Genomic DNA, 70,381 nt, shown 5'->3' on the forward strand with positions numbered 1-70,381 from the left:
GGAAGGAGGGAAGAAGAAAGGGAGGATAGGAAGAAGGAAAGAGGGATGGGAGAGGAAGGAAGGAAGGAGGAAGGGAGAAAGGGAGGAAGGTGGCCAGAGGCTGACTCTGTAAACCGCTTGGAGAGGGCTGTAAAGCACTATAAAGCGTATATAAGTCTAAGGGCTAAGTGAGAAAGAAGGAAGGATAGGAGGGATAGGAAGGAAGGAGAGAGGGAGGAGGGAGGAAGGAGGGAAGAAGAAAGGGAGGGATAGGAAGGAAGGAAAGAGGGATGGGAGAGGAAGGAAGGAAGGAGAGAGGGCTTGAGGGAGAAAGGGAGGAAGGAAGTGGCCAGAGGCTGACTCTGTAAACCGCTTGGAGAGGGCTGTAAAGCACTATAAAGCGGTATATAAGTCTAAGGGCTAAGTGAGAAAGAAGGAAGGATAGGAGGGATAGGAAGGAAGGAGAGAGGGAGGAGGGAGGAAGGAGGGAAGAAGAAAGGGAGGGATAGGAAGGAAGGAAAGAGGGATGGGAGAGGAAGGAAGGAAGGAGAGAGGGCTTGAGGGAGAAAGGGAGGAAGGAAGTGGCCAGAGGCTGACTCTGTAAACCGCTTGGAGAGGGCTGTAAAGCACTATAAAGCGGTATATAAGTCTAAGGGCTAAGTGAGAAAGAAGGAAGGATAGGAGGGATAGGAAGGAAGGAGAGAGGGAGGAGGGAGGAAGGAGGGAAGAAGAAAGGGAGGGATAGGAAGGAAGGAAAGAAGGATGGGAGAGGAAGGAAGGAAGGAGAGAGGGCTTGAGGGAGAAAGGGAGGAAGGAAGTGGCCAGAGGCTGACTCTGTAAACCGCTTGGAAAGGGCTGTAAAGCACTATAAAGCGATATATAAGTCTATTGCGATTGCTGCTCTGGGAACGAAACCCCGGCGTAAAAAAAGGGGGAGCCAGGATCCTTGGTTTGCAAACACTCAGATGACCGCCCCCCCTCCTGACTTGCCCATGGGGACTTGCCAAGGTCAGCTCCTGTAGTGACCGGTCAGCCGAAGAGGCCTCTGGCCAAGCCACCCAAAAGGGGGAGGTTTGTGCTGGAGGCAAAGTTTGCAACGGAGCCGAGCCCAACCGAGAGCAAACACTTCTCGGCTGCTTTTCGGGGGCGGGCTGGGGCCTTCCATTTTGCCCTCCGAGAAACCTTGACCTTCGTCCCGAGAACCATAGAGTGGGAGGGAGGGAAGGGCACCTCAGAGGATACCATCTAGTCCAGGGGTGGCAACTCAATTCCCAGAATTCCCCAGCCAGCCATGGAACTGCTTGCCACCAGAATATGTGAGTGCTCCATCACTGGGGGGTTTTCAAGAAAAGACTGGACAGCCATTTGTCTGGAAGAGGATAGGGCTTCCTGCTTGAGTAGGGGGCTGGACTAGAAGACCTCTGAGGTCCCTTTCAATTCAGTTATTCTGCTATCCTTCCTTCCTCCCTCCCTTCCTCCCTTCCTTCCTTCCTTCCTTCCTTCCTTCCTTCCTTCCTTCCTTCCTCCCTTTCCTTCCTATCCCTCCTATCCTTCCTTCTCCCTCCCTCTCCTCTCCTTCCTTCCTTCCTTCCCTTCCCTTTCTTCCTATCCCTCCTATCCCTTCCTTCCCTTCCCTCCCTCCTTCCTTTCTCTCTCCCTTCCTTCCTTCCTTTTCCCCTTCCTTTCCTTCCTTCCCTTCCCTCCCTCCCTCCCTTCCTTCCTTCCTTCCTTCTCCCTCCCTCCCTCCCTCCCTCCCTTCCTTGGGCCTCTGGGATGGTGAAAACAGCCTCCCTTGGGCTCCGGAGGTTCTCCAGAAGCTTAGAAACAGGCCCATTTCGCGACTTCCAGTACTTTGGGGGGCATTTTCCGCCCTCCCAGAGCCTCCACACTATCCTGCACTTCCCTGCATCCCAAACGGGCCGCATGGAGACTCCTCTGAGGGGCGTGGCAGGCTGGGCGTGGCCAGACAGTTAGTTCAACTACTGGTTCGCCCAAACCGACCCAAACCGGCTGAATCCCACCCCTGATCCTGTGTGTCCCCCCCTCCATTGTGGTCTGTTCGCTAAAACCTTTTGTCCTAGTTTGACTTATCCTTTCCCCCCCAAGAAGCTGCAAGCATCTGGGCGTCCACTAGAGGGCGGACAAGCCTCTATGCCACCCCCCCCCCATCTAGTGGTGGACTGGAGGACTGCAGCCCAGATTTGCCAATCTGGTGTACAAGCGATGGGGAGGAACCAACTACAAACAGTGCCTCCACTGAGTGGCCAACTGGATGACGTGAGCCCGGCCTGCCGCATGTGGCAACCACAGTCTCTTTCCAGCTCGTTCCGTCCTGAACTTTTACACAGTGACCTTCTGGGTCAAACGTGGGAAGGAATGACAGGCGCCAAGGCCGAACAGCAAGAGAAACAATCTCTTTGCTCACGCCGCCGTTCCCCCAGGAAGCATCCATCAATCTTAGCAGTCGAGTTGTCCAAAGTTGGAAACAGTTTGCAGGTTCCTTCATCATTCCGTAGCTGAAATCGGAGCTGGTGGCTTTTTGGGGGGGGGAGGAGGGGGAGAGATGGGGGGGGGAGGGAGAAATCTTTTCGGGTTTTTTGGCAAAGAAAAAGAGGTCAACCAGTCTTGACCCCAGGAATCCTCCAGACTTGGTGGAGTGGAAAAGAAGGAGCTCAGTGGCAAAAATAATAACACAACTGGCCTCTTTCCAGGGCTGGTTGGGAAGTCTTGTGCAACCCCCGTTGACTGAGTCCTTGCAGAGTTGTGAAACCGCCCGCCCGGTCTTCCTGGGAGGTGTTAAGCCACACACTCCCTAAGCCACAAATCTGGACAGAACAGAACAAAAGAAAACAACAGAGTTGGAAAGGACCTTGGAGGTCTTCTAGTCCACCCCCTCCCGCTCCAGCAGGGAACCCTACATGCCATGCCAGACAGACGGTGGTTCCAGTCCAAAAAAAAACTCTGGTATTGGGAGAGCCCAAAAAGTTCTGGGGGGCAAGCCCTTCCCACGGGTGAATTAGAAATCCCTCCTTAAGTTCCGGGTTGCTTCTCTCCTTGATTAGTTTCCATCCGTTGTTTCTTCTCCTTGATAAATAAACCCCCCATTTTGATAGGAAACTGGATAGAATAGAATAGGATAGGATGGAATAGAAGGAGGGAGAGTAGAAGAGAAGAGAAGAGAAGAGAAGAGAAGAGAAGAGAAGAGAAGAGAAGAGAAGAGAAGAGAAGAATGGAGAGTAGAGTGGAATGGAATAGAATAGAAAAGAAAGAATAGAATTTAGAATAGAATAAAAAAGAAATTTAGAATAGGATAGGATAGGATAGAAGGATGGAGAGGAGAGGAGAGGAGAGGAGAGGAGAGGAGAGGAGAGGAGAGGAGAGGAGAGGAGAGAGAGAAGAGAAGAGAAGAGAAGAGAAGAGAAGAGAAGAGAAGAGAAGAGAAGAGGAGAGGAGAACGATGGAGAGTAGAGTGGAGTGGAATGGAAAGGAATAGAATAGAAAAGAAAGAATAGAATTTAGAATAGAATAATATAGAATAGAATGGAATGGAATGGAATGGAATAGAATAGGAATAGAATAGAATAGAATAGAATAGAATAGAATAGAATAGAATAGAATAGAATAGAATAGAATAGAATAGAATAGAATAGAATACTTTATTGGCCAAGTGTGATTGGACACACAAGGAATTTGTTGAGCCATCATCCGATTCAGCTGCACATGGAATTATTGCCATTTGGAAGCAATGGTATTTAATTTCGTTGGACGAGGTGCGATGACAATCAAGTAAACTGAACTAAATAAAGTAAACTAATTCATAGCAATTTATAGCAAACCTTGGATTCTGCGTCTGCTAAGAGGTATACATCTTTGGATTTAGTCTGGATTTTTAAGATTCTTCTATTCAGTTGTGTCGAAATTCTAAGTAGACGGTCCGGATGAGAGTCCCTGCCGTTTTCCTGGCCAAGTTTCGTTTTTGTTTTTTTAGAAATGGTAGGCCCTTGCTTTCCCCAAAGGTTTCAAGAGGCAACTGGACTTTTTCGGGTTTTTTTTTTCCCTTGAGGAAATTTCGCTTCTCACCCAAGAAGCTTCTTCAGTTCAGAGCTGAAGAAGCTTCTTGGAAGAGAAGCGAAACATCTTCAAACAAAAACCCAGAAAGTCCAGTTGCCTCCTGGAAAAAACACACACACACACACACAAACACACACACACACACACACTTTTGGGACAACCAGGACCTGGATGGCTGACAATCTTCCTACCTATTTGCCATTGCTTCCTTCCCAGGGCTGATAGGGAGTGACTGGCCCAAGGTCACCCAGCTGGGTTTGTGCCTAAGGCAGAACTAGAACTCAGAGTCTGATCATGGTTACTACCCTGGGGGTCTGCCAATCCATTAAGATAGAACCGAGGCCTCCAAAATTGCTGGCTGGAGGATTCTGGGAGTTGAAGTCCACCAGTCTTCAAGCGGCCAAGTTTGGGGACCTCCGAGATAGAAAGACTGAAATGGTGGCATGACAACTGTTAGGTATAACATTGATACCAAATATGGTTTGGGTGAATAAATATATAAAACTTAGATATCATGGTTTAAGTGCTTATCACTTTAAGCACAATGCAGCAGGCAATTAGCCGATTAAGGGTGCGGTTAGAAGTTACAATATAAGGAAGCATTAGAAGCTGGAAAGCTTACTGTCTGTAACTGTGTGCTGTCTGCTGACTGTAACTGTGTGCTGCTGCGACTAACTGTGATTACTGACTGTGAGTGCCTGTGACTGAACTGTTATTGTTTGCTACTGTTTGCTGAATATCCAGCGTTTGTTTCTCTGGAGAGTGAAACCGGAGGAGGAGAAGATATCTTTATCGGCTGATAAAGATATTGCAAGGACTCTTAACTTGAACTATACTAGTGAGTCTTACTGGATGGAAATACTGTGAATGACTTAATGGACTGAATGACAATGCTTTAAACTCTAACTGGATTAAAAACTATTTAAACTACAAACAGTGTTTGTGTTCAGTGTGTGTATACTCTGGGGCCCTTCCGCTCTCCTTTGGCTTCCTGGCTTGACTACTGCTGCAATACTCTTCTAGGGTTAATCCCCAAACCCTAACATTGGTTATGGGCCCAGCAGCATAGTCTAACTAACCAGGATATAGCAGAGAGAGTTGGTGTGAGTTGCACATTACTGTAAAAACAAACTGTTTTAATTAGTTTAAAATAGTCAAAATATCTGAAGAGCAATGGCACAAGTAAATTTGTCACAACTGTCCATGATATCCAGGCTGGATGGAACAAACTATGTTTCATGGTCAATGAAATGTAGTTTACTTCTACGCAGAGAAGGTTTGTGGGACATTATACCAAACCCACCAGATGTGAGTAGCTGGGATCCTGATAATGATGATGATAAAGAAAAGTTACAAGACTTTAAACTGAAGAATGAGCAGGCTTTATGCATCATAGGACTGACTCTCTGTGATCAGCAGCTTATCCATATTCGTGGAGAAGAAAATGCTGCAAACTGCTGGGAGAACCTCAGAAAGATTTATGTTCGGGACAGTGTAGGAGCACATATAAATCTTACACGGAAGCTTTTTCAACGCATCTTCAGAGGAATGGAGATATGTTAGTTCATTTAAACTGTATGAAGAGCATTTTTCAAGATTTGCAAGAAAAAGAGCTTATATTTAATGAACTGCAACAAATCTACATAATATTATCTTCATTAGATCAAAGCTATGATGATTATGTGACTTCGTTAGAGGTATTGCCAAAAGAAAGCCTCTCATTAACCGAATTACAGGCAGGCTACTAGAAGAAGCCAGAAGAAGGCGTGAGCGTGACGAGCTGAGAGAAGATAAGAAAGAAGAGAAATTATCTTCAAAGCTTGAAAGAAACCAGCAAAGCAAAGTAAAGCACCCGGAAGAAGAGAATTTATCTTCGACAGCATACACAATTAAAAAGTGTTTTAATTGTGGAGGCAGAGGACATTTGGCAAGGTTTTGCAAAAAGAGAAAAAGCCAGAATGTAAAAAGCCAAAGAAAGCATTTGAACTAGCCATGTTTAGCAACTCTGATGTGAAGAATAATCTATGGGTGGTTGACAGTGGCGCATCCCACTGCATCACAAGAGATAAGACAAAATTTATAAAAATGTCTACAAGTTCTCAACATATATCTCTTGCTAATGGCTGGAACCTGAAAGCGAAAGGTCAAGGTTTTGCACGTTGTCCGTACATAAACCAGGATATAAAAATGTTGTATGTACCGCAACTAAAGTTTAATTTGCTTTCAGTAAGGGTATTAGATAAATTAGGTTATGTAATTACTTTTAAAGATAATAATTGTATAATTGAAAAAGATAACAAAAGGGTAACTGCAGCTTTAAATGGAACATTATATGTCTTAGATAATAGTAAGAAAGGGGAGGCTCAAACTGTATTTAATAATATAAAGCCTCATGAAGAATGTATCCATTTATTGCATAGGCGTTTGGGGCATGTAAATTTTAAAATGCTAAAACGTACAGTTGAGTTATCTGAAGGAATAAGGTTAAAACCTTGTGATAAATATTTGCGTTGTAATGTTTGCTGTGAAGATAAGAGCAAAGTATTGCCTGCAAATAGGCTAAATGGTTTCAAAACAAAAGAACCTTTAGAAGTAGTATTTGCAGACATAATAGGTCCAAAGAAACCCAGTATGGGGGTGCTAGATATATACTGAGCATTATGGACCATTATTCTAGATATGGGTTTTGCTATTTAATGAAAAGCAAAACTGAAACATATCAACATTTTTCAATTGGCTTAGGTTTGCTGAAAGAAAGTCTAAACGACAACTGATAACCCTGGTGACAGATAATGGTACGGAATTTATTAATAACAAATTCCAGAACAGACTTAAGATAGCTGGAATAGAGCATAAGAAGTCTGCTCCATACAGGCCAGAACATAATGCTTTTATTGAAAGAAGAGGCCAAACACTACAGGCAATGGTTAGAACAATGTTAAATGATTCTGGGTTACCTGATTCTTTGTGGGGAGGCTACAATGTGTGCTAATAACATATTGAACAACGTTGTTAATACAACAACAGGTGAAATTCCATTCACCAGGTGGCATGGCAGGAAACCTGACCTAAGTTACCTGCACACATTTGGTGCACCAGCATGGGTGCATATTCCTGCACAACTCAGAAAAAAAGGGCAACATAGAGCTAAAAGATTTTTCTTCGTTGGTTATCAGGCAAACCATAGGGCATATAGATTTTGGGAGAAAGGCACATCTAAAGTGTTATGTAGTGCTAGTGCCCAATTTCTAGAACATGAAGGATGGGAGAAATTAGAACAGGATGCCAATAAAGATGTAATTATTGAATCCTATAGAAATCCCATTAGTTATCCCTGTAACTTTAAAAATAAAGTAAAGAGACAAATACAGGATGAAATAGTGCCCATAAAGGAAGAAACAGATTCAATAGCTGAACAGGATGAGGAAGATGAACAGGTAGTAGTTCAACAAAGTCCTCCTGTAAGCCCTGTAATTCCCAGAAGAACTACACGTGTATCTAGACCGCCTGATAGGTACCAGGCTAACACAGTGTGCCAGATTAATCAAGTTCCTAATTCTGTAGAAGAAATTAAAAAGTATCCTAATAAGGAAAAAGAAAGTTGGTATGCAGCAATGAATAAGGAACTGAAATCATTAAGTGATATGAAGGTGTATGAAAATGCCAAATTACCTGTAGGAAAGAAATCCATTGGCTGCAAATGGATTTTAAGGTAAAAACAGATAAAGATGGTAATTTAATCCATAAGGCAAGGTTAGTAGCCCAAGGTTTTAGGCAGAATGCTAATGACTATGATGAGGTGTTTGCACCTAGTCTTAAGGCAGCAACATTGAGGGCAGCTTTAGTGTGGGCAGCTAGTAAAAACTATATAGTTAACCATTTAGATGTGGAAACTGCTTACTTGCACGCCCCATTAAAACATATTATTTATATGAAAAAACCTGTTGGTATTAAAAGTGAAAATAAGGATAATAATGATTGTTGGTTGTTAAAGAAAAGTCTCTATGGTCTAAAACAATCAGGCTATGAATGGAACCAGTATATTGTAAAGGAACTAGACAATATAGGATTTAAAACTGGTTTAGCCGATCCATGTTTGTTTAAGAGGGAGACAAATGGTAAAGTATCATTATTATTACTGTTCACAGATGACATTGCATTGATAACTGAAACTAATGATGAAGCAAATAAAATAATAGCATCATTAGGAAAGAGAATAAAGATCAAGCAATTAGGGAGATAAAGAAGTATCTCGGTTTGAATATAAAGAAAACACGGAAAGGTTTTAAGATATCTCAGGAAGATAAGATAAGCAAATTACTAAAAGATTACAAGATGGAGCTTTGTAAGCCAGCTAAGACTCCAATGAGTCAGGAGTTTAGCAACACTGATGTACAAAGCCCTGAGTTTGATAAGGTGATTTATCAATCTTTAATTGGTAGTTTGAGTTATATTAGTAATTGGTCTAGACCAGATATATCGTACTGTGTGAATCAGTTGGCTAGATTCAATTCTGCACCATGTGAAAGACACTGGAATGCAGCTAAGAGGATATTAAGATATCTTAAAAAAGACAATGAATTATTCATTGTATTTAGAACCAAAGGGTGATTTAATTTTGAGTGCTTATGCAGATGCTAGCTTTGCATCAGAAAGAGACACTAGAAAGTCGACTTCAGGAACAGCCATAATGCTGGGTAAGACATTAATAGGCTGGAAGTCAATAAGACAACAGCATATAAGTTTGTCTACTATGGAGGCAGAATTATCCTGTTTATCATTGTTATGTACAGAATTAATAATGTATAAACAAATGTTAATTGATATAGGTATAACTGTAGATTATCCTATAATTATACATGAAGATAATCAGGCAGCAATTCAAATGGCCACAAATATTGGAGTAAAAACAAGGAGCAAGCATACAGATCTAAGATACCTAAACGTGAGACAATCTGTAAGAAGTAAGATGATTCAGCTAGAGTACTGTATGTCGGAGGACAATTTAGCTGATAATTTTACTAAAGCCCAAGGTGCCAATAAGCACCAGGAGAGTTGTGAAAAATATGGGATTAGATTGTAAAGGTATTATATATTTATTTCACCCAAAAGGGAGTATGTTAGGTATAACATTGATACCAAATATGGTTTGGGTGAATAAATATATAAAACTTAGATATCATGGTTTAAGTGCTTATCACTTTAAGCACAATGCAGCAGGCAATTAGCCGATTAAGGGTGCGGTTAGAAGTTACAATATAAGGAAGCATTAGAAGCTGGAAAGCTTACTGTCTGTAACTGTGTGCTGTCTGCTGACTGTAACTGTGTGCTGCTGCGACTAACTGTGATTACTGACTGTGAGTGCCTGTGACTGAACTGTTATTGTTTGCTACTGTTTGCTGAATATCCAGCGTTTGTTTCTCTGGAGAGTGAAACCGGAGGAGGAGAAGATATCTTTATCGGCTGATAAAGATATTGCAAGGACTCTTAACTTGAACTATACTAGTGAGTCTTACTGGATGGAAATACTGTGAATGACTTAATGGACTGAATGACAATGCTTTAAACTCTAACTGGATTAAAAACTATTTAAACTACAAACAGTGTTTGTGTTCAGTGTGTGTATACTCTGGGGCCCTTCCGCTCTCCTTTGGCTTCCTGGCTTGACTACTGCTGCAATACTCTTCTAGGGGTTAATCCCCAAACCCTAACAACAACGATGATGGAAGGGGAGGGCAGGCTGTGTGTGTGGGGTGTGTGTGTGTGCCCACAACCCAGACTTTCTGACGATGTGAACATAGCCAGGGATTCACGCTGTAGATTCACGCTCTATTTATTGAGAGAGAGAGACTGGGAACAAAACTGGGTTCAAGTCAGCTCAACACCGCGATTCCAGCTTCTGTCGAGGGAGATCAGCCCACAAGGGAGTCTCGGAACTGCCAAACACAACCCCCACAACGTGTTATGCGCGTTGACAGAAGCCACCACACCTGGTTCACGTGACATTGCTCACCCAGGGGCTGGGTTTCCACGACACTCATAGATAACAGAACAGAATAACAGGAGGTGGAAGGGGCTTTGTAGGTCATCTAGTCCAACCCCCCCACCCAAGCAGAAGACCCTACACCATTTCTGACCGATGTCAGCCCAGTCTCTTCTTGAAAGCTCCCACAACTTCTGAAGGCAACTTCTGTTCCATCAGTGGATGGTTCTCCCCGTCAGAAAATTTCTCCTTATTTCCAGGTTGAATCTCTCCTTGATCAATTTCCATCCATTATTCCTTGTCTGGCCTACAGGCGCTTTGGAGAATATCTTGGCCCCTTCCTCCTCTCTAGGGCAGCCCCTCAAATATTGGAAGATGGTCTTCTGTCTCCCCTGGTCCTTTTCTTCCCTAGACTAGCCAGGCCCAGTTCCTGCAACCGTTATTCATATGTTTCAGCCTCCAGCCCCCTCATCATCCTGGTTGCTCTTCTCTGCACTTTTTCTAAAGGCTCAACATCTTTTTATAGTGTGGTGACCAAAACTGGATGCAGTACTCTAGGTGTGGCCTTACTAAGGCTTTATAGAGAGGTATTAGTACTTCCCTTGATCTCAATTGTATCCCTCTGTTAATGCAACTTAGGAGTGCATTGACTTTTTTGGCTGCTGCTGCACACGGCTGGCTCCTATTTAGCTGGTTGTCCACTAAGACTCCAAGATCCCTCTCCCAGTTCCTGCTATTGAGCCTGGTTTCACCCAGTCTATATGGGTCCTTTGGGTTTTTCTTGCCTAAGTGTAGGACTTTACTTTTCTCTACATTGAATTTCATTGTGTTAGATACGGCCCAGTGTTCCAGTCTGTCAAGATCCATCTGGACCTTGAGCCTATCTTCTTGGGTGTTGGCTATTCCTGCCAGCTTGGTATCATCTGTAGATTGAGCTTCATTGGCTGAGGGTTCACTAGAACCCAGAACCTCCAGGGGCTGGGGAATTCTGGGAGTTGAAATTCACCCATTTTAAAGTTTTTGAGATTGAGAAAAAAAAACTGGCCTAGATGAATCAACCCGTTGTCTGAAATGGTATAATAGAGTTTCCTGCCTGAGCAGGGGGTTAGACTAGATGACCTCCAAGGTCCCTTCCAAGTCTGTTATTCTGTTCTTTTGTGTTCAACCATATGTTGGAGTCCTATTGATACTGCACGCTATTGACACTGGATGGATTCACCCCCGTATGACTTACGACCATTTTTCACACTTAAGACCTTTGCTACCATGGTCACATGGTCAAAATCTGGACATCTGACTCATATTCCTTAACCTGGAAATAAAGAGAAATTTTCTGACCGGGAGAGCAAACAACCCATGGAACACAAGTTGCCCTCGGAATTTGTGGGAGCTTCATCATCCCTGGAGGCTTTCAAGAAGAGACTGGACTGCCATTTATCAGAAATGGTGTAGGGTCTTCTGCTTGGGCAGGGGGTTGGACTAGATGACCTACAAGATCCCTCCTAACTCTGTTAATCTGATAATAGATAGGTTGGTAGGGAGGTAGAAAGAAAGAGAAAGAAAGAAAAGAGAGAGAGAGAGAGAGACGAAGGAAGGAAGGAAGGAAGGAAGGAAGGAAGGAAGGAAGGAAGGAAGGAAGGAAGGAAGGAAAGGAAGGAAGGAAGGAAGGAAGGAAGGAAGGAAGGAAGGAAGGAAGAAAGAAAGAAAGAAAGAAAGAAAGAAAGAAAGAAAAGAAAGAAAGAAAGAAAGAAAGAAAGAAAGAAAGAAAGAAAGAAAGAAAGAAAGAAAGAAAGAAAGAAAGAAAGAAAGAAAGAAAGAAAGAAGAAAGAAAGAAAGAAGTTGTGGGAGCTTCATCCCTGGAGGCTTTCAAGAAGAGACTGGACTGCCATTTGTCAGAAATGGTGTAGGGTCTCCCGCTCGGGCAGAGGGGGGTTGGACTAACTAGATGACCTCCAAGGTTCCTCCCAACTCAGATTATCTGTTAGCAATGGGAGAAGCCAGATTCACTTAACAACTGTGGCAAGAATGGTTTTTAAAATGGGGCAAAACTTGCTTAACAACCATCTTGCTTAGCAACACTTGGCCTCCCTTGTGGTCGTAAGTCATAGGACTACCTGTAATTTATGGCAGTCGCCCAGCAGGAAGAGCCTGGAAGGTCCCTTTTCCTGGATTCAAATTTTATTCAAAGGCAGGAGCTGCTACGCTGGAAAGTTTTGCTGGATTCCTGTAAAAGGTGATCCCAGGTGAGATTGTTAAGCAAGCGGAGGCCACGTAGGAAGCAATGGCTGGAGGCGCTGGAAGAGATCCTTGCGCACACGCAGAGAAAGGGATGGAGAAAAATAGGGGGGTGAGTCAGTTTCACAAAGCTTTGGCTCTCTTTCCTCTTCTCTGCAACGCAACAAGTCCTACCTTCTTTTCCCAAAAGCTCAGTCCAGCTCAGAGAGATTCCAAGGACGGATCAAATATATATATAAAAATTAATTTAAAAAAGACAAGAAATATCAGCCCCTATGGTGGATACTGGTTAAGACACTGGTTATTTAGATATAAAGATCCTTCTTTTTCAGATCTATCCCATGTATTGCATGACTTGTTTATTAAAAGTGTATTGATTTCCAAAAAATAAATAAATCATAGAATCAAAATCATGCGGAGTATGATTAGTACCATGTTATAAAAGTCGGGCCGTAGCTGGAATATTCTCCATCCAATTTTGGTCCCCATGTTATAAAAAAAAAGAATTTGTAAAAAGTGGCAAGAAGAGCAACTAAAGATGATGAAAGGCCTGGAAACTAAAACATGAAGAACAGCTGCAGGATTTGGGTTTGGCCAGTCCAGAGAAAAGAAGGACTGTGGGGGTGACATGATAGCAATAGTCCAGTATTTGAGGGGCTTCCCTCAAAGAAGAGGAGGGGGTCAATTTATTCTCCAAAGCACCAAAAAGGCAGGACAAGAAGCAACAGATGGAAACTAACCAAGGACAGAAGCAACCTGGAATTAAGCAGAAACTTCCTAACAGAGAGGACAATGAACCAGTGGAACTACCTGCCACCGGAAGTTGTGGTGGCTCCATCACTGGAGCTATTTAAGGAGAGAATGGACAACCGCTTGTCTGAAATAGTATAGGGTCTCCCCTTAAGCAGGGAGGGGGTCAGACTAGAAGACCTCTGAGGTCCCATCCAAATGTATTCTGATCGATCGATCGGTTGATTGATCGGAATGGGAATCGGGGACTCGGGCACTTGGGCGACCTCTTTCATCCCTGGAGGCTTTCGAGAAGAGAGCGGACTGCCATTTGTCCGAAATGGTGTAGGGCCTCCTGTTTGGGGAGGGGGGTTTGCAGGGCCATCTTAACAGCATTATGGGCTGTGGGGCAAAGCAGCGTATTGGGGCCCCTGCGACATCGACTCATAGGAATACAAATGTCAATGGTCGATAAAATTAAACATATATTTTTGCATGCTAGAATGAATTAAAAAAGGCAGTAAAATGTAATAAACACTTTGCTGTATTGGTAGGATACATGGTGCATTGAAGGGTTAACATAGAATGGAATAACGGAGTTGGAAGGGACCTTGGAGGTCTTCTAGTCCAACCCCCTGCCTAGGCAGGAAACCCTACACCACTTCAGACAAATATCCATATATGTCCAATATCTTTTTAAAAACTTCCAGTGTTGGAGCAGCCACAACTTCTGGAGACAATTCGTTCCACTGGTTAATTGTTCTAACAGTCAGAAAATTTCTCCTTAGTTCTAAGTTGCTTCTCTCCTTGATTAGTTTCCACCCATTTATTGCTTCTTCTCCTGCCTTCTCAGGTGCTTTGGAGAATAGCTTGACTCCCTCTTCTTTGGGGCAGCCCCTGAGATATTGGAAGGCTGCTATCCTGTCTCCCCTAATCCTTCTTTTCATTAAACTTGACATACCCAGTTCCTGCAACTGCTCTTTTTATATGTTTTAGCCTCGAGTCCCCTAATCCTCTTGGTTGCTCTTCTCCGCCCTCTTTCCAGAGTCTTCATATCTTTTTGACATCTTGGCGACTAAAACCGTATGCGGTATTCCAAGTGTGGCTTTACCACAAGGCCTTATAAACAGAGGCGGTCTTCAGCTGGTTCTGACCAGTTCTGGAGAACCCATAGAGAACATTTGGAGCAGTTGGGAGAACCGGCCCATGCCACCTCTGACTGGCCCCGCCAACCCCATCTCTTCTCTGCCTCCCATCCAGTCCCCAGTTGATCGGCTGGGTCTTCTTGGGTTGCCCTGCAGAGGAAGAACGGAGCTGGAAAGCAGGTTAGTGGGGTGGGGAGCAGAGGTGGTATTCAGCCGGTTCTGACCGGGTTCTGGGGAGGGAAGGGGGATTTTGTAGTATATTTTTATTATATATTTATTATATATTGTTATTGTAGTAGATTTTGTAGTAGGGGAAGGCCCTGCCACGCCCACCAAGCCACACCTACAGGCCCAGGAGTAAAAAAAAAAAAATGTTGAATCCCACCACTGCTTATAAAGGGATATTAACCCTTCCCGGGATTAGTGTCCATACACACATGAGTATGCCCCCCCCCCAGGCTGGGCAAGTACCTCTCTCAGGCCTCTGCGTGAAGACAGCCCTGGGGGAGGGGGAGCTGGACTAGATGACCTCCCAGGCCCCTTCCAACTCTTGCTTCCTTTGCAACCTTCGGGGCTCCCCCAAATCCTAGCCAAAGCGGCAAAAGGGGCGCCAAGGCGAAGCGGGATCGGATCAGGGCCACCGCGGCGGCGGGGGGGTGTCCTTTCCGCGGCCCTTTCTTGTCTCCGAGAGGAAAGGAGGAGCGACGGCGGGTGGGGCGGGGGGGTTGCGCTCCAGGCCATGTGCGCGCGGCGGGGGGGGGGGCGGCGTCTATAAAAGGGGGCGCGTCCGTCTCCTCCTCTCCAAAGCGGGCGCAGGCGGCGAGGTGTGAGCGCGCGCGCGGGGGAGCTCCAGGTCTCTCCGTCTCCGGCTCTCGGTCTGTGCGCTGCGCGATGCCTTCCCGGGCGCTGCGGAGGCGGCTGCTGCTGGCGCTGCTGCTGGTGGTGCTGGCGGCGGCTTCCTCGGCTTCTCCGGGGCCGCGGCGGGCTCGAGCCCCGAAGGCGGCTTCGTGGGAGGAGGTGAACGTCCTGGCGCACGGGCTGCTCCAGCTGGGCCACGGGCTCCGCGAGCACGTCGAGCGGCTGGGCGGGCAGCTGCGGGACCTGAACGCCCGGCTGGCGGCGCACAACGCTTCGCTGGCCGGGCTGGAGCGCACGGCGGCCGAGCAGCGGGACCGGCTGGCCCGAGCGCAGAGCCTCTTCGACGGCCGCTGGGCTCAGCTGGACGGGCGGCTGCGAGGGCTGGAGGCCAGGCTCGACGGGACGGGACGGGCGGGAGCCCAGAACAACAGCAGCAGCGGAGGCGGCGGCGCGGATCCCCGGAGGGACGGCCCGGCGGAGGAGGACCAGGGCGCGCTGCAGGTGCGTCCCGCAGGCTGGGCTCGCCCTCGTCGGCGGAGGCTCGGAGCAGGCACACACTCTGCACGAGGGCAGAGGTCCCTTTTGTCTGCTGCCGCCGCCTTACTCCCCGGCCGATCCCCTGCTTGAGCGACAGGGGAGGGGGGCTGGACTAGACGACCTCCCAGATCCCCTTCCAGCTTGATTCGGATCCCGCCTTTCAGAGCCGAGAGCGGTCCGAAGGATGGGCAGGCGGGACGCCGGGCGCGCTCCCCCCTCGGTCTTCCCCGGGGCTCCTTTTCCCTAGGGCGGGACGGGCTCCACCGGCATCTTCCCGGGGAACCGGGCTGGGCCCCCGAGGGACCTCCCCGAGCTGTGCCCAGCCGGATTCAAACCGAGACCAGCCCTGGCTCCGGATTCCCCGGGGGGCTTGGAAAAACCGGCAAAGCCCTCGGGGCAAAGCCGTGCGCTAGGCACAAATGGCGCGTAAAAGCGCCTTGGGATGGGTCGGCTAGCCGATCTGGAGGGGTGCAAAGAGGACACACACGCACATACTACACACACACACACACACACGACGTGCGAATTCCCTGGCGGAAAGTAAGACACTGACTTGGCGCCCCCTCCCCAAATCCTCTGTTCGAGCGTTTCTCGACGCTCGCTGGTTGCGCAAAGCGATCCCCGAAGTGAAACGGCCGCTGCGCCCGCCGCGAGTCCGGCTCTGCGCTTTGAGGTTGACTCCGGTGGCGGGGGAGGATTTCACCCCACGCCCCAAATATAGTGGTGGTCCAGCTCGGGTCTTTTTTAGATGGCTAGTTGGGTTCTGGGTTTGTTGTTTTGTTGTTGTTTTTCATCGCACCCGCTCTCTCTTCCTGCACACAGAGAGAGACACACAGAGAGAGAGAGAGAGAGAGAGAGACTGAAAGAGAAGGAGAGAGGTGGGGGAGTGAGAAAGAAGGAGAGAGAAAGACAGGGAGAGAGAATGAAAGGGAAAGAGGAAGAGAGAGAGAGAGAGAGAGAGAGAGAGAAACAGAGAAGAGGGGGGAGTGAGAAAAAGGAGAGAGAAAGACAGGGAAAGAGAAAGAATGAAATGAAAAGAGAGGAAGAGAGAGAGACAGAGAAAGACAGAGAGACAGAAAGAGAGGGGGAGTGAGAAAGTGAGAAAGAAGGAGAGAGAAAGATAGAGGGAGAGAGAAGGAATGAAAGGGAAAGAAGAGAGAGAGACTGAAAGAAAAAGGAGAGAGGGGGAGTGAAAAAGGAGAGAGAAAGAATGAAAGGGAAAGAGAGAGAGAGAGACTGAAAGAAAAAGGAGAGATGGGGGAGTGAGAAAAGGAGAGAGAAAGAATGAAAGGGAAAGAGAGAGAGAGAGAGACTGAAAGAAAAAGGAGAGATGGGGGAGTGAAAAGGAGAGAGAAAGAATGAAAGGGAGAGAGAGAGAGAGAGACTGAAAGAAAAAGGAGAGATGGGGGAGTGAGAAAGAAGGAGAGAGAAAGAATGAAAGAGACAGGGAGAGAGAGAGACTGAAAGAGAAGGAGAGGGAAGGGGAGGAAGAAGGAGAGAGAAAGAATGAAAGGGAAAGAGAAAGAGAGACAGAAAGACACAGAGAGAAAGACAGAGAGACTGAAAGAGAAGGAGAGAGGAGGGGAGTGAGAAAGAAGGAGAGAGAAAGACAGGGAGAGAGAATGAAAGGGAAAGAAGAGAGAGAGAGAGAAACAGAAAGAAGGAGAGGGGGAGTGAGAAAGAAGGAGAGAGAAAGACAGGGAAAGAGAAAGAATGAAATGAAAAGAGGAAGAGAGAGAGAGAGACAGAAAGACACAGAGAGACAAAGAGAAGAGAGGGGAGTGAGAAAGTGAGAAAGGAGAGAGAAAGAGAGGGAGAGAAAGAATGAAAGGGAAAGAGAGAGAGAGAGAGACTGAAAGAAAAAGGAGAGATGGAATGAGAAAGAAGAGAGAGAAAGAATGAAAGGGAAAGAGAGAGAGACTGAAAGAGAAGGAGAGGGGAAGTGAGGAAGAAGGAGAGAGAAAGAATGAAAGAGACAGGAGAGAGAGAGACTGAAAGAGAAGGAGAGGGGAAGTGAGGAAGAAGGAGAGAGAAAGAATGAAAGAGACAGGGAGAGAGAGAGACTGAAAGAGAAGGAGAGGGGAAGTGAGGAAGAAGGAGAGAGAAAGAATGAAAGAGACAGGAGAGAGAGAGACTGAAAGAGAAGGAGAGGGGAAGTGAGGAAGAAGGAGAGAGAAAGAATGAAAGGGAAAGAGAAAGAGAGACAGAAAGACACAGAGAGAAAGACAGAGAGAGACTGAAAGAGAAGGAGAGAGGAGGGGAGTGAGAAAGAAGGAGAGAGAAAGACAGGGAGAGAGAATGAAAGGGAAAGAAGAAGAGAGAGAGAGAGACAGAAAGAAGGAGAGGGGGAGTGAGAAAGAAGGAGAGAGAAAGACAGGGAAAGAGAAAGAATGAAATGAAAAGAGAGGAAGAGATAGACAGAGAAAGACAGAGAGACAGAAAGAGGAGAGGGGGAGTGAGAAAATGAGAAAGAAAGAGAGAGAAAGATAGAGGGAGAGAGAAAGAATGAAAGGGAGAGAGAGACTGAAAGGAAAAGGAGAGATGGGGCAGTGAGAAAAAAGGAGAGAGAAAGAGACAGAGGGAGAGAGAGAGAATGAAAGAGGCAGAGAGAGAGTGCTGGACTAACCACGTTTACTATCCCTGTCTCTTTTCTTTGTTAGAACCTGATCAGGCGCCAGAACCTGAGGATGGAGGAACTTCTGCAGAAGATCAAACAGCAGCAGTTCCGGATGGACAAGCAGAACTTGCAAATTAAGAGTCTTCAGAGCAAGGTATTGGGGGGGGGAGGGGCTGTCCCCGCAGGCTGAAAGCCCCCTCCCACTTTTTTTAGAGGGCAGTGGAGGCATTCCAATAGATCACCTGTGGAAAAGGGGGCGTGCCCTGCAGGGGGGAGAACGGGGGGGGGGAGGGGAGTTGAATGGCAAAGGGACCTGGAAGGAGGAGATAGTAAGAATATAAGAAAACTTGGTTGTCGTTTTTATTTTTACTGCGTTAACCCTCAACCCCCTCGCCCCCCCAAACACAAAACTACCCACAGCTGAAAATGCAATTCTGTGGTTTCTGGAGGAACTATCTTGGGTGGGTGGGGGGAGCCCAGCAGCTGCAATTAGGTTTTGGAGTCCCCTGCTCCCTGGGAGGGCAGTGGCCCATGGGCTGGAGGGCATTTTGGGGTGGGGTTTGTGCTGGGGGGAGGGGAGAGAAACGCTACATGGGAATTTGAAGGGTGAAATTCAACGGGGCAAGGTTGGAAGAAAACCTTCCAGAAATGTCAGACGGAAAAAGGAACTCCTCCAGGCTCAAGGCCGTGTGGTCGACGGCCGGCCGGGGATAATGGGGTGTGTGGTATGCAGCATCTCCCAAGGGCTCCAGAAAATATGCGGAGCCTTTGTTAGGCTTTGACGGCAACAAACGCGGGGCCCCTTCCCCCTTTCACTCTTCTCCTCCAACCAAGGGATGGGCAGCTCTTCCTAGATCCTCCCCTAATTCTCTAGCTACCTGACTTTTATTGGGGGAGGGGGAAGAAAAGGGGGGGCTCTTATGAGGGGGCCACATAGATACACTCCCCCCCCTTCCCACTTTTTCTCGCAAACCGGAAAAAAACAACAACAACCCAGCAGCTTCTGCAGAGAAAGAAAGGCCAGAGAATTCTAGGGACTCTGCAGGTCATCTAGTCTCACCCTTGCCGGCTTGGGGAGGAGGGGGGGGGGGAGAAATTGTGGGAGTTGAAGCCCACCCGTCTTCAAATTCACCCAGCTTGACGAACTCTTGACTTAAAGGATTCCCCCGTTGCCCTTCTATTTGCAGTTTAATTGACTGGGACACACATCAATTAAATTGACCGGTGTCATCAATTGGGACACCCATCACTGCCAAACGGGGGGGGGGGAGTGAAAGTTTCCACATTTCCATAGGCTGAAGAGTGAACATTAACTCGTCCTTTGATCTGCTGGCTATTTCTTCTTTTTCAGCTAGCCGGGTTCACTTTTCTTCCTTTCTTTGTTTTTTTTTAAATGTAATTTGGCAAAACAGCCTAGAAATCCAACCTTTGGCAGGGAGGGGAAGCGAGGGGGTGGGGGAGAGAGGTGACTATATGTGATGACCCAAAGGGGCGTGGCACAAAAATAACAAAGTCACCAAAGTAGAATAAATTCTACCTTTCATGCCTCCAACTTGGCCCACGGATGTCCAATTATCCTCGGCGGAGATCAAACTCTTCCAAAAACAGTCTACAAAGGGAAGAAATGCAGTCCGAACCCAAAATACAGATAAAGTAGAAATAAAAACAACAACAACAACACAAACCACGCTGAATTAGTCCACACGACAGGCCAGGATAATAACTTGCAGGCTTCCAAAGGATAGCGAGGCACACACCGTCGGGAGGACGCCAAAACCCAGATAAGCCTCGACCAAGATAATGCACCTTTTGCTTCCGGCAACTTTGCCATGCGCAGTTTGCCCAGTCTTCCCAGCTGCAGCCCATGAAGGAGATCAGGGCCCTTTCCTCCCCCCGTAAAACCACATTGCTCCCTTATCCGTTCCTCCCTGCGTGCCCTAGGATGAAGAGGGGGTGGGCCTGGGTCTTCCTCTGAATGCCCAGCTGCCCTTCCCCAGTTTCCTCCACAGCCACCGGAGCCGCACTCCCACGCCCTGTCAGCTCTTCCACTTCTCCCTCGGAGTCAGGCTCCAACCGGGGCGTGACAGTATATTTCTTGCCTCTTTTTACGATCTCTCTCTCTCTCAACACCCACCCTGCCAGATCGTTTTGTCCTGAGTGGTTCTTTTATTTATGGATGATTTCATTGAGGGATTAAATTTATCCGCTGCTGCCCACCTGCTCTCGAAATGGCTCCAGGTGACAAGGAGTTCCGGTGAAAACTAATTGCAGGGCAGGGATCAGCCTTGCCCAAAAAAACAAAAACAAAAAAGCCTCAGAACCTGGTCATTAAATATTCCTTTTTCTGCTCCTTAGAAGTGCAGCCTTGGGGTGGTTCAGGATCTCTCCTCGGCAAGCTAAGGCCAAAACTTTGTGACGTAAAACACCCAACGGTTTCCTTTTGGGCGCAAATCAATTTGGGGGTGACCTTTTGCTAGATCGGTTGGGAAGGTTTTAGTCTCTTGGGGTCTTCTTCCAGTCCTCGATTTACGACCATTTGCCTAACAACTGGTCAGGGGTGGGCTTCAAAAAAATTAGCAGCGGGTTCTCTACCCCAGGGGGTCACCAACCTTTTGGACCTCAGGGACCACTAAACTCATAATTTTAAATCCCATGCACCACTAATATGAACTTTGATTGATAGTGGCTTGCTGACATTTTCCCAGGGTCTCTGCAGAAAGCAGCAGAGACCCTGGGAAAATCCCCTCCAAAAAATATTCAGGAAAATCCCCCACCCCGTTTTCCTACCGATCGATCGTTCTTTATTTGGGATGGCAGGATACCGTCTCCAGCTCCGTTCTCAGGGGGGGGGGAGAGAAGAGAGACTTTGGCTTCGTGCAAGGAAAGCAGCAGAAGCAGCAGAAGTCTTCTTTCTCTCCCCAAACTCTGCCAGAAATGAGTCTTTGCCGGCAGAGCCTCTTCGGGCAGGAGGCCTTGCAGAGTCCCAAAGACTCATTTCTGGCAGAGTTTGGGGGAGAGAAAGAAAGACTTTGGCTGCTTTTCTGGCGTGCAGCCAAAAGAAGAAGAAGAAAGAAGCGGAAAGAAGCAGCCCGGTGGCCAGGCCAGGCTTGTGGGACAAGTGGGGCAAGTTCCCCCCCTCCACCCTTTCCCCCCTCCTCTCACTACCTTGTGTTGTTCGCAATGCTTGTGTTCCCGCAGGCCATGTGGCCGTCGCAGCCTTGTGTTCCTTCGCAGCCTGGATTAATTGCTTTGGGGGGGGGACATTTCCCTGCGGACCACCCAAATTTTCTTGCAGACTACCAGTGGTCCCTGTCCCACTGGTTGGCTCTACTCAGTTGCTGGGTGGGCATAGCCATGGTGGGCGTGGTCTAGTTGGCCTCCTCCATCGTGGTGGGAGGCCCATTTTTCACCTTCCCCAGGTTCTCTCCGGCCTTCCATAGCCTCCGCAAGGCTGTTTTTTTCCCTCCCTGAGCGTCTACCTCGGCCCTGTACTTACCTGCATCCAAAACAGGTTGCATGGAGACTCCTGGGAGGGGCGGGGCCAGCCAGTCTTTGCAACTACCGGTTTGGCGAACTAGATGTAAAGTTAACAACCGGTTCGCCTGAACCGGTGCGAACCGCTAGCCGCCCACCCTTGCAACTGGTCCAAGTTATGATAAGAGCTTGAAGGAATTGGCTTCCAACCAATCCTCGCACTTAACAACCCCAGTGAGGTCCCCACATTCACCCATGATCAAAATCCGGCCTGACAAACTGGATCTCAGGCCTTTGACAGGTCCTAGCAAACCCAAGCAGTGGGGGGGAAGATTGTTAACAGTATTTCCGACGGGTTGTTGCCACAGGTCCTTAGAATCCCACACGATTGCCAAGCCAATTCAGTGGGGGGCAAGCTAGATTTTGCTTAACGGCTGTGTGTGCTAACGGCCGTGCAAGAAAAAAACAGGCATTCCGGAAATACCAGAAGTGACTAAACGGGGCCGTTTTTCAGCCTGCAGAGGCTTCCCTCGAGCCTCCAGGGGGGCGAAACCGGCCTCAAAGGAGCAGAAAATGAGTTGGGAGGTGCGGGCCTGCGTAGTGCAGGTCAGGGGATGGGGCGGGGGTGGTGCATGCCCATGCACAGGGGGGGCGCATTGCATTGTGGGTGCCGGCATGTGTGTGCTTTCGACACACCACAACAAAAAAGGTTCGCCATCACTGACCTGTATTGTATTTCTCTCCTCGGTGGTTCATCAATGGAAGGCCAGTGCAGAAAACCCACCCCCACATCATGCCCTCATGAGGTTCCAGAATCCCACAGCTAGCATTCTGGAAATGGGCCCAGCAAGGTGTCCGCAGGGCGCTGGGTTGTGGAATAAAAGATGCTCTCCACCAGCTCCCACCCAGATAAGTAGGGATTAACACTGGACAAACAAGCAAAAAACAATACCCCAGTCAAGGGTTGAAAAAATTCACACCCCTGCCAATACTGGCGGGGCAAGCTACAATATGTAAACAGGGAGCAAACCAACTTCCTTGTAGCACTGATGACGTTACCTAGTTGAGTAATGAAAGATCTTTAAGAAAGCTGCCAAGCTCAGCGAGCGCCCACGGAATCCACCGAGAGAGAAACTTGGATAAGCAGGGATTAGCACCAGACGAAACAAGCAATAATACCCTAATCGAGGAATTAGCAAGGGAAAAACCACTGTCCCACCAACATGGGGGGGGGGGCAAGCTACAGTACGTAGGCAGGGAGAAAGCCTCACTCCCTTCTACCGTAGCACTGATGATGTTACCTAGTTTGGCCACGAGACGTCTGCAAGGCCACAGCTGAGCTCAGAGCCCACCAAAGACCCCACAGTAAAAGATGCTCACATGAGATGGAATCGTAGGTATCGGCCGTGGGTGGCGTGAGTGGTGTGTCACACTCTCAGGACGTACACTGCGTGATTGTGGTTTGTGCCAGATGCCCGGAGTTGTGTGTCTCGCACGTCAGAACGGAATTTATTTTGCGTTTGGGCCACGCAGAATCTGCCGTTGTTTGATGCTCCTACCGCCTACCTTTGTATTTCAAAGGTTCTTTGGGGTTCCCATTTTCAGGGAGGGAAGACTGAGGCCATGCAGGCAGTCCTGGACTTACGACGGTTCATTTAGTGATCGCTCACAGTTAACAGGGGCACTGAAAAGAGTCAGTTACGACCATTTTTCACACACCTGTTGCAGCCTCCCCAAAATTTGGATGGTGGGCAACTGACTCATAGTTATGACCGTCACGGGGTCCCTGGGGTCATAGGATCCCCTTTTTGCGACCCTCTGACCAGCCAAGTCCGTGGGGAAGCCAGAGTTGCTTCACAAACTGGGTTACTGATTTAACAAGGGCAGCGATTCGCTTAACGGCGTGAGAACATTTGTAGAAGGGGACAAGAATGTCTCACTTAGCAACAGAAATGCTGGAAATGCCAATTGTGGTCGTAAGTCAAGGACTGCCTAGATAAGTGGGGGGGGTGGCTCGTCTAAGACCATTTGAGCTCCTCCAGGAGAGGAAAATTGGTTTTATTTATTTATTTTATATCCCACCTTTATTGTTTTTACAAACAACTCAAGATTGACAAATACCCAACACACCCTTTTCCTCTTTTCCACAACTGCGTGGTCCAAAGTTACCCAGCCAGCTTTCATGGTTAAGTGGGACTAGAACTCACCGTCTCCTGGTGATTGACCCAAAGTCACCTAATTGCTTTTAAGTGGGACTAGAACTCCCCGTCTCCTGGTGATTGACCCAAAGTCACCTAATTGCTTTTCATGGTTAAGTGGGACTAGAACTCACCGTCTCCTGGTGATTGACCTAAAGTCACCTAATTGCTTTTAAGTGGGACTAGAACTCACCGTCTCCTGGTGATTGACCCAAAGTCACCTAATTGCTTTTAAGTGGGACTAGAACTCACCGTCTCCTGGTGATTGACCCAAAGTCAGCCAGCCAGTTTTCATGGTTAAGGTGGACTAGAACTCACATTTCCTAGAGCAGGGGTCCCCAACTACCAGTCCACGGACCAGTCCCGGTCCGCGGAACAACTCCTACCGGGCCGCTGGCTTGCTGGGCGCCGCCATCTTTTTTTCATGAAAAAGTGCTTCCAGGGAGCTTTTCCGGGTAGAAAGCTCAGCCGTTTCATCAAAAAGCGATGACGCCATTTTATCGGAAAATCAAAATCTTTTGATGATGGCGGTGAGTCACCAGCACTTTTCATCAAAAAGATGGCGGCGCCAGCTGATACCGGGCCGCGGCGTCAAAAAGGTTGGGGATCACTGTCCTAGAGACTGGCCCAAAGTCACCTAACAGTCTTCCTGGTTAAGGTGGGACTAGAACTCATGCAGTCTCCTAGAGATTGGCCCAAAGTCACCTAGCTTCTTTCCTGGTAAAACTGGGACTAGAACTCACGCCGTCTCCCAGAGGTTGGCCCAAAGCTACCCAGCCAGCTTCAATACCTAAAGTGGGCCTAGAATTCCTGCTTTGTGGCCTGTCGCTTTAACCCCTAGGCCAAACTGGTTCCTGTGGATGAGAGTCTTATGCCTTTGAAGATAAACCCCCCCGTCTCTCCTCCCTTCTCCTTTCCCTCTCTTCCCCCGTCCCCCTCCCCAAATCCCAGGTCAACGTGCTCACCCCGTTGCAACGCAGCGAAAAGGACCCCCAGGCCCCTCAGTGGAAGGTGACCGTCCAGAGAAGCGCGGACGATCGAGTGGCTAACCAGAGCCAGACGGCCAAACTGGGGAAGCTGGAAGGTTCAAGTGAGTAAGCAGCCATCTTGGCTGTATTTTGTTGTGTTGTGTTGTGTTGTGTTGTGTTGTTTTGTTTTATTTTGTTTTGTTTTGTTTTATTTTATTTTATTTTATTATTGTATTTTATTATTTTATTGTATTCCATTTTGTTTTATATTTTATTTTATTGTATTTATTATATTATTGTATTGTATTGTATTTATTTTATTTTATTTTATTATTTTATTGTATCATTGTATTCCATTCTATTTTATTTTATTATTTTATTGTATTCTATTTTATTTTATTTTATTTTATATTTTATATTATTATTTTATTGTATACTATTTTATTTTATTATATTGTATTTTATTTATTTTATTATTTTATTTTATTTTAATGTTTTATTGTATTCTATTTTATTTTATTTATTTTAAATTTTCTTTATTTTATTTTTCTCTGGGGTTTGGAAGAAAAACAAAATTTGGGGGGGAGGTTCCTTTTCCGCAAGAAGGGAATTTTTTGGATCGGCTGTTCCAGAGGTGGGAAGCCAAGGATTTTATTAGCTGCAGCACAACCTCTCGCTGTTGCAACCACCCTTCGCGTTGGCATGAAAACAGCTGGGCCAAATTCAAAAAGTCCGGATTCATTTCGATGCATCTCAGCTGGTGCGGGTGCCCTGAATTTTGCAATAATCAGAAAATGGGGGGGACGGCACGGATGTACAGATAATCTTCCACTTACGACTGTGATTCAGCCCAGCCTGCCTGTCGCTAAGGGAGGCACTCGGTAGGTGAAGCAATTTGGAAACAACAACAACAAAAATTGGGTCGGCTTAAAAAGAGGTCAACCTTGGCAACTGGAGGACTTCAACTCCCAAAGCTGGCTGGGGAATTCTGGGAGTTGAAGTTTAAAGGTGCCAAGGTTGGAGACCCCTGGGCTTAAATATTTCCTCTCCAGCCTCAGACCCAGGTTCGCCCAGGAAGAGAGGCTTACAGAGTCATGAGGACTAGTGTCTTTTTCAGTTAGTTCTTCTCCTCGGTGCTTAGAAGCAGCTGTCATTCATGAGGTCAGTGGAGACAGGCAGAGGTGCAATGCAACCAGTCTAACAATCGGTTTGGTGAGCGTGCTCTCATTATAGTGTGGTGACCAAAACTGGATGCAGGACTCCAGGTGTGGTCCTACTAAGGCTTTATAGAGTGGTATTAGTACCTCCCTTGATCTGGATTGTATCCCTCTGTTAATGCAATTTAGGATTGCGTTGGCCTTTTTGGCTGCTGCACACGGCTGGCTCCTATTTAGCTGGTTGTCCACTAAGACTCCAAGATCCCTCTCCCAGTTCCTGCTATTGAGCCTGGTTTCACCCAGTCTATATGTGTCCTTTGGGTTTTTCTTGCCTAAGTGTAGGACTTTCCTTTTCTCTACATTGAATTTCATTTTATTAGATACGGCCCAGGGTTCTAGTCTGTCCAGATCCCTCTGGACCTTGAGCCTATCTTCCGGGGTGTTAACCGTGGTGGTATTCTATCGGTTTGGCCCGGTTTGGCCGAGCCGGTAGCAGCGATGAGTAGCAGAGACCGAACCGATTCTCTCCGCCCCTCTGCTATTGGGTCCACCCACCTGCCTGGACTCCCTTACTCACCCCTTTCTCTGCTGGATTTGAAGCGCAGGTGCTTCGCGTGGCATAGAATAGTGCCGCGCGGCAGCCGCTGAAGCGACCGGGATCGTGCAGGCTTACAGGAGGCAAGTTAGAACGCCTCCATGCCTGTGCAAAGTGCGCAACCACCAACCACCAAAGTGCTTACGCCCACCGAACCGGTGGCAAAACTATTTGAATCCCACCACCGGGTGTTAGCTATTCCTGCCAGCTTGTAGTTGTCTGCAAATTGAGCTTCGTTGGCCGAGGGTTCAAGCATGGGTATTGCCCTTGCTGCATTCCTGCTTTCCACCCAGGGGTGTCCAACCTGGGCAACGGAAGCCCTGTGGGCTTCCAACTCCCCAAAGCAAAATGTTGGGTAACCCAAGGACATCCAACCTTTGGCAACTTTGAAGACTTATGGACTTTGATTCCCAGGCCGGCCAGCTGGCTTGGAGGAATTCTGGGAGAGTTGGAAGTCCGTAAATCCGTAAATCTTCCCAAGTGGCCAAGGTTTTGGAGACCTCTGTTGCTATTACCCAATGGCATAACCCGTTTAAGAAACTCTGGATTTGTCTCTGGGCGGGGGAGGCGGGGGCTGGTTCAGTCTTCTCCCTCCAGATGTGCAGGGAGGTGTGCCCCTCCCCAGATTCCCCAGCCCAAACATCTGGAGGCTGCCGGTTAGCGGAAAGCAGCACCAGCCCTCCCTTTTCCCGTCGAGCGCCTGGGGTGGCCGCCTGCCAAGTGTGCCAGAGGTTGAGCCGGGAAGCTCGCCGGCCGGCAGCTGTGGGGTTAAATGGCTGGTGTGCCGGGGGGGGGGGGGGCTGGGGGGGGACTGGGAAGCCAAAGGGAAGGCTGGCTTCTCTCCAAGTAGGGGAAAGGCTAAACTCCCCCTTCCATTCTTGCTCCGGGTTTCCAAAATATGCAGAAAGCAAAGCCAGAAAACCTTCCTTCCCTCCCCAGGAGAGGCAGATTGGCTGGCTTGCCTTTGCCAACCCCCTCAAAAAAAAAAGCACCAGGAAAATGTGACACACACACACCCCTCATACACACACACACACACACACCCTCCCAACCAGCCTCTCAAAATTTGGGGTTTTGCCTTCCAGAGAGAAACTGCAACCTTCCTTTCTAGCTAATAATACGGAATACAGAAGTCAGTTTTCCTTTGGAGTTGCAGAACGACAGAGTGGGAAGGGGCCTGGGAGGTCTTCTAGTCTAACCCCGCCTGCTCAAACAGGGAGACCCCAGCCTAGGGATGTCCAACTGGATTTCTTGGAGGGCCAGATCAGCACTGGAGTTTTTTGGTGGTTTTCAGCCGTTCTGGGCCCCATTTTTGACCCGTTTTTGGATGGGGTTTTTTTTGGCCTGGTTCTGGTCCATTTTTCAAGCCATGTTGAACCTGTTTTTCGGGCCGTTTTGGGTGTTGGCTATTCCTGCCAGCTTAGTATATCCTCTGCAAATTTGGTACATTCCCCTTCTATTCCCTCCTCTAAGGGAATCATGAGTTAAGGACGGTGGGGATTTTTGGAGGCAGTGTGACTCACACCGATGACAGAGGCGTGGGATGCCAGGGGTTTGTGCATTTCGCACGTCCACCTACACTCCCCCCTTCCTTATCCAGATATGGGCTAAAACCCTGCAGGGCGTTTAAGCTCTTTTTCCAATGTTTATGGGCAGGGCTTTTTTTTGGGGGGGGGCGAGCCCATTGCCAATCCCTTTAGGTCAAACGGAAGCTCCCGGAGCCTGCGGTGGACGATGGGAGCCGGGTTCAAGCGCATCGAGACAGGAGGGATGGATGAGGGGACGCGGATGGGACGCCCAGCGTGTGGCATCTCGCCAGCACGGCGCCGTGGCCCCCGACCCCGTTAAAAACCGGGTTAGGTTTCGCAGGCTGTGGTTCGCCTCTGATCTTATCTCTGAATAGAACCGTCTGGATGACCCTTGAGGGTCTCTTTGGAAAGGCTCCGAAGTGGGCACGGTGGGGGGGTGGTGTGTTGGGGGTGTATTTTGACCTGTTCCAGATTCCCCATATCCTCGGATTTAAACCGACACTCTCGCGTTGGCCTGTGCCAAGAGGAGCGGTCTCCGTGTTCGTCTGTCCACAGGGGAAACTGAGGCGGTGGGGGGGAAATAAAGAGCGGAGTCCCTCGCCCACTTTTTAGTTCCCGCAGATGGTGGTGGTGGGCAGGGATGCCCCCCCCCAGCTTTGATTTCCTTAGGGTTGGCTGGGCGGAAATGGTAGACTGCTCCTGGGCAGGGAGGCTCCTTCGAATTGGCCTGGCCTGGGATTGGCCGGACGACCAAGAAGGCGGGACCTGCTCCTCTTTTGATTGACGGGAGACCCTGGGTGTGCGTGTGTGGGTTCTTGGCTTCGCAGAGCTGGCACCGCCTTAGGGCATCGGTCCAGGAAGCCTCTGCCGTTGGGTTTCTTCCTTTCCTCGGGAACCCAAAGATGGGCAAAGGAGGTGGTTTTGCATTGGCGCTAGTCCTCAAGAAGGCCAGCCCTCAAGAATTTGGCGCTAGTCCTCAAGAATTTGGGCGCGAGGTTGGGCCGGCTCAACTTTTCCCAGGTCTGTCCTTGAGCCAACTCGGCCCTTTCTCCTCCCCCCCCCCTGTGTGTGTGTGTGTGTGTTTGTGTGTCTGCTTGCAGCCTCCTGCTTGCAGCCTCCTGCTCCTGCAAGTCACGTCCCTTGCCGGCTGGATGATGCAAGCAGGCCCCTCCCTCCCCCCCAGAATTGGGGGAAAGTTCATGTTTACACTCCAGGATCAGTTTCTTCACCCGCCCCTCCCCCAGAAACCCCCTTCCACAGCCCAGCCCTGTTCTTCTGGCATCCTGCCCCAGGCAGCTGTTTCGAGACTCTCCTCCGCTAAATTTATCCACAGGCTGGGAGGAAGGAGGCCTCTCCCCCTGCCTGCCACCCCACCCCCAAAACCCCCTCCCCTGCAATTCCAAGGGGGCTGATTGGAAAAAAAAAGAAAAAGAAAAGAAACCTTTTCCGTGCAAGGGCCAAGAACAGCATCTCTCTTTGTCTGGGGCTGCAATTCAACACCCGCCCCCTCCACCTGCTGCTCTGGGCTGCCCGGGGGGCAGAGTCCGCTTCCACCCGGCCACATTCTTCCCTCGCACCCGTCTGCCCGGGCCACGGCCCACCTCTCCTGCCCCGCCCCTGATGGCAGCTGCTGGGCTGGCCCCGAAGCAAAGTCCGGCAGGCCGTGGCAGCCAGTTGGGGGCAGCCAGTTGGGGGTATCTCCCGACACCCCCAACATCAGGCTTTGCACACACCCACACTCGTGAGCCATTTCATGTTGCGTGCCCCGGGGTAGGGAGGAGGTTTCTGAGCACATGCAGAGGGCTTTGGACGCAGAGCCAGGCTGCCCTGGGTTGGCTAGGGAGGGTTCTTTGGGGACAGCCGAATGTCTCTGGGCAAGTGGCGGGGGGAGAATTGGTAGCCGTGCTCCGTTTGATCCCTAGGAGGGCATCTTTGTGGCTCAGGGTTGAACAGTGAGGTGTTTCTGGCAGACATTTCATGACCCAACTAGGGAACATCATCAGTGCTAGAGGGGAGCAGGATTTGCAGAGGGTTTGCAGGGAGGAGGGGGAGGAGGAAGAAGAAGAGAAGGAATGTGGACTCTTTGATGGTCTCTGAGCTTGGTGGTGTTTCTTGCAGACGTTTCATGACCCAACTAGGGAACGTCATCATTGCTAGAAGGGTTTGCAGAGAGGAGGAGGAGGGAGGGAGGAAGACTGTGGGGTGCTGCCTGAGCTTGGTGATTTTCTTGCAGACCCTTCATGATGTTAGAAGGAGTGGAATTTGCAGGAGGAGGAGGAAGAGAAGAAGGAAGGGGAGGAAAATAAGAGGAGAAGAAAGCAGGGAGAAGGAGAGGAGGAAGAGGAGGAAAAGAGGAGAAGAAGAGGAGGAAAAAGGGGGGGAAGGAGAAAATGGAGGGGAGGAGGAGGAGGCAGAGGAAGAAGAGGAGAGGGAAGAGGAAAATAAGAGGAAAAGAAAGCAGGAAGAGGGAGAAGGAGATGAGGAAGAAGAGGAAAAGAGGAGAAGAGGAAAAAGAAAGGGAGGGGAAGGAGAAAATGGAGGGGAGGAGGAGGAGGCAGAGGAAGAAGAGGAGAGGGAAGAGGAAAATAAGAGGAGAAGAAAGGAAGAGGAGGAGGAGAAGGAGGACAACGACAACTCTGGGGTCCCTGGTGCTGTCTGAGTTTGGTGGTTTTCTTGCAGACGTTGCATGACCCAGCTAGGTAACATCATCAGTGCTAGAAGGAGAAAGAGAAGAGGAGGAGGAGGACAATGACTGTGGGGGCCTTGGTGCTCTCTGAGCTGGGTGGTTTTCTTGCAGGCGTTGCATTAACCCAGCTAGGGAGCATCATCCTCAGGGCCAGGATGCTAGCAAGACCAGCACAGGTGAGGTTACCTGGCTGGGCAATGACAGGTCTGGCCAGGAAACCCCCCAGGCTCCAAGAGCTCCAAGGACACCGCCAGGCCTTTCCCAACCGGTCCTTTTTTTTCCTTGGTGGGGCAACTTCCACACCCAGCTTTCCCGGCCAAAGTTGCTCTGCCTTTTCCAGCACACATGGACATCCGGGGGAGGAAGGCGGAGCGCGACGTGGCTTATCCCGTGGCCTTTCTAGTCCTCCATTTTGCTCTTCCGTCAGAGCGGAGAAGGGAGCAAGGCTCTGAGGGGGAAGCCCAAGGAAGGGGGGAGGGTCCCCCGCACAAAAGAGGCTCACTTTCGGCGGTTGTGACAAACCACCACACGACGATCGATGGGCCGAATCCCTGGAACAGACCTGGGACGGGCTTCCATTTCCTTGCACCAGCCCATCCTGGGTACCCTCAGGGCTTCTTAATCGTGGCAGCGATTGGAAACAGGCCTGCTGCTCTGGTTTCGGCCTTTTCCAGGTGTGTGTGTGTGTGTATGTGAGGCAGAAGAGAGAATGCGGAAGAGAGAATGAGGGAGAGAGAGAGAGACTGAGAGAGGAGAGAAAGAGAGAGAATAGAGAGAATGAGAAAAAAGAATGAGGGAGAGAGAAAGAGAATGACAGAGAAGAGAGAAAGAGAAGATAATAACAGCAAGAGAGAGAGGAGAGAATGAGAGATTGAGAATCAGAGAATGAGAGACAAGATAGAATGAGAAAGAGAATGACACAGGGAGAGGGAAAGATTGAGAGGGGGAGAAAAGAGACTGAGGGGAGAGAGAATGAGAGAATAATAAGAGAATGAGAGAGAGGAGAGAATGAGAGAGTAGAGAGAGAGAATGAGAAAAAATGAGGGAGAGAGAAAGAATGACAGATAAGAGAGAAAGAGAAGATAATAACAGCAAGAGAGAGAGAGGAGAAAATGAGAGAGTAGAGAGAGAGAATGAGAAAAAAAGAATGAGGGAGAGAGAAAGAATGACAGATAAGAGAGAAAGAGAAGATAATAACAGCAAGAGAGAGAGAGAGGAGAGAATGAGAGAGTAGAGAGAGAGAATGAGAAAAAAAGAATGAGGGAGAGAGAAAGAATGACAGATAAGAGAGAAAGAGAAGATAATAACAGCAAGAGAGAGAGGAGAAATGAGAGAGTAGAGAGAGAGAATGAGAAAAAAGAATGAGGGAGAGAGAAAGAATGACAGATAAGAGAGAAAGAGAAGATAATAACAGCAAGAGAGAGAGAGGAGAAAATGAGAGAGTAGAGAGAGAGAATGAGAAAAAAAGAATGAGGGAGAGAGAAAGAATGACAGATAAGAGAGAAAGAGAAGATAATAACAGCAAGAGAGAGAGAGAGGAGAGAATGAGAGATTGAGAATCAGAGAATGAGAGACAAGATAGAATGAGAAAGAGTGACACAGGGAGAGAGAAAGAGATTGAGAGGGGGAGAAAAGAGACAGAATCAGAGAATGAGAGACAAGATAGAATGAGAAAGAGAATGACGCAGGGAGAGGGAAAGATTGAGAGCGGGGAGAAGAGAATGAGGGAGAGAATGAGAAAGATTGAGAATCAGAAAGAAGGAGAGACAGAATGAGAAAGAGAATGATACAGGGAGAGAGAAAGAGAGAGATTGAGAGAGAAAATGAGGGAGACTGAGAATCAGAATGAGAAAGAGAGAATGACAAAGGGAGGGAGAAGGAAAGAGAATGAGAGAGAGAGACAGGAGAGTGAGTGGGAGAGAGAGAGATTGAGAGAAAATGACACAGAGAGAGAGAATGAGGAAGAGAGAGGGAGGTCTCCATTCCATTGCCTGCTGTCCTGCATTTCCTCAATTTTGTGGCTGTCCCTCAATGTGGCAACCATTATGGGCTGGAGCCCTCCTCCTCCTCCTCCTCCTGGCCTACCGTGTCAAAATGGCAACCCAGTTAGACTGGAAGGCAGATTGTTTTGCCAGCACATGCCACAAAGCCTCTAGGAAATTCTTCTGTCCATGCAATCTGGGATGGGGGTGGGGGAAGAGAATGAGTCCCTCTGAACTGAATAACAGAATGACAGGGCCGGAAGGGACCTTGGAGGTCTTCTAGTCCAACCCCCTGCTCAGGCAGGAAACCATTATACCATTTCAAACAAATGGCTGCCCAGTCTCTTCTTGAAAATCAGTTTTCACTTTTTCGGAGCCTGGAATTTGGGGGGTTTCCATATCTGCAGCTGCAAAAGACCTTGTACAGGCAGTTCTCGACTTACAACACTTCACTTAGTGACCGACGTTCCAAGGGCACCGAAAAAAAAGGGACGTTATGACCAATGTTCACCCTTGTGACTGCTGCAGCCTCTGAGTGGTCGCTTGATTTACATTCCGAGGCTTCGCAACTGACTCACACTTACAACGGTTGCAGCGTCCCAGGGGTGTGTGTCCCCCGTGATACCCTTTGGTGATCTTCCGGCAGGCAAAGTCTGTCGGGGAGGCCCAATTCACTTGACAGGGGTTTCTAATTTAACAACCGTAGCCAAATCTGAAAGTTCTAGGGTTTCCTTGCAATAAGTAAAAACTACAAATCCACCCCCTGCACAGGTCACCTTCAAGAAGTGAGGGGAGCCGAATGTCAACTCAAAAATATTTCTCTGGTCTTTTAGAGTTGTCAACAGAATGTGAGTGGGGGGGAAGCAATGCATACCTTAAATATTTTCATAGATAAATTGCTAGGCGGCCAAAGCTTCCAGTGTGTAAGATTATTACTGGAGAGCATGATTGATGACTCTTGGCTATGGATGTGTCCCATTGGAGAATATACATCCTGGGGGTGAGGGGGAAGATCAGGGTGCTGTGTCTCAGAGTCGGCTGCACCCAGGTAACACCAACATGGTCACTCCTAATAAATGATATATATTTTTTAACTCTGAGAGATACGGCTGAATGGTTTGAATGAGGATGGATTGTTGGAGCCCTGACACCCTCATTGCATCACATGCCCCAATCGCCATCTGTCCCGGCGTGAGACGTCCTCTCACCCAGGTGCAGAGATAACATGACCTTGATTTAGAAGAAGAATGCTATTATGTCTAACCACATACACTCCAAGAAGTTCCCCCCCTCCCATTTTCCCAGGATCGAGAAGGTGGAAGCAAGGAAGCTGCTGGTGCTAATATGGCTTCCAAACTGACAATAAAAGGTTCTGTGGAACTCCACCCCACCGGATCACAAACTTGCCCCCCGATCCAAACTCCTTTGCAAATGGGCGGCTGAACGGAGAGGTTGAATCTCTTCGGCTTCTGTAACACGCGTGTCCATCCATGCTCACCCCCTTGCTTCCCACCCTCTCTTCGCGCTTGCAGAGCTTCCGGCTGGCTGTCATGACCTCTTCCTCGAGGGGCAGGAGCAGAAGAGCGGGGTCTTTGAGATCCAGCCCCCTGGAGCCCCGGCGTTCAAAGTCTTCTGTGATATGGGTAAGTTCGGCTGCGATGCAGCGTCTGGGTTCAAATCTCTGTACAGCCCAAGAGCTGGCTGATGGGGTTTGGAAAGAGACGGGTGGTTTGCTTTCACTGTAAAAAAAAAAAGTAAAAAGTCAGAAGGAATGGGAATAGGAACAGAAGATTGGAATGAAGAATAGGATAGAATAGAATTAGAGTAGAGTAGAATAAAATAGAATAGAATAGAGTAGAAAACAGAATACAAAATAGAATAGAATATTGCAATATAGAATAGGATAGGATAAAATAAAATAGGAAATATAATAGAATATTGGAATGTAGAATAGAACAGAGTAGAATAGAATAGTGGTATGAAGAACAGAATAGAACAGAACAGAACAGAACAGGAAATATAATAGAATATAATAGAATAGGAATTAGAATAGTGGAATAGAATAGAACAGAATATTGGTATGAAGAGTAGAGTAGAGTAGAGTAGAATAAAATAGAATAGAATAGAATAGAATAGGAAATAGAATATAATAGAATAGGAAAAAGAATAGTGGAATAGAATAGAATAGGAAATAGAATAGAATAGAATATTGGAATGTAGAGTAGAGTAGAATAGAATAGAACAGAATAGAATAGAATAGGAAATATAATAGAATATAATAGAATAGGAAATAGAATAGTGGAATAGAATAGAATAGAAAACAATAGGAAATAGAACAGTGATGGCGAACCTTTTTGTTGTGGTGGGCCCGTTTGAGGCCGTTTTCACCCTCCCGGAGGCTCAAGGGAAGCATCTGCAGCCTTTGTAGGCCGAAAAACGGGCTTTCTGGAAATACCGGAAGTGCCCATTTTCAGCTTCCGGAGGGCCTCTGGAGCCTGTGGAAGGCTGTTCTCACCGTCCCAGAGCCTCTGGGAGGCTGAAAACGGGCCTGTTTCGGCACTTCCGGAAGGCCCGTTTTTCGGCCTACAAAGGCTGCAGAGGCTTCCCTCGAGCCTCTGGGATGCTGAAAAAGGCCTCAAACGGGCCAAAAATCCACTGAGAGCCACCCACATGCGCAGTGCAGGTAAGTTTGGCTGGGGCTCATGTGCCTGAACAAATGGCTCTGCGTGGCACAGGTTCGCCATCACGGAAATAGAATATTGGAATGAAGAATAGAATAGAATAGAAAATAGAATATTGGAATGAACAATAGAGTGTGTGTGTGTGTGTGTGTGTGTGTGTGTGTGTGTGTGTGTGTGTAGGACTAGAAGGAGTTGGACTAGAAGACCTCCAAGGTCCCTTCCAGCCCTAGGATCCTAGCTGCTAATAAGAACCCATTAGAAAGACGCCACACACAACATCAAATCAGAGGATCGGTCGAGGGAACCTGTGTGTGTTTTGGGGAGGCAGCGGGGTGGGGAAATTGCACGGAGGTTGGGTGGTGGTGGAGTGGGCAGAGTAAATTGCCCGGGGTCTTGCCCCATCCGCAGTGCCCTTAGTCCTGCTCTCTCCATTGGCAGAGGACGGCGGCTGGACCGTGATCCAGAGGCGCTTGGACGGCTCGGTGGATTTTGACCGACTCTGGGACGCTTATAAGGAGGGCTTTGGAAATCTGACAGGTAGGTTTGAAACTGCTTGTTGTGGCCTGCTGGTGGCTAGCGGAGCTGGCAGCAGAGTCGGACAGTAGTGAGGAGGTTGGGGAGGAACCTGGGCCAGTCCTGGAGGCTGAGGAAGGCTCGGACGAGGGCTCTGCATCAGAGGCAGAGATGGGGCCAGGGCTGGCTGGCTGGCAGTCAGCAGCTGCCTTCAGAGTTGGAGAGCAGTGAGAAGGGGGAGCAGCTGGAGCCAGTGCCCAGCCTGCACATGCGCAGAGCGGCCAAAAGAAAAGAACAATTACAAACTCAGGTTCGACGCGGGAGTAAAGCCACAGATAGAGACGGTGAGTGGCTCCTCCCCTAGGGATTAAAAGAGGAGCAAAAGGGGAGGGGCCTTTGCAGGAAACAATTCGTTCGTTCCATCATTGTGAAGATCTGTCTGTGCATCTCAGAGATTCTCTGCCGAGCCCTTCCTTGTCAGCACTGCGTTTGGCAATAGTTACTTGACAGCTCTCCAAGCTAGATAAGGTCTGTGCTCCTAATGATACCCCCGGAAAGACTGTTTGCCAGGCCTTTGGCTGAAGGTGAATGCAAGAAATTCACCTTCGTTTAATAAAAGGGGTTTTGCCGGGACAAAGAGTCTGCTTAGTGCTTTTTGGGGAAGCCCGGGTCAGAACCCCGCTTTCTAACAGCATCAATTTCCCAAAATCTATTTATCAAGTTAAAACATTGATAAAATGATAGTTCTCAACTTACTACCATTCGTTTAGCTGAGTTCAAAGTTACAACGGCATTGAAAGAAGTGGCTTATGGCCGGTCCTCACACTTACGACCATCGCAGCATTTCCCCATAATCACGGGATCAAAATTCCGGTGTTTGGCAACCAGCATTGTCTTTACAGTGATTGGGGGTCAACATTTGTGGAATGCAGTTTTGATTTCCAAGCTGCCACACTGCTCCCCCCTCCCTTTCTGTTGGCAACTCCAAAAAGACCACAGAAATATTTGATGAGTTGACATTGGATTCGCTTTAATGACCGGGCGGCTTAACTTATCCCCTGCTGCGATTCCCTTAACGGCAGGGAAGGTCGCGTAACGGAAACGAAACTCGACTTAGCCAACGTCTCCCTTAAGAGCAGACATTGGGAGGGAGGGCGCTGTTGTGGTCGCTAAGTCGAGGACTTCCCTGTGTAGCGGTCCATCTTGGCGGCTCCCAAGGCAAGTTTCTGTTTTTCCATGGCTCTTTTTCCCGCTTTATTTTAGGAGATTTCTGGCTCGGTTTGGAGAAGATGCACCGGATGGTGAAGGAGGAGCATTTTCAGCTGCTGGTCGAGCTGCAAGATTGGGAAGGCAACTCTCAGAAAGCGCACTTCCTCTTCCGGCTGGGCGGGGAGGAGACGGCTTACACCCTCAGCCTCCTGGGAGCCATCCGGGGGGAGCTGGAGAGCGCCATGGGGGACTTCCCCCAGCTGCCCTTCTCCACGCGGGATCGTGACCACGATCTGAAGGGTGACACCAACTGCGCCAAGCACCTCTCAGGTCAGTGGCAGCGGATGGAGCAAACACTCCGAAGGGCTTTTTTTTTTTTCCCCAACCCTGTCCCCTTTAAGAGGAGTGGACTTCAACTCCCAGAATTCTGCTTTGTTGGGGGAATTCTGGGAGTTGAAGTCCGCTCCTCTTAAAGGGGACAGGGTTGAAAAACTCTGAGAATGGAGAGTGCAATTGAAGCTTGAGGCCATTTTGACTGTGCGAGTCACTGAACAGCTTGCAGTGATTTTGCTTAACAATTGTGGTGCCAGAGGTCATTAAAATTGGGTGTGATTCGCACAACAACCACGTCACTTACTGGCGGCTATTAGAAGCCTATAAAACTGCAGAAAGACCTCGTCCATTGAGTCTCCTCTGTTTTGTTTTGTTTCTTAATTTTTAGTTGAGTGGAGTTGAGTTTAATCACTTGATTCCCGTTGAAATTGTGGCCATATTTCGAGAACTAAACATCATGCCTGCAAAAAAAACTCCTGAGAAAAATCTTCCTGAAGTTTTTGACCCAGTTTGGAATAGCCATGTGGTTTTCGACTTAGCAACAGTTCAAAATTAACAACGGCACTGAAAAAAAAGCGACTTATGACCGTTGTTCACACTTACGACCCAACAGCATCCTCAGGGTCACCTGATTCAAAATTCACAACATCGGCGACTGTGTCATATTAATGCAGTGTTCCCGGGGTATGTGTGTGTTCACCTGATCCCTGTTTTTGACCTTTTGACAGGCAGTCACGTGGGAAGTCAGATTCCCTTAACAACTTTTGTTAGTGATTTCACAAATGAGATGATTCACTTAACAACATTGGCAAGAGAGGTCATAAAATGGGACAAACCTCAGCAAAGGTCTCGCTTAACAGCAGAAATTTTGGCCTCAGTTGTAGTTGTAAATCAAGGACTGCCTGTAATCTTTCCCTCTAGCCCAGTGGTGGCTAACCTTTTTGAGCTTCTGTGCCAAAAATTGCTCACGTGCCAGCATCCAAAAGGCAATGCGCGTGCGCCCCCCCATGCCCCCTGCGCATGCACACGAGATTCCGTCCACCGCTGCCCCATTACCTGCACTGCACCTCCGAGCTGATTTTCTGCCTGTTTTGAGGCCTTTTTCGGCCTGCCAGAGGCTTTGAGCGAAGCCTCTGCATGCTTTGCAGGCCGAAAAATGGGCCCGTTTTGTCACTTCTGGTATTTCCGGAAATACAGGAAGTGATGAAACGGGCCTATTTTTCGGCCTGCAAAGCCTGCAGAGATGTCTCTTAAGCCTCTGACAGGTTGAAAAAGGCCCGAAAATCAGCTGGGAGCCACGCGCATGCGCAGTGAGGTAAGTTTGCCTGGGGCTTGTGTGCCTGCACAAATGGCTGTGCATGCTACCTGTGGTACGCATGCCATAGATTCGCCATCACGGCTCTAGCCCATCAACGGAGTTGCTCCCCTATCGGGGTCTCGGAAGGGCATCTCCCCACCCCCCAGGTGGGCTTGCGTGCCTGGCTGACCCCCGTCTTCTGCCCCTCTTCTCCTTGCAGGAGGCTGGTGGTTTAGCTACTGCGGCCACGTCAACCTGAACGGCAAATACTTCCAGTCCATCCCACGACAGCGGCACGAGAGAAAGCAAGGCATCTTCTGGAAGACCTGGAGAGGGCGCTACTACCCCCTGCGATCCGCTACCATGAAGATCCGCCCTGCAGAGCCGGAACGGGCGTCCTAAGCCCCTCCTCTGCCTCCCCAAGAGACTGGTTACGGCCCTTCTTCCTGCCCCGTTCCCGCGAGACACAGCTGGTCTCTGTCTCCGGAGCCCTGGCAGCTGGGGGAAGAGCACCTGGGCACGGGGTCGCTGCTGGGTTGCGGGGCCAGAGGAATTTGGGGAGCACCACCTTTCAGCCTCCTGCTATTTGGGGAACGTCTTTTGGGCGGCTGTTTCTGCTGATTTCATGCCCCTCCAAAATGCAAAACAGCTGGGGCTTCCTCCCTCCTCCGCCTTCCCCAAAATATATGTGCAAAGGCATTGAGACAGCTATGGGGTTTTGGGGAGGCTAGCGAGGTGGAGGGGGGAAGGAAGACCACTCCCCACTGCAAATGTGACCTCGATGTAGGAGGGCACACAATGCGGGGGCCTCTTTCACAGACCCTCCAAACTGCCCTCTTTGAATCTAATGCGCCCCCCCCCCCACCCTCCTCTCCTCTCTGGATCTCCTTTAGGTCATATTGACTTAAAATGCTCCTGGGTTTCTCTTGTGCAGGACATTTGTCCGGAGGGGGTTGGGGGTCAGTGGTTACATGTTACGTGTGTTTTTCGTCCCCTCTTTTCCAATGCGTGTTATTTTTTAAAAAAACAAACACCTGGACCATCACCGAGTGAATATTGTCGTGTAAACGTTACGAAACTGTGCTTCGGATGCTCGCCGTTAAAAGAGACGGGCGATTTTTATTTTATTTTTTGTTTCTTCCTCTTTGCCTTTTTTTTTGTTTTTAAATCTTTTTATACTTAGGTGTGTGAGACTTTGTGGTCAGTGATATGTCTTTTGGGCTTTGATGTATAATAATTAAAAACGACGAGATATTTTTTTCTTTTTCCATTCAGATTTTTTTGGGTGGTAATACGGGACGATTTTTTTTAAAAATGTTGAAGCTTTTTTGGACAGTCCTTGTTCAAACGGGCCAGCTGGCTGGATGTTTGGAGATGATACACACCATGGAAAAAGATACTTTAAGTCAGTGGACGACCAGTGGACCACTGGTGGTCCGCAAGAAAATTTTATTTTATTTGGTTTTATTTGGTTTGTCAATTGCTTACAAGATAATAGGTATAAGTAAAAACATAGTTATGAATACATGGATACATATAAGAAAAATAAATATATATATATAAAAGAAACAATAGGACAGGGACGGTAGGCACGTTGGTGCACTTATGCACGCCCCCCTACAGACCTCTTAGGAAAGGGGTGAGTCAATAGTAGACAGTCTAAGGTTAAAGTTTTTGGGGTTTGGGGAAGAAACCACCACAGAGTCAGGTAGAGGATTCCAGACATTGACCCCTCTGTGGCTGACGTCGTATTTCCTGCAATCATGTTTGGTGCAATTAACCTTGAGTTTGTATCTATTGTTTGCTCTTGTATTGTTATGGTTGAAGCTGAAGTATTCATTGACAGGTAGGACATCTTGGTGGTCCACAGAGAAATATCGCCCCCAAAGCAATGAATCCAGGCTGCGCGGGAACACAATGCTGCGCTGCCAGTGGTGGTATTCGACTGGTTCTGCCTAGTTCTGGAGAGCCAGTAGGAGCGATGAGCAGTGGAGACCATTCTCTCCACTGCTGTACTGGTTCTGCTGTTGCGCCTACCCGCCCGCTCGGGCTCCCATGCTCACCTTTATCTGCTGAATTTGAAGCACAGCTGCTTTGCGCGGCACAATATAGCGCCACGCGGCAGCTGCTGAAGTGGCCGGGATCATGCAGGCTTGCAGGTGAGTTAGAACGCTTCTGTGCTTGTGCAAATGCCTCTGCACCTGTGCAAAGTGTGCATTTAGCACACGCATACAAAGTGTGTGCACGCATGCAAAGCGTGCCCACCAAGCCACGCCCACTGAACTGGTGGCAACAATATTTGAATCCCACCACTGTGCCGCCCAGGTGACCTGTGGAAACAAAAGGCTTGCATTGCTTGCATCGTGAACAACACGAGGTAGTGAGGGGAGGTGGGAAAGGCGGAGGGGGGAACTTGCCCCACGTGCCTGGCCTGGCCGCCAGGCTGCTTCTTTCCGCTTCTTTCTTCTGCTTTTGGCAGCACGCAGGAAAGCAGCAAAAGTCTTTTTTCTCTCCCCCAAACTCTGCCAGAAATGAGTCTTTGGGACCCTGCAAGGCCTCCTGCTCCAAGAGGCTGCACCGGCAAAGACTCATTTCTGGCCGAGTTTGGGACAGACAGAGAAAGACTTCTGCAGCTTCTGCTGCTTTCATTGCATGAAGCCAAAAGTCTCTCCGCCTGAGAACGGAGCTGGAGACGGTGTCCTGCGATCCCAAATAAAGAATGATCGATCAGTAAGAAAACGGGGTTAGGGATTTTCCTGCAGGGTTTTTGGGGGGATTTCCCCAGGGTCTCTGGTGTGCAGGATTTAAAATAATGAGTTTGATGGTCCTTGAAGTCCAAAAGGTTGGCGACCCCTGCTTTAAGTCTCTGAAATTCAGAATTTGAGCACTGAGAGGCCAGAAGGACATCTAGTCTGCTCACTTTCTAGAACAAAAGGACATGAGCCTCAGAAAGAAATTGTCTAGAGTGCAGTAGTCCTCAACTTATAACAGTTCAGTTAGTGACCGTCCGAAGTTACAGCGACACTGAAGAAAGTGACGTTCACACGTATGATTGTTGCAGCATCTCCGTGGTCACGTGATCGAAATTCAGACGCTTGGCAACCGACTCGTATTTATGACGGTTGTAGCATCCCGCAGTCATGCAATCCCCTTTTGCGACCTTACATGCCAAGTTCACGGACAAGCCGGATTCACTTAACAAATGGCAGTGATTCCCGTAACAGCCGGGTTGTAAAATGGGGCAAAATCCACTGAACAAATGTTTCACTTTGCAACAGAAGGTTGAGGATGATCTGTAGCGTTTCAGCGACTTTAAGATCTGTGAACTCCCAGATGTCAGGGTTCTCCAATTAACTCATGAGCCCTGAGACACACTCCGCAAACTAAAGAGGATTTATTTGAAGTTAACATTCTACATCTGGCACTAACCTGGGCGTGGCCAACTCTAGAGATACGTAATTCACTGTCACCCTTGATCCTGCTTTCTCCCTCACCCCACTGGGTGTATCATCAAATGAAACACGTGCATAGCTAAGAGTCATTAATCATGCTCTCCAATTAGATTTTTTGCTTGGCAGAATCTTCAGCCATCTAATCAGTCTTTGAAGAAAATATGAATGGAATGTACTTTTCGATTCCACACTGCCGCCTGCTCTTTGAAACTCCCCCCACTTCTTTCTGTTGTCAGCTATCAAATGTCCATACAAAATGTTTTATGAGTTGACACCAGAATTCCCCAGCAAGCATTGCAAGCCTAAGGGATTCTGGGAGTTGAAGTCCACCCATCTTAAAGTTGCTATGACTGAGAAACCCTGCTCTAGTTGGGTGCATCTTGCCCAACCGCAGCCCCAGAAAGGGGAACAGGGTGGGCACTGTGTGGGGGCGCTCCCCGAGAACCCCACCCTGGATAATGGCAGTGGTTCCCGCAAAATGACGTAAAGATGTATTCTGCATTTCTCCCACCGAATTTCTTTTTTTTTTTCTATAGTTTTTTTTTAAATTAATTGATGACATACAAAAAGAATGCAAAAGCAAAAATTAGGGAAGGAAGAAGGGAAATGGATAATGGGGGAAAGCAAGGGAAAAAGAAAAAAAAGAGGCATTGACTTCCAACTCCTTTGGTGCAGTAAATCGGTAAAACCCAAAATCAAAAGTCTCGGTTTTTTCCCCACCTCAAGCACAAAGTCCAGAAATGGTTTCCAAGTAGAAATAAATATATTTGTGGTTTTTTTTTTTAATCAAAACAGTCAATTTAGCCATCTCTGCTAAGTCCCATCAGTTTTTGTAGCCATTCAAAACCATCCCATTCACTGGTGGGATTGAGGTTGCCTTCCATTTCTGTGCGCAGAGTCGTCTTGCTACCGTCATTCCAAATTCCCCCCCACACACACAAGTTTTGTTCCATTATGTGATAACTCAGGGTGGGATACAAAACAAACACAGTCACAGAAAACAGGTGAAGCCCCTTTTATTCCTTCAGTTTGTTTTCAAGCTCCGAATATCTTTGATGGAAGACAAAAAAAAAAACTCCCACGCAGTTACACAAAGAAGTTAAAAAAGCAACACAAACCAGGCAAGATAAGGGCTGGAGGATGTCCACATATAACACACACTGGGAAGGACGCCAAACTCAGAGAGGAACCATAAACTAGAGATATTTACATGATTTGTTTCCAGCGTTTGCCAGTACGCAGGTCCATCCTTATTGTCACAGCTGCAGCCCATGAAGGGGATCAGGGCCCTTTCCTCCCCCGTAGACCACGCCATTCACATTTCTCCCTTATCCGCTCCTCCCTTCCTGCCCTAGGATGGATAGGGGATGGGACTGGGTCCTCCTCTGACTGCCCAGCCGGCCTCTGCCCTTCCCCAGCCTCCTCCACAACCTCTGGAGCCACACCTCCACTCCCTGTCCTCCCCCCTCAGAGTCAGTCTCCACCAGGGGCATGACACGTTAAACCCAAAAGAAAAGATTTGGTTTTCTTTCTCTATTCACTTTTAAGAATTTTCTCTATTGATAGGAATCTTATTCCAATTTGCTTTACCACACGTCCACCATAGATGATAAAAAAATCTCTTCTTTACATTTAGTTTTCTTTATTGTCGTTGCACCCCGCACAACGAAATTAAGTACCATCTTCAGTGTATATTATGACTATAAAAATAAACACAAACACACACCCTTCACATTCTACACACTGAATTGCAAACCCCTCGTATTGCATGAATATTGCACTACGCAGCAGAATTCAATAGAGTTACTGCCCTGGGATAGAAGCTGTTTTTCAGCGTATTTATATTTCCAATATTCATTTGAGATACCTTTATACTTTTCTTGACAATTTATCTGGAGTTAAATACCAAAGATACCTTTCCCACTGAATTGCTCAATGTAAGGAAGGTTGCTTTGTCCAAGTAACAGTGAGGACTTCTGGGAAGCACGGGTAAACGGACTCCAGGTGGTCCTCGACTTACAACATTTCATTTAGTGACCATCCGAAGCCACCGCAGCACTGAAAAAAAGTGACTTATGACCGCTTTTCACACTTAACGACCATTGCATAATCCCTGGGGTCACGCGATCGAAATTCAAGACACTTGGCCACTGGTTCACATTTATGACGGTCGAAGCGTCCCGGAGGAGGGGTCACTTGATCTCCTTTTCCGACTTTCTGACGAGCAAAGTCAAGGCCAGGTTCACTCAATGATTGTGTCACCAATTTAAACAACGGCAGTGATTTGCTTAAGAACGGCGGCAAATAAGGTCGTAAAAAATGGGGCAAAATCCAGTTGTCTCACTTGGCAACAGAAATGCTGGGCTCGATTGGGGCATACAGGTCAGAATAACAATAACAGAATAATAAAAGAGTTGGAAGGGACCTTGGAGGTCATCTAGTCCAACCCCACCCCACCCAAGCAGGAGACCCTCTACCATTTCGGATAGGTGGCTGTCCAGTCTCTTCCTAAAGGCCTCCAGTGATGGAGCAGTTGAAGTCTACCTGTACTTCCTTTGAGTCCTGAAGCCCCAGGACCAATTGTAGAGTTTGGGTTGAGGTGCTGCATCCGAATAAGGAAGCCTCAGATCTAATTTTACCCAAAGTAATCGTGTCCCAAAGGTGCTTTTTCAGGAGGCAACTGGACTTTCTTCCTTGTTTGTTTTTTGTTTTGAAGACATTTCACTTCTCATCCAAGAAGCTTCCTCAGCTCTGACTCTGGATGGTGGGGAATGGAAGGACTGATACTCCTTCCAGACAGCTGGTCATTTGCATCCTTTTTTTTTTTTTTGCATCCTTTTTTTTGCCTTCAACTGCTTTCTAAAAAGATGCAAATGACCAGCTGTCTGCAAGGAGTATCAGTCCTTCCATTCTCCACCATCCTGTCAGAGCGGAAGAAGCTTCTTGGATGAGAAGAAACACGTCTTCAAAAGAAAAAAACAATCCAGAAAGTCCAGTTTGCCTCCTCAAAAAAGCACCTTTGGGGAATGGAAGGATTTATACTCCTTGCAGACGGCTGGTCATTTGTGTTCTTTTCAGAGAGACATTGAGGCCACTTGGAGATTTAGCTGTGTCCTCGGGGTCGCCTGAAAGGACTGTGTTGTAGACCAGGGGTGGATGATGTCCTCCGCCGTTCCAAGAAGGCTCCACCCCCATCTGCACCACTCGGGTGACCCTGAGGACACAGACCAAACCTCCAAGTGGCCTCAACGACGCTCTAAAAGGATGCAAATGATCAGCTGTCTGCAAAGGAATATATAAATCCATTCCCTTCCAACCTGTCAGAACTGAAGAAGCTTCTTGGATGAGAAGCGAAACGTCTTCAAAGAAAAAAACCAGAAAGTCCAGTTGCCTCTTGAAAAAAAAAGAAAACAGCTTTGGGACAAGCCACGACCTGGATGACTGAGAATCTCTACAAAGACCAAGGCAACTCACCTTATTCCGCTGAAACCTCCTGACTGACTCATCACTGGAATAAAAAGAAATGGATGAATCTATTTAAGTTCAGCTCTTAACTGGGGAGGATTACGAGCTACATTACAGGATTAGCCTGGAGGCGGCTGAAATCCCATTGAAGTCAACCTGCCAATTACGTTACTAAGCCGTTAACTGTACCAACCGTGTCTTAAATGGCTAGCTTTGCAGACTACGTGGAGCCAAAAGGTGCTTTGCTCGCTAATATCTTCGTATTTTCCACGCAGCCAAGTCCTGCCATCTTGACTTTTCTTAAAAAGTGGACTTTTATCGCGCAGGATATAGGCATCGCATCACCACCGTCTTCCAACATCATGTCCAGTTTACCGTTTAAAACGTAAAAAAAAACAAAAAACTGGCAGTATAAAAACCATCTTAAGAGCCTCGGGTGAAAAATATATCTTTACAGGCCTTTTTTAAAAATTAACAAGCGGAATCTGGGACTGTCATGAAAAACACAGTTAATTATTGTTAAGCCTCCGATGATGGGACTTTAGACTGAAATGAAATCCAAGGGGACTCAGGTGGAAATAATCTTGCGAATTGTTTGGGGCTGAGCCATGGAAACACCGTGGACACTCTGTCATGCCTTGGTGAGGCCACACCTGGAATTCTGCGTCCAGTTGTGGTCACCGCATTACAAAAAAAGATCTTGAGACTCTAGAAAGAGTGCAGAGAAGAGCAACCAAGATGATGAAGGGACTGGAGGCTGAAACATATGAAGAACAGTTTCAGGAACTGGGTATGTCAAGTTTAATGAAAAGAAGGACCAGGGGAGACAGGATAGCAGTCTTCCAATATCTCAGGGGCTGCCCCAAAGAAGAGGCAGTCAAGCTATTCTCCAAAGCACCTGAAGGCAGGACAAGAAGCAACGGGTGGAAACTAATCAAGGAGAAAAACAACCTAGAACTAAGAGGAATTTCCTGACAGAATCAGTGGAACAACTTGCCACCAGAAGTTGTGAATGCTCCAACACTGGAAGTTTTAAAAAAGAGATTGGATAACCATTTGTCTGAAGTGCTGCAGGGCTTCCTGTCTGAGCAGCGGGTTGGACTAGAAGACCTCCAAGGACCCTTCCAACTCTGTTATTCTGTTATTCTACCTGTCTTTGTTCTGTTCTGTTCCATCCCGTCCTATTCTAATCCTATTCTAATCCTATTCTATTTTCTATTCTATTCTGTTCTGTTCTATTCTAATTCTAATTCTAATTCTAATTCTATTCTAATTCTATTCTATTCTATTCTATTCTATTCTGTTCTGTTCTGTTGTTCTGTTCTGTTCTATTCTAATTCTAATTCTAATTCTAATTCTAATTCTATTCTAATTCTATTCTAATTCTATTCTATTCTATTCTGTTCTGTTCTGTTCTGTTCTGTTGTTCTGTTCTGTTCTGTTCTGTTCTATTCTATTCTAATTCTAATTCTAATTCTAATTCTAATTCTAATTCTAATTCTATTCATTCCAATATCCCATCCCATCCCATCCTATTGTAGAACCAGCTTGGAAACTGGAAAGGGACAATGGGACCATCCTTGGACTCATGGCTCCCTCTGGTGGACCTGTCAGAACCTGAGATTTCCCTCAAGGAAACGATGCCTAGAGATCTAATGAAAAGAAGGACTAGGGGTGGGTGACAGGATAGCAGCCTTCCATCATTTGAGGGGCTCCTACGAAGACAAGGGTGGCGCCGGTGGTTCAAACTCTTTTCCAAAGCACCCAAAGGCAAGATGAGAAACAAAGAAATAAAAATAAACATTTCCCTCCCCCTTCGTCCTGACCACTTTATATCGAGGGACGATCGAGATCATCCTGTCATATTGCCGCCTGGTTTGGAAGCATTCAAGGCCATGCAGGTGAGTGGTGAGGACAGCAGAAAAGGTCGTGGGCCGTTCACTCCCTGCCCCCACGGGACGTGGCACGTGTTTCAGCAGGGGCCGTGGGATTGTCTGGGACGCTGCACATCCCCCTCACATGACCTGCTTTCCTTGCCCCCTTCTGGGAGGGGGCTTTGTGGCAGCCGAAGCAAGACCTCCAGATTCAGCCACGGTTTTGTTCCGTATAGCAGTGGTCCTCAACCTTTTTTGTACCAGGGACCAGTTTCAAGCAGAAACACTTTTTCAAGGATGGGGGAGATTCTATTTTCCATTCCCAAAACTTTATGTTTACCCTACAACTAGCATTAAAGACACCTGACTGCAGTCTCTCTAGTTCTAGGTCTTGCCCAGCTGTGTAGCTACAAAATTTCATGCAGATGTTTCTCTTATCTCTGTTTGGTGAAAACAGGAATTGAATGAGGAGCATTTAGTCAGTGTGTTTTCCTGGGAAGCTCCTGTAGTCCTTGTTTAGGGATCATTCAGAGCTACGATGGACCTCTAACATCCAGCCCAGGAAGAAACTGCTTCAAAGAAGCCGGGTGGTGGTGGTGGTGGCTTTTCTGTCGCCGCAGCTCCTCCGGCGCCGCTCACCCCCCACCCGCCCCAGACGCTGTTCAATCCAGTGCTCCGTTCTGCCTGCCTGCCTGCCTTGGTTTCTGGTTGTTTGGGAGCAGCTTCGGCTGAGAATAATAACTATTCGCTCTTTATCAGCCGAAGCTGCTCCCAAACAACCAGAAACGCAGGCAGGCAGGCAGAACTGAGCACTGGATTGAACCGCTGCGGGCGGGCGGGGGTGGGGGTGAACAGGTGCTTCGGAGGAGCTGCGGCGACAGGAAAAGCCACCCCGGCTTCTTTGAAGCAGTTTCTTCCTGGGCTGGTGGAGGAGCGAGAGAGCAACTGAGAGAGGAACGAGGCGGGAGGAAACCGAAGCCGCTGAGCCGGAGAGCAGGACAGGCTTTGGTTGCTTCCTCCTCCCCTTCTCTCATTTGTGTCCTTGATCCATGATCCCAGCAGCATTCACCGAAGGCGAAGAAAGCCGCCATTTTTTTTTTCTTTGCGGCCCGGTACAGAGTGCTCCACAGACCGGGACCGGTCCGCGGCCCGGTGGTTGGGGACCCCTGCCGTATAGCATCGACCTTTGGGAATTCTCAAGTTTCCTCTTTCCATTACGTATTCAAAATGGACATGATTAATATACACATGTACATATGTTTAGAATGGAATAGAATAACAATAGAATAGGGAAAGAATAGAATACAGAATAGAATAGAATAGAATAGAATAACAATAAAATAGGGAAAGAATAGAATACAGAATAGAATAGAATAGAATAGAATAGAGTAGAATAGAATAGAATTAGAGTAGAGTAGAGTACAATAGAATAGAATAGAATAGAATAGAATAGAATAGAAGCTAGAAGGGACCTTGGAAGTCTTCTAGTCCAGCCCCCTGCTCAAGCAGGAGAGCCTATACCCATGATGGCAAACCTATGGCATGCAGAACCATTTGTGCCGGCACGCAAGCCGCAGGCAAACTTACCTAAGTGCACATGCGGACACCTCACAACTGATTTTTCTGTTGATTTGAGGCCTTTTTCTGCCTCCCAGAGGCTTGAAAGAAGCCTCTGCAAGGCTTTTCAAGGCCGAATGATAGGCCCGTTTCATCACTTCCTGTAATACCGGAAGTGACAAAACAGGCCTATTATTTGCCCTGAAAAGCCTTGCAAAGGCTTTTTTCAAGCCTCTGGGAGGCAGAAAAAGGCCTCAAACCACGAAAAAATCAGCTGTGAGGTGCAGTGCAGGTAAGGGGGTGGCGTGGGGGGAGGATTGCACGTGCATGCGTAGGGGGCTGGAGGGGGGTGCGCTTTGCCTCCTGGGGGCTAGCATGTGAGTGCGTGCGCGTGCATGCACACACAATTTTTGGCACAGGAGACCAAAAAGTTTAGCCACCACTGACCTATGCCATTTCACACAAGTGACTATCTAGTCTCTTCTTAAAAACCTCCAGTGATGGAGCACCCACAACATCGCAAGAAAAATTGTTCCTCCGATTAATTGTCCTCATTGTTAGGAAGTTTCTCCTGAATTCCAGGTTGCTTCTCTCCTTGATGAGTTTCCATCCATTGTTTCTTGTCCTGCTTTCAGGTGCTTTACAATAATTTGATCCCCCTCTTCTTTGAGGGCAGCCCCTCAAATACTGGAATGCTGCTATCATCTCACCCCTAATTCTGCTTTTCTCTAGTTTAGCCAGACCCAAATCCTGCAGCCGTTTTTCATATGTTTTTGCCTCCAAGTCTTTAATCGCCTTAGTTGCTCTTCTCTGCACTTTTTCCAAAGTCTCAACATCTTTTTGGAAAAAGTTCAGAGAAGAGCAACTAAGATGTGTATATGTGTGTGTGTGTATGTACCAACACACACACACACATAATTTTAATGTATGCTGATTAGTGTACCTTCAAAGTGACAATAAAGTTATTATTCTGTTCTATTCTGTTTTATTCTCTATTCTATTCTATTCTATTCCATTCTAAACTAAATTCTATTCTATTCTATTCCATTCCATTCTATTCCTTTCTATTCTATTCCTTTCCTTTCCATTCCATTCCATTCTATTTCTGTTCTACCGGTATATTCTATATTCTATTCTATTTCCTATTCTTATTCCTATTCTATTCTATTCTATTCTAAATTCTATTCTAAATTCTATTCTATTCTAAATTCTATTCTATTCTATATTCTATTCTATTCTATTCTATTCTATTCTATATTCTATTCTAAATTCTATTCTATTCTATTCTATTCTAAATTCTATTCTATTCTATTCTATTCTAAATTCTATTCTATTCTATTCTATTCTATTCTATTCTATTCTATTCTATTCTATTCTATTCTATTCTATTCTATCCTATCCTATTCTGAATTCTATTCTATTCTATTCTATTCTATTCCATTCCATTCCATTCCATTCTATTCTATTCCATTCCATTCCATTCTATTCTATATTCTATTCTCCTCTACACTACTCCTATTCTATTATGAAAATACTGAAACCACAAAGTAGCCAAAAAAAAACAAAAGGCACCCACTACGATGAGACTAAAAAGAAAGTAAAAAAAAAAAAAAAAGAATTCTTTTCTAGTGAAAGTATAGATTCCCCTTTCCTCCCCTTTCCATCCAGTGACCCCCTTTAAATACTTAAACTTTGCACCGATCATCTGTAACTGTTCCAGGTGTCTGAATCTGGGATTCACGCAAGGGAGCCGTTCCAGCTTGAATTTAGTTAATGCCCTGAGATCCGGATGGGATGGCCGCCCCCCACACAAGAGACCTTTGAGAAAGGGGTGTGAAGCCCCCTCCTCAGTTGGGTGGGTCTGTTCCTTTTTTGTCCCATCAGATTCTTGTCAACCTCATCATTTATTCTTCTTCCGTTCCCCTTGCTTTTATTTTGGATGGTTTTACTTGGGAGCTGCCATGATGTCCCTTAGATCGTCACCTCCTGTTTCTATTGTAAATGTTGCCCTTGCAGTAAACAGATAGTCCTCGCCTTAGAACCGTTTGTTTGTAACTATTCAAAGTTACACCGTCACAGAAAAAAGTGACTTCCAGCTGTTTTTCACACTTATGATTGTTGCAGCCTTCCCCCGGTCATGTCTATATGTCTCTGTCTATCTCCATCCATCCATCATCTATTTTCTATGTATCTATGTATCTATCTGTCTACCTATCTATCTAATCTATTATCCCTTTCTCCTCTCTATCATTCTCTAACTCCATCATCATCTCTCTCTCTAATCAATCTATCTATCTATCTATCTATCTATCTATCTATCTATTATCTCTCTCTCTATCATTGTCTCTTTAACTCCATCATCATCTCTTTCTATCATCTATCTATCTATCTATCTATCTATCTATCTATCTATCTATCTATCTATCTATCTATCTACCTACCTACCTACCTACCTAATCTATTATCTCTCTCTCTATCATTGTCTCTTTAACTCCATCATCTCTTTCTATCATCTATCTATCTATCTATCTATCTATCTATCTATCTATCTATCTATCTACCTACCTACCTACCTACCTACCTACCTACCTACCTAATCTATTATCTCTCTCCTCTATCATTCTCTTTAACTCCATCATCTCTCTCTCTAATCTATCTATCTATCTATCTATCTATCTATCTATCTATCTATCTATCTATCTATCTATCTATCTATCTATCTATCTATCTATCTATCTATCTACCTACCTACCTACCTACCTACCTAATCTATTATCTCTCTCTCTATCATTCTCTATTATCTTCTCATCATTCTCTTTAACTCCATCATCTCTCTCTCTATATCTATCATCTATCTATCTATCTATCTATCTATCTATCTATCTATCTATCTATCTATCTATCTATCTATCTATCTATCTATCATTCATCTATCTATCTAACCTACCTACCTACCTACCTACCTACCTAATCTATTATCTCTCTCCTCTATCATTCTCTTTAACTCCATCATATCTCTCTCTCTCTCTCTCTCTCTCTCTCTCTCTCTATCTATCTATCAAAATCTATCTATCTATCTATCTATCTATCTATCTATCTATCTATCCATCCATCCATCCATCCATCCATCCACCCATCTACCTACCTATCATGTCTGATTGATCCATCCATCCCTCTCTCTATTTGGGGGGAGGGGCGGGCCCGCCTCCTTTCTTGAACCTGCACCCTTTGCAGGCCGCCGATTGGCCCCCACCTCATCTCGCGCTGGCCCAGCACTGGCGGGCCCGCCGGTGCTTTGTCCCGCCTCCCGGGGCGCGAACGCCGTCTCCGATAAGCGGAGCGGGCTGTCCTTCGCGGCGTCGGCCCGTCATCTCCGCGCCGGCCCCGCCCTTCGCCTGCCTGCCTGCCTGACGGTGGGGGTGGGGGGTGGGGAGGCGGAAAATCCTGTCAGGGCTGCCGCGGATCGCTCCGGTTCGGCCCGCCCGGCTCGGCTCGGCTCGGCTCGGCCTTCTCCTCCTCCTCCTCCTCTTCTTCCTCCTCCTCGTCCTCCTCCTCGAGCCCAGCGCCGCCATGGGCACCCGCGACGACGAGTACGACTATCTCTTCAAAGGTGGGCCTGAGGCGGGCGGCGGGAAGGACGGAGCGAGCGAGCGAAGGAGGCTCGGGGAGGGTGGGGGAAGGAGGGGACGGCGCTCCTGGAAGGGAGCCTGAGGGGGGTCTCCCCCGAGCCCCCTCCCCCCCCTTTCCTCAGGCCTCTCGGGCCCCTTCACAGAAATGGAGGGTGGGGTTGAAAGAAAGGGAAGCCCCCTCCCCCCCACAAAGACCCCGTTTCCCCCTCCCCCACCTTGGGAGGGGGTCGCCCTTCCCCTCCCCTCCAAAAGGCCCGGTGGGAAATCCCCCGACCCCCCTAATAGTCTTGGATGAAGACCCCCAGTTGACCCTTTCCAAGCAACCCTCCAACCACCCCTCCCGTTTCCCCCTCCCCCACCTTGGGAGGGGGTCTCCCTTTCCCCCTCACCTGGGGGAGGTGGGGCTTGCTTGGAAAGGGTCACCTGGGGGTCGAGGGGTTTCAACCAGGCCTTTCAGAGGGAGGTTGCCCTTCCCCCTCCCCTCTGAAGGCCCATTTGGAAACCCCCTCGACCCCCTCAAGAGTCTTGGATAAAGCCCCTCCCCCAGGTGGCCCTTTCCAAGTGACCCCCAACTGCCCCCCCTCCCTCACCTGGGAAGGTGCCCTCCCTCTGAAGGCCCAGTTGGAAACCCCTCGACCCCCCCTCAAGAGTCTTGGATAAAGCCCCCTCCCCCAGGTGGCCCTTTCCAAGTGACCCCCAACTGCCCCCGTATGCCCCTCCCTCACCTGGGGAAGGGGTTGCCCTCCCCCTCTGAAAGGCCCAGTTGGAAACCCCCTCGACCCCCCTCAAGAGTCTTGGATAAAGCCCCCTCCCACCCAGGTGGGCCTTTCCAAGCAAGCCCCCCCCCCCGTTTCTAAAATAACAAAAATATTTCATATTTTAATTTTATATTTTAACAATCTGCCCGACAAACGTTGGAAGTGTAACCAAACCCCAGGGACTTATTATCATATGTGGTGGACGCGTATGAAAGCAAGAGCAATACTGGATGAAAATATATACATGGTTGGAAAAGACGATTTAAGCGGCATATGGATTTTGAAACCAGAAATATTTTTGTCAGGTGTAATACCAGAAAGTTACGATAAAGGGACTATATATATTTAATATTACGTGTAGTGACGGCAGCGAGAATTGTATTTCTACAATATTGGAAAAAGGAGAACGCCCCATCTGATGAAGATATAATTCGGAAAAGATCGGACTGGGCAGAGATGGATAGATTGACATTGAAAATAAAAGATAAAGGAGAAGCGGAATATTACTTAATGTGGAATAGGTTTTATGAGTGGTTAGAAATAAGAGGTAGAAATTAGATGAAGAAAGAGCATTGTTATGTATAAGTTAACTATATACTAATATGACCAATAGGATTACAAATAAGTTAATATAATTATAAATATGGTTAGAATCATTCTGTTGTACTACTACTATTGCTATCAGTATATATGTTATTTCTTTTTTTCTTTTTGTTTGTAAAATGGGATGCCTGGATAATACACTGTATTTAAATTTTTAAAATGTTTATATATAAATAAATAAATCTTGAGTGAAAGATAACTAAAATAACAAAAAATAATGGAGAAAATGCGCGGAGCACCATTTCAAGCCAGCCCTGCTTAAAAATAAGGGTGTGTGTGTGTGTTGCTTTTTCCTTTTGGTTTGATAGGTGGTGGTGGGGACCAAACCCTCCCAGGGTCGCTGGGAAGAGGTGGCAGTAATGAATCTGATGAATTATTATTTCATTATTATTCATTTTATTCCATTTTTAACCCCTGCTTTCCATGAAGTTAAAGTAACTCTGACTTTGGGTGGTTCAAAAGGATAAAAGTATGCAAAAATGTATAATTGGAATAAAGTACTGTAAAAGTATACATTGTTAATCATTATTGGATTTGAGAAGCTAATGGGGATGCTTAGGAGGGTCTTCCTTTGGGTTTTGGCGCATCGGACAGGGGTCAAACCCACCAGGGAATCTGTGGCAATAATGAATGTAATGAATTATTATTTATTTTATTAAATTTGTTAGTCACCCATCTTGCCACAGGGTAAAATAACTCTGTAACTCTGGGCGACTTAGGGTGTTCAGAAGGATAAAACTATGCAGCATGCATACATAATTTGAATAAAATACTGCAAAAGTATAAATTGTTAACAATTATTAGTATTGTCCCAATGGTGTTTTTTCAAGAGGCAACTGCCCTTTCTGGTTTTTCTTTGAAGACGTTTTGCTCCTCATCCTGTCAAAGCTGAAGAAGCGAAACGTCTTGAAAGAAAAACAAAAGAAAGTCCAGTTGCCTCTTGAAAAAGCGCCTTTGGGACAACCATGACCTGGATGACTGAGAATCTCCATAGACAATTATTAGTATTATTACATTTCAGAAGATGGGTGGACTTCTGCCGTTGTGCCTACTGTGCTCCCCTCTGGTAGTCAGTCTTCCTTTTAGCGTTTTAATGTTTAACCACCTGTGTTCTGAATGTTTTTTAATGTTCGGGTGGTGTTATACTGCTATTTTATGATGTTGGAAGCCACTCAGAGTGGCTTGATAGGGAGATGGACGGCCTATAGTTATAATCCTGGGCAATCCTTCTTCTTTAATCAGTGGAAGGACTTGCTTCCTTCCAGAAATGGCGAGGTTCCATCACTTTTCAGAAAACAGCTGTTTGTCTGGAATGGTCTTAAGCACGGACTAGAAGATCTCCAACTCTTGTTGTTCAGTATTTCAAGAGTCTTCTCAGTCAAAAATGTGGTGGACGCTTTCTATAGATCTTTGTTGTCCCCTTGCTTTCTTGGCTGTGTGTGTGTGTGTGTGTGTGTGTATCCCATGATGTGTAACAACAGAGCCATTGATAAGCTTATGTGATGCTCACATTAGTGCTGGCTGGGCTTAAAAGAAGAGGTGGGAGGTTGTCAGAGAAAGAAAGCTGATTATTTCCTGTGGGCGTATTTGGGGGGTTTTGTGATCCAGAGGCTACCAGCATTGGGTTGCAGTAATAATCCAATCACATTTGAGTTAAGGGGTCCTTGGTGCTCTCTGAGCTTGCTTGTTTTCTTGTAGACTAGGTCTACTACAAGACTAACTAGGTCTAATGAACTCATGATATGTCTGCAAGAGAACCACCAAGCTCAGAGAGCACCAAGGACCCCTCATTTCAACCCTGAGTTGCAAATGTACCTCAAATTGAGTTGCAATTAGCATCATAGAACTGGCCTAGAGAATAGATGGATCTTAGGCTCCAAATTTAGGCTTTGGTTCTCTGACCTTGTTAGCATGAAGAGGTAACTTAAGCTAGAAATGAAATTCAGCAAATAAAAAAACCCCACTCCTACAGCCCCGTGGAGTCCAGTCTTTTAGGCATATTTGCCGATTCCTGTGGAAAGTTGTCTACAAATGAAGAGCAGCCTACTCTCATGTCTCAAAGTTGTTTTTTTCTTTAAAAAAGGCAACTGAAACTGTTTTTTGTCCTTGAGGAAGAAGAATTTTTTTTCCTCTTCTCATCTAAGAAGCTTCATCAGTTCTGATGGAGGGTGGGGGAGAATGGATGTTGCTGCTTACTTCTCTTTAGGGTTATTTGTTTAAACTGTGTGGAAAGCCACTGCAGAAAGCGACTACTCAGGTAACCCCAGGACACAAGTGAACCTCCAAGCGTCCTCAAATAATGCAAAGGATCAGTGTCTGCAAGGAATATAGATTCCTTCCATTCCACACTATCCTGTCAGAGCTGAAAAAGCTTCTTGGATGAGAAGTGAAATGTCTTCAAAGAAAAAACAAATCTCTGAAAACTTGCAGAAAGCAAGTAGAATGTGAGAAGGGGCACAGAAAGTCACAGTTGGAAACTAAAGGAAAATCAGAGAAGATGAATCTTTTTACCCGCTAAGTTAATAAGTGGATGCGGGAGGCATAATTGTATGGCAGGCTGGGATTTCTGTACAGACTGTTGCCCGTGTAATGCAAGGAGTACCAGTTGGGTCCAGTGGTTAAAGCACCAGGCTAGAAACTAGGAGAGGGTGAGTTCTAGTTCTGCTTTAGCCTTGAAAGCCGGCTGGGTGACTTTTGGCTAGTTGCTGTCTCTCAAAAGGAGGAAAGAGGATTTGGTATGTTCTCCGTCGTTATTTATGATAATAATAAAGGGGGATAATATTTTAACACATTTGCATTGATGCTTATGTGGATCTGATTAGTATTTGGATGAGAGACCACTAAGAAATGCAGAGCAATGGAAAGTTGAAGCATCTTGGAAAAAGGCATCCACAAATCACTGGTGCCAAGAACAGGAAATGGAATCTCCTGGAAGTCCCTAGTAATTGAGCTTGACTGAAGGAAATTTGGGATGGCATGGAGGAGAAGTAGAATAGAAAAGGTAGCAATCAGCCATTGAAAGGGAGAGGAAGGAGCAGAAAAGCAGGACATTCAACAACAATTTGAAGGCTTCCTCTTAACCACATTGTCATTTTGTGTGCGATTTGCCAATGGCGCCCTTTGCCCTTCCTTCCTTCCTTCCTTCCTTCCTTCCTTCCTTCTTCTTCCTTCCTTCCTCCTCCTCCCTCCCTCCCTCCCTCCCTCCCTCCCTCCCATTTCCAGGTGATAGATGAATGAATACTGACGGAGTGTTGTCTTCTCCTGCCCTGGCAGTGGTGCTGATCGGAGACTCCGGCGTGGGGAAGAGTAACCTCTTATCCCGTTTCACACGGAATGAGTTCAACCTGGAGAGCAAAAGCACCATTGGGGTGGAGTTTGCCACCAGAAGCATCCAGGTGGATGGGAAGACTATAAAGGCCCAGATCTGGGACACGGCAGGCCAGGAGCGCTATCGTGCCATCACCTCTGCGTAAGGCTTGAAAGGCAGCTGGGGGTGGCTAGTAGGTGGCTAATGGGTGGATGGGTGGGGTGTTAAGGTCGTTACACTCCATCGATGTATGGCCGTAACAGACCCCAAGATTTCCATTGCTGAAGCGAGACAATTGTTAAGTGCCTTTTGCCTCATTTTACAACCTTCCTTGCCACAGCTGTTAAGTGAATCACTGCAGTTAAGTTATTAACACGGTTATTAAAGGGCATCTGGCTTCCCCCGTGGATTTTGCGTGTCAGAAGGTCACAAAAACTGAATGCCTCACCCCAGGGAAACTTTCATAAATCCATGCCACTTTCCAAGCGTTCGAATTTTGATCATGGGACCCTGCGGGTGCTGCAGCGGTCGTAAGTGTGAAAACTGGTCACAAGTCGCTTTTCCCCCCAGCGCCATTGTAACTTTGAAGCGTCCCTAAACAAAAGGGTTGTGAGTGGAGGTTTACCTGGACATCCTTCTTACGAGCTTGTGAATTGGGCCTCTCAGTAGCTTGCGCTGTGGCCAAGAGGTTGTGTGATAGTGTTTGGCTTTCAGTTTGCGTAATAACTCTTTAAAAACAATTCCAGCTACTACCGTGGTGCCGTCGGGGCCCTTCTGGTTTACGACATTGCCAAGCACCTGACGTACGAGAACGTGGAGCGTTGGCTGAAGGAGCTGCGGGATCACGCCGACAACAACATTGTCATCATGTTGGTGGGAAACAAGAGCGACTTGCGTCACCTGAGAGCGGTACCGACGGACGAGGCCCGGGCTTTCGCAGGTTTGGCCCGTTGACTTCTTTAGGCATTTAGCCATTTTATCATATTTTTTTATTGATTTTGTAAGAGAAAATAAGATACAAAATACAAAAGTAAATAGGAAAGCGAGGAAGGGTTGGAAAAAAGAAAAAGAATCATTGTCTTCTGTTAAGCCTGGATTTCCCAACGGTTGTTAAGGAAAACAAACTAAACAGAATGTGCAGCAAGTCAGATAGGAAGACAGGTAAATGTGTGAGATAAGTTTTCTAGTTAACACGCAGTAAAAATACAGATACGCTTGTGCTATCAAAAATATAGTTTATTCCATTTAAGAATTATAGCATAGTCAAATATAACAGTCCATTAGTCATATATCAATTTCAGTCAAGTCTTGTCGGGATACTCTATTTGCAAAGTCCGTGTTGAATAGCCAATGTCAGTACACTTACAATAAATCAGTCCAATCTTTATCTTCTCTCCGTTGAGAAAATCAACACTCCTTTTTCTCCCCTGCTCCAGCAAGAACACAGTCATCAATCCATCCAGTAATTAGGGATCAGTAAGCCAGAGAGAGCGAGCTGCAATTGCCTCGCTTCTTATATAGTGCTTTACAACCACACCCCTAATTACATTCCTGCAGTTAAAGTTACACACACTTTAACCAACAAACCATGATACCATATTTATTATTTTTACCCAAACCAGTTAGGGTAAACAATGTTATCCCTAACATCTTCCGACTCTCTTTTGCAGTAAAATAAAGGCATTAACATCAAGCCACAACTTTTTGTTTTCCCATAATAACATGAACAAGCCATTTCTGTAGAGATCTGTCAATCTGATCGGTAAAACCCAACATCAAAGTTTCCACATCAAGCACAAAGTTCAGAAGCGGTCTGGTCTCCATGTGGAAACAAAAGTCGTTCTATTCTTTTCCTTAATCAAAATAAGTCAATTTTTGCCATTTCAGCCAACTCCATCAACTTCTGCAATCCTTTGTCCAGGGTAGGAAGCGAAGTGTCCTTCCATTTTGGGGCATATAATAATCTTGCTGCTGTCAACATAATGTCAAAGCAGGACAGGTTGCTCTCGAAAAACGGGATAGATATTTTTGGAATCTCTGGAAGGGAGAAAAAAAAAAAACCCCACACCTTGCATGCCATACAAAAGCTTTGTGCAAATTGCTGAAGTATTGCAAGGATTCTGAAGCATCCAAAGTGCATTTGCTTCAGTAAAGTCTAGAATAAGAATATGTCCCTGGCAAGAGACCCCTCAGAAACAAGGGCATCCACTGTTCAGGAGCCATTGCACCACGCTACCCCTAGAAAACCAGGGAATTCCCTAAGCATCCTTTGGCCCATTGCTGTACTCTGGACCAGCTATAGCTTCCCAGAGGTCTCGGAGGGCAGCCCCACATACAAGCCATCGTAACAGTACCCATGCACAAGGCAGCTAAGCGACGAGTGATCATGAGAAGAGGCTCTAAGCGGGAAGTTGGAGAAGCCAAAGGCACCCCTGTTCTCTTGAGCATAAACAGAATACTGTTCTGAACTTGCCGAGCCTTAATATATTGAATAGAATGGAATTCTTTATTGGCCAAGGGTGATTGGACACACAAGGAATTTGTCTTTGGTGCATATGCTCTCACTGTACATAAAAATATACCTTAGAATTAATATGCTTTTGTGTTGATCCTTGTCAGGAGATGGCATAAAACACTCTGCAATCTCTCAAAGTTACAATGGCCACTGTGGGACAGAGTTAGACACTCTTGCCTCAAGTTCAACCTCGATCTTTATGCCCTGGTGGTTGAGACTTACTATAATTGTAGTTTACATTATGAGTCCGGGGGCAGAGGGTGGAAAGCTGATTTGAGCGTCACTGTGTCAAATCGCACTGAGCCCCATGGGCTAAAATGGGGGTGGGTTTTATGGATTTTTGTGCGGTAAGATTTGAAAACATTATAAGCCACCTGGAGTCGCTTGTGTGTGAGTTGGGCAGCCGTGTTAAATAAATAAATAAAAGTGCTTCTCCTGTTGCAGTTTGATTTGAACTAAACTTTGATTCTTCTTTGCTGTAGTTAGCAAAACTAAGTCAGTGTGAAAACAGGATGAAACTTTGTTTTGTTGTTCATAGTTAAAGCTAGTTACAAATATCAATTTTGGATGCCATAGCAATTCTTCTTCATTTAAAACTGAAGGAATAGAATGATCTGATCCTCTTCTGGATTGGGAGGGAGGCATTGGACCAGATGCTAACTCCAGCTGGTCACATTGGTTATGTATAATCCAGACTAGTATTAATTTTTCCAATCAGTTAACAAATCTTTTAGGGGAAAATCCTGTGAAACATTAAATCGGCCTTCCCAACTTTGAGTGCTGCTCTGTGCACAAAGTAGCCAATAAGATTGAAATGATATTTTTCACTCTTCACCTTGCAGAAAAAAACAATCTCTCGTTCATTGAAACTTCAGCACTCGACTCAACAAATGTAGAAGAAGCCTTCAAGAACATCCTTACAGGTAAAGGAACCCAAACTCTGCTCTTCAGGTATGGCCACGGTCCCACGGGTACCAGAGTTTGAATTTAATGATTTTATATCGTTCATCTCCCTTTGGCAAACACCCAATCAATTGACAAGGAAGGAATTGAATGGCTGTTTGTAGGGTGGGCTTGTTGGAAGAAAGCCTTTTTCAAGAAGGGGCTGCCCGATTGAACTTGAATTTCATCCACGCCTAGAGTGTACTTCTTGCCAAGTTTAGCCTATCATATCTTGTTTACAATTTTCTCTCATCGGATAAAATACGATTCACGCAAACGTTTAGGATCAGCTCCTGGTTGTTCCGGCCTAGGCTTCCCCAACAGCATGAAGCCGAGTCCTCACCCCGATAAACCCCTTTTATTTAACTTACCATGAATTTTCTCTCCCAACAAAGTCCTGGGCAATAGTCTTCAAGGTAGTTCCCAATTACTGACCTTTTCAGGCTTGGAGAAGTGCCAGGCCGATATCTTTCAGACGCCGCAATATTTGGCAAGCATGCCGGAAGGAACTGATTGTCTCCTACAAAGCCCCACTCCCCTTTCGCTCCTCTTTTATCCTATAGGGGAGGGGGTCATTCACCGTCCACCTGTGGCTTTACTCCTAAGTTGGCCCTTGTTCCTCAGCTGTTCCCTTCTTCTGGCAACTCTGCACATGCGCACGCTGGGAACAGGCTCCAGCTGCTCTTCTGCCTCACTGATGGCTGACTCCAAAGGCAGCCGATAATTGCCAGACCCCATCTCTGCCTCCGACATAGAGCTCTCATCAGAGCCTTCCCAGACTCCAGGACAACATTTTAAAAAGTGACTTATAACTGGTCCTTGTTCTTAGGGCCATGCCGTATCCCCGTGGTCTCGTAATTGTGATTTAAGTGGCACCTGTTGTGGGGGGCAGAGAGCTGGTGATGTTAGGGACCTTCCATAACAGCCCCCAGTTTCTTGGGGAAATTAATTGCCTGCCCCTGGAGTAGGGGGAGAGCGGTGCCTTGGGTTACTGCTGCTCTCTGTCTATATGCAGCTGTTGAGGCAGATGTGGGAACCACTCACAGGAAAGTAGCATCAGTATCTGAAACCAGTTCCACCCTCCTGCTCCCCGGCTTTAATCCCCGGTAACCAGATGCTTGGGGCCCCTGGCTCCCACCTTTTGTTGGGTGGGTGGGCCCAGACGGTGGTGCTGCCTTCTCAGAAGGAAACTCCCCTTGGGAGCACCAAGCCCAGGCCGGGGAAGCAGGGTGGCAGTCAGTATCCAAGAAGCCTGGATGGCTTTCAGAGACACCTGCGCTGGAGATAAAACACCCTTGAGATCCTGTGGTTGAAGCCACGGACTCCAGGGAGCCAAGAGCTTTGTTCCGCGGCAACATCCCTGCTTACGCCACCTGACGCCACCGTTGCTGTGGTTGGCAGTGCGATTCCCCAAGGCCCGTCATCCTTGAAGGCTTCCACCTGCCCTCAACGTGGCATCCAGTCTGGTCGCTTAGGGCTGGATGGCCACCTGATGTGATGATCCGGGGCACGGCACAGAGGTAAACGCAGGCAGGTGGCAGTTCAGACCACCCCTTTCTTGCTCCAAATTTCCCCCCAACGCTCTCACGTTTCTGGCAAGTCCCAGAGCAAAGTGAGGACACACACACACACACTCAAAGCTCAAGCAGCCTCTGGCTGCAAATAGTCCAGCCCAATGCTGTGAGCACCACGGCTGCAAAGCAGGGAACCCAGGAAAGTTCTTCCACACTCCAGGAATCCAGCATTTGTTCCCGACAGACGCCCCTCCCTCCAGCTTCTTAAGCCTCAGTTCCCAGGTGTGCTTTGTGGAGAGGGGCGGGGTGCTCTCCTCCCGAGTAGCCGGGTCAGCCTGTGCTGCTTCGCCTCTCCTGGTCGTCATCCTGCTCCCCTTCCTCCCGGCCTATGAGCCGTCCCAATCCTGAAAGGCTCTGGCCTGACTGGGCCTGCTCCTGCCCATCTTCCTCTGAAGCAGTGAAGCTGCCCCCTCATCTCTCTCTGTGCTCCAGTTCTGACTCCTGCGCAGAGTCAGGCTTCCAACGGGAGCACGATACCTTAGCAACCGTGAACCTAACCCTGGTTTTTTTTTGCAGTCCGGGGTCTTCCTGCTCAGAGCCTCTTCTCGCCATCCTTCATAGCTTTAGTTGCCATGTGCATGCGGACTGTCACAATGCCCTGTACGTGGGGCTGCCCTCGGAGACCCCTTGGAAGCCACAGCTGGTCCAGAATGCAGCAACGGGCCAGCGGTTCCCAAAGGATGTTTGGGAAATTCCCCCGGTTTTTCCAGGGGCAGCTCCGGAGTTCAGTAGGTCTCTTGCTAGGGCCCAACCCCGTGAGGTCCTCTGTGACATACAAGTGCCAGCAATGATGATGAGAAGCTATTAAATGTCTGACTCTGCATGGGCATTTGGGGCGCTGAAGTGGGAAGACAGGTCAACCTGAGCACGGGGCAGTGTCCACCTTTGGAGTGAGACCTTTGGTGGGGATAAGGGAGGTGAAGTGGGATCGCTGCTCCTCCTTTCTTGCCTGAGTGGGCTGTCATCCAGGGGGCTTTGTAATTTCCTACCAGGGATCGTAGAAACCACCTACCTGGCTGCTGAGAACAATTTGCACATCAGTCCCAAAAGTACCTTTTTTTTCAGGAGGCAAACTGGACTTTCTGGGTTTTTTTCTCCTTTCGAAGATGTTTTGCTTCTCATCCAAGAAGCTTCCTCAGTTCTGACTGGACAGTGAGGAATGGAAGGATTTATATTCCTTGCAGTAATTTACCAGCTGTCTGCAAGGGATATAAATCCTTCCATTACCCACCGTCCAGTCAGAGCCAAGGAAGCTTCTTGGATGAGAAGTGAAACGTCTTTGAAAGAAAAAAACCAGAAAATCCAGTTGCCTCCTGAAAAAAAAAAAAAAAAAAGCACCTTTGGGACAACCATGATTTGGAGGACAGAGAATCTCTACAGACAATTTGCACGGCAGCTTTCCATGTACAATTTGAGGAGCTTGTCTTTTTTTAAAAACCCCTAAGATCCTTTGTGGCTTGGCACCTGGCTATCCACAGGATTATCTACTAGAACTAGATCATCTAGGGCATGTGTCAAACACGTTGCTGTCACGTGATGTTTTGCAACGTTTTTCCCATTCGCACAGCTGGGGTGGGCCTGGCCTGCATATGATGCATCCGGTCTGCAGGCCGCCAGTTTCACGCCCCTGATCTAGGGCAAGTGTGTCTGCTGGCTGGTGGGAATTCCCAAACCAACAAAGGAGGTTGCATCCTGGATCACAGCAAATGCTGAGCGGACAGAGACTCAACCTTGCAACATGCAGGATCCAACCGTTCTTTCCCCGTAACCCGGGATCGTGTAGTCATGCCCCTGTCGGAATCTGATTCAGAGGGGGAGGCCGAGCTGCTGACAAGGAGTCGGAGTGTGGCTCCGTTGGCTGTGGAAGAAACTGGGGTAGGACAAAGTCTGGCTGGACAGAGGAGTGGGGAGGTAGAATAAGGGAGAGGGAGTTTAGAGGAAGACTAAGGCCCACCCCCTCTTCATCCCAGGGCACACAGGGAGGAACAGAGAAGGGAGCAACATGAGTTGCGTGGCTTACGGGGGAGGAAAGGGCCCTGATTCCCTTCATTAGCTGCAGCTGGGAACACAGTGTTTAAAAATGGAAGCTGCGCACAGCAAGTTGTTGGGAGCAAATTGTGAATTATCTGGTATCGTCAAGGCTTATTTGGTTTCTTGGCGTCTTCCCAACTGTGTGTGTTTTGCTGGCCTTTCAATCTGCAATTCCTTCTGTTGCCCTGTCAAGTTAATTACTGCAGCGTGGTTTGTGTAGATTTTTAGTTACAGTTTGTGTTGACCATGTTTTGGACTTAATTCTCTGCAGTCAAAGGCTGTTCCTGGGAGAGTTTTTCTCCAGCCAGAAAGTATCCAGGACATTGGGGGGCAAAGTTGGAGCTAATAAAGGGACTCTTCTTGATTATCTGACTGTGTTGCCTTTGTGGCATGCCCCTTTGGGTCATCACACGTGTTGTCCCAGCCTACAATGTTGTGGGAGGGATCACCTTCACTACGGTGTGTCTGTGGAGATTCTCCGTCATCCAGGTTGCAGTTGTCCCAAAGGTGTCTCCCCCCTCCCCTGCGTTTGCGCTTCTTCGGCTTCACCGTGGCCTTGCTCACCAGTTGCTTATTTGGGGGGCGGCACAAGAAATGCAGGCTCAATCAGAACCACCCTCTGGTCTCCTTTGCAGAGATTTATCGCATCGTGTCCCAGAAGCAGATCGCGGACCGGTCTGCCCACGACGAGTCTCCGGGAAACAACGTGGTGGACATCAGCGTGCCTCCCACCACCGACGGACAGAAATCCAATAAACTCCAGTGCTGCCAGAACCTGTGACCCTCCCTCGGCCGCTGCCCGCCCTTCTCCTCAAGGCCTGCCCTTCAGCGGGAGACACGTGCGCACTGCTCCTTCCTCGGCCCCCCCTGACCCCTCCTCCCCCCCAACCCTTCTCAAAGAGGGCTAACCTCCCCTCCCCCGTGACCGGTGATGAATGTAGTGCTGGGGGTGGGGTGGGGGATGCGGGGTGGGGGGTGTCTTTGAAATTCCACCACGAGCCAGGAAGTGTTCTCTTGTGTGTGTGTGTGCGTGCTTGTGTGTGTGTGTGCCTCGTTTAGAGGAACGGGGAGGATGGGTGCTTGAGGGACCTCAAGGGAGTGTTGCTGTTGTCTTTCTTTGTGGCCATTCAGGCACAAAAGAACTCTTTAAAAGTCAAGGAGAAGCCCTTCTTTTCTGGCTTCTGTCTGGTGGGCGTGTCAAGACACCTGCACACTCACACCTGGCAAAACTCATGGATTGGCTTTGTGACTCGTCTCTCTTCCCGGTCTCGTGCCAGTGGGGGTTTTATTTTGGGGGGTGTTGGTGGTAGTGTTTAGCTTTCCTCGCTTTTTCTCTCAGACCAGCCCACTTCTTTTCTCTTGGCTCTCTCCTCCCTCCCCTCCCTGCCCTCCCCCTTGCTTTCAGTTTGGGACAGTGAAGTCTGTCTGTGCGCAGTGAGCTCTTGACGCCACCAGGGCTGCGTGCACATCCCGAGAACCGGCTCCGAAATGTCACCCGCCCTGGCATGACACTAACAAATCTAGTAGACGAAGTGCCAGCCGAAGGCTTTCTGGGTCTCCTTTTTCACCATCCGAATGCTTCCTCGTGTATCTCCGAGATTCCATCTCTGCATGTCGCTTTCTTGACCAGCTAGTCCCTCCCCTCCCCACCTCACCCCATTGTTTCTCCCCCCCCCGCCCTTCGGATTGAGTGCGAAGCAATATTTTTCCTGCCATGTACATAACTTGCACTGCTAAGGTTGTCTGGAGGAATAGTTGTAGAGAATCAGATACTTGATAGCTCCTTTTTTTGGTAACAATTGAACATCTTGGAATTTGTATTATCTCCTTTTACGGCACTTGCTGTTTATTTCTTATCATCTTAATATGCAGGCCGCTCTATTCACTCTCTCACACATTCTCTCTCCCTCTATATCTATCTATCTCTATCTCTGTCTATATATCTATCTCTATATCTCTCTCCTCTCTCTTCCCTCTCTCATTCTCTCCCCCCCTCTCTCTCTATCTCTGTCTATCTCTCCCTCCCTCTCTCCTCTCTCCCCCTCTCTCATATATATATATATATGAAAATATTAACATCGGGCAAGGTAAAACATTGAACTAGAATATTTGCTGGCAATACCACCCTTTGCAAGAAAGGATCTTGATTCCACCAAACTCGATTCCGGCCGATTTTTGTTTTGCTGTGTAGCTTTTGAAGGAAGGATGAAAACAGCTGACAGGGCGTGGACAGGGTTTCTAAATCAAAACAGCCTCTGGCCAGGAGGCAGTTATTGCTGGGCCTGAGCCACCTCTGTACGTGTGTTTTGCCAGCAGAATTTTGGTCTTGCCCCATTTATTTGGGGGCATGTTCACGAGAGTGGGACAGCCGCCATAGCTTCTCTTTTCCTGGTTGGACAAAAATGACTCCAGAGGGTAATTTCTACCTTCCTTTGAATCCCTTGCTTAGATCTCAAAACAGCACATGTCTTTTTAGCCAGCTAACAAATTTTTTTTAAAAAAGGGGTGGGTGGGGCATTTTGCTGTTGAGGTTTTTTAAAAATCTCTGCTCTATTGAGGAAACCCCCTTTAAGGCCAGCCCGGGAAGCAGGGAAGGAAGGAAGCTGTTGGTCCCCTGCCAGTTGATCTCCGGAACGGAGTCGGCCTTTCCCGGGGGGCTTGGCTGCCTGCTTTCCGAGTGGGCTTCACGGGGTCACAATGCACCTCCAGAAAACAAGAGCCTTTATTTTGGAGCCTGGCCACGGATCCCTCTTTGGATGCCGGAGGGGTGCTGCCCCAAGGACACCCAGGCGACGTCCGTCGTGGCTCAGAGAGGCGGCTTGTTTGGATGGCAGTCGTGGAGGCAGGCAGGCAGGCAGTCTGGCTGGCTGCTCGGGCCTCCTCGCTTGTTTTGGAGGGGTGTTTTGAACCCTTTTGTGCTTTTGGGAAGCGCTGCCTGCGAGGGAGGCGCTTCTGATTGGCAGGCGGAGGCTGCTGCTGTCTCAGTGGGGTTTGTTTCCCCGTCCCAGCCGCACGTTGCGAGGCCTCTGTTTCTTCCTCTGACTAAGGCAGCCCAGGGTGTAGATTCAGACATTACATAACCGGTGGAGAAAACGTGGCTCCCTGGGGATAAGTGAGCAGCCGCCCACGTTAAAAAGGGCAGGGGAGTCATTCTGGGTCTCCTCTTCCATCTCTGCCCCTGCCATCTTCCTCCGAGCGAGGCTGGCGGGCTCAGGTTGGTCTACCCATTATCGGACCCGAATTCTCCTTTTCCCGCGTTGGATCCCAGACAGTCGCCCTAGCAGACCGAATCTCCGTGGGAATTGAAAGGCTGTTCTGTTTCTGGCGCCCTCGGCTCCCCCTTAAAAAAATGCACCCAAGCTTTGGAAGAGTGACTGGATTCCACCCCCTCCCCTCCCCTGTCAGTCTCAAATGACACCCCCCCCCAATTTCATTTTTTTGCTCTTTGGTTCTGGAGGTACTTCTCTCAAAAGGAACCGAGGGATAATTTTACGAAAACAGAACAAAACACCAGCTCCTGTAAGGATGAAGGGAGGGAGGGAGGGAGGGAAGCGAAATGGGGGCTGTGGGAAGGGAGTCAGCTTTGCCCCCGTTCCCGCTCCTCCTGGGCTTAGACGGCCTGCTCCCCATGGCCTGCTCCCCCTACCCCTTCCCGCCTCCCTTGGCTGCCCTGCGAGCAAGGAAGGTTGCTAGAAGGATCTTTGGCACTCGGCAACAGGGAGAGCAATTCCCTTTGAGGCATCAAGCTTGACAGAGAGAGAGAGAGAGAGAGGTTTGTCTGTCTGTCTGTCTCTCTGTCTCTCTCTCTCTCTCTCTCTGACTCTTTCTCTCTCTCTGGAAAACTGCAACCTTTGCAAGGGGTTTAAAGAGGACAACGGGGCACCTCTGGCTCAGGGCATGAAGCACAGGCTCTGCCTCTTCCCTCCCCACCCCCAGAAACGCTGGGGCTTGGCACCCGCCACAGAGTGCTGGCGAAACCTTTGGAAAGGCTCTGAAATTTCTTCTCTTGCCTGGTCGAACCCTCCCGGGGCCTGGTTCGAATCTCCGGAGGTGACGAAGGAGTCCGAGGGTTGGTTGGTTTTTTGTTTTTCCCCCCCCTCTTCATGGCTTCCTGCAGATTCTTACGTTAAGTGCAATTCCCCTTGTAAATAAACTCCCCTTGGATTTTGTGCATGGTTATTCTGTATTGTGGATATATATAAAGATTGCCAAACCAAACAGCCTCTGTGCGTGCCATTGTTATTGGCTCCCTTTTGTTTTAATCCTGAGAGAGAGGTCCTTGGAGCTGGGTAAATGTTCAGCTCGGGGTGGAGGTTGGGAGGGGAGGAAAACCAGAGCTGAGATTCCTGGGGGGAAATCTCCTCCAAGCTTTTTTCTTTTGGTTTTTGATGAGTACGGAGGGTGGGTGGAGGAAAGTTCTGTTTCCATGGAAGCCTAAACTGTGCTCAACACCTGCAGATTTTAAAAAAACAAACAAACAAACCACATTAAGCCTCGGCAGGTTGTACGAACTAGATGGTCACCTCACATCCGTGGGTTGTATAGTTTGTTTTCAGTTGGCATACCTGCTTTAAGGTACCTGTTGTAGTTTGTGAGCTGTGATTAATGGTCGGTCGGCCCTGTAAGCGGGGGGGGGGGGCTTTTCATTTTGGACGCTGCTGCCTGATACTCTGTGGAGCTGATGGTATCCATGGGAGGGCAGTCAGTACACTCACTATGGTTTGTATGGCTTGGGGGCTCCCTTGGCTCTCACCGTGGCTTGTGGAGGAAGCCATAAAGCCCCGGTTCCTATCAGAACAGGTCCTAATTAAACCCCTTTCCCCTAAATCAGGGGTCTCCAACCTTGGCCTTTGCTGTAAGACTTTGCTGGCTGAGGAATTGTGGGAGTTGAAGTCCACACGTCTTAAAATGGCCAAGGTTGGAGACCCCTTTCCTGCAAATACCGTGTTTCTCATATAATAAGGCCGGGTCTTCTTATTTTTTTTTGAGCCCCGAAAAAATGGCTAGGTCATCTTTTCGGGGGTGACTTAATTCCCCCCCCCCTTGCATCTTCGGGCGGGTGGGTGGCGACAGCTTGGATGTTGACCTTGGCGTTGGTGGGGCACTTCGTATCGGGGTCAATGCAGGCAGCACCATATCCAGGTGTGCAACGAAAGTACTTCCTAACGGCAAGCCCCCCCACCATTCCCTCACATTTCGCATGTTTTAATATAGGCCTTAATTTGGGGGGGGGAGGGGCTTAATTTCATTTCATGCCTATAAAACATGCTGGGACTTCCTATTGGGGGAGGCCGTATTGTTGGAGAAACAGGGTAGTTGACAGTTAATCTGGCTAAGCCAGCCACTGAGGCTTTTCCAGGCTTCAGATCCAACCCTGGGGGTTTGGGCTTAATGATGATTAATCACTTTGGCTTAATGACAATTAATCATCTTGGCTTAATGGTTTTGGCTGTCTGGATTCACATAACGCCCTGATCCCCAAGTATCCATATTGAGACTAGTCTCTGCAAGCAGTTTATGGGTCAACTGTGCAAATCTGGGGTGTAGGGATAAATAATTCAGCCGGGGACCAATATGTTGGTTTGAACTGTTTGCGACCGGGAAGGTCCTTCACGGACTCAGAATGTGGAGAGGTGCCTTAAGGCCATATAGTCCAACTCTCTCGACAGCAGCTTAGCCACACACGCACGGCTGGATTTGAAGAAAGGAAGTCCAACCTCTCTGGAGCCTGCCCTTAAGATGTTTCGGTTGCTTCTGACTTTGCGTTGTGTTGCAGCTTCAACGGTTGCCGTGACTTTTATTGATTAAATTCATACGCTGCCTGTCTCACTGCCGAGTGAGCGACAGGCCTTCCATGAATCCAGCTGTGGTGGTTTAGAATGTATTAATAGGAAACCC

General features: G+C 47.6%; 2 protein-coding genes across 2 annotated transcripts; both read left to right on the forward strand.

Moving 5' to 3' along the window:
- The first annotated feature begins 14,953 nt into the window (after positions 1-14,953).
- ANGPTL4 (angiopoietin like 4) lies at positions 14,954-40,033 on the forward strand. Its single transcript, XM_087948786.1, has 7 exons — positions 14,954-15,501; positions 18,198-18,308; positions 24,778-24,916; positions 34,276-34,386; positions 35,863-35,961; positions 37,201-37,476; positions 38,997-40,033. Exons 1-7 carry the CDS (start codon positions 15,034-15,036, stop codon positions 39,176-39,178), a joined length of 1,386 nt encoding a protein of 461 aa, XP_087804912.1. The 5' UTR covers positions 14,954-15,033; the 3' UTR covers positions 39,179-40,033.
- A 12,420-nt stretch (positions 40,034-52,453) lies between these two features.
- Positions 52,454-67,604, forward strand: RAB11B (RAB11B, member RAS oncogene family). The gene is made up of 5 exons (XM_087948787.1): positions 52,454-52,734; positions 57,388-57,583; positions 58,168-58,361; positions 60,779-60,859; positions 65,119-67,604. The coding sequence occupies exons 1-5, from the start codon at positions 52,695-52,697 to the stop codon at positions 65,262-65,264; spliced, it is 657 nt and encodes a 218-aa protein (XP_087804913.1). The 5' UTR covers positions 52,454-52,694; the 3' UTR covers positions 65,265-67,604.
- Positions 67,605-70,381: the final 2,777 nt, after the last annotated feature.

The sequence above is a fragment of the Notechis scutatus genome, unplaced genomic scaffold, assembly GCF_049901735.1.
Source record: "Notechis scutatus isolate UNSWTSFEM ecotype Mainland unplaced genomic scaffold, rNotScu1.2 NSCUSCF20, whole genome shotgun sequence".
Taxonomy (NCBI): domain Eukaryota; kingdom Metazoa; phylum Chordata; class Lepidosauria; order Squamata; family Elapidae; genus Notechis; species Notechis scutatus.

Coding starts and splice junctions, on each gene's coding strand:
- ANGPTL4 (XM_087948786.1), top strand. CDS start 15,034: ATGCCTTCCCGGGCGCTGCGGAGGCGGCTGCTGCTGGCGCTGCTGCTG. Junction 15,502..18,197: donor AGGACCAGGGCGCGCTGCAG/GTGCGTCCCGCA, acceptor TTTCTTTGTTAG/AACCTGATCAGGCGCCAGAA. Junction 18,309..24,777: donor TTAAGAGTCTTCAGAGCAAG/GTATTGGGGGGG, acceptor CCCAAATCCCAG/GTCAACGTGCTCACCCCGTT.
- RAB11B (XM_087948787.1), top strand. CDS start 52,695: ATGGGCACCCGCGACGACGAGTACGACTATCTCTTCAAAG. Junction 52,735..57,387: donor GTACGACTATCTCTTCAAAG/GTGGGCCTGAGG, acceptor CTGCCCTGGCAG/TGGTGCTGATCGGAGACTCC. Junction 58,362..60,778: donor CGAGGCCCGGGCTTTCGCAG/GTTTGGCCCGTT, acceptor TTCACCTTGCAG/AAAAAAACAATCTCTCGTTC.